At 39.4% G+C, this 72089-nt stretch overlaps 3 non-coding genes across 3 annotated transcripts; 2 read left to right on the top strand and 1 right to left on the bottom strand.

Moving 5' to 3' along the window:
- The first annotated feature begins 13536 nt into the window (after positions 1–13536).
- On the top strand, positions 13537–13644 carry LOC112780506 (small nucleolar RNA R71). Its single transcript, XR_003191338.1, has one exon. It is a non-coding gene; the product is annotated as a small nucleolar RNA R71 (small nucleolar RNA).
- A 19715-nt stretch (positions 13645–33359) lies between these two features.
- LOC112780857 (small nucleolar RNA R71) lies at positions 33360–33467 on the top strand. The gene has a single exon (XR_003191666.1). It is a non-coding gene; the product is annotated as a small nucleolar RNA R71 (small nucleolar RNA).
- A 13523-nt stretch (positions 33468–46990) lies between these two features.
- LOC112781679 (small nucleolar RNA R71) lies at positions 46991–47098 on the bottom strand. The gene has a single exon (XR_003192441.1). It is a non-coding gene; the product is annotated as a small nucleolar RNA R71 (small nucleolar RNA).
- Positions 47099–72089: the final 24991 nt, after the last annotated feature.

The following is a 72089-nucleotide window of genomic DNA, read 5'->3' on the forward strand; positions in this document are numbered from 1 at the left end:
AATCAAGGAGAATTAGATTTAGCTATTTTAAGTCCTAAAAAGCATGTTTTCACTCTTAAGCACAATTAAAGGAGAAGTTATAAAACCATGCTATTTCAATGGATAAATGTGGGTAAAAGGGTATAAAATCCCCTAAATCAAGCACAAGATAAATCCTACAAATGGGGTTTATCAACCTCTCCACACTTAAACCAAGCATGTCCTCATGCTTAAACCAAGAATGAAGTAAGGGTATGGCATTTATTCAATGGAAACTAACTAAATGCAATCTACCTATATGCAACTATCTAAATGAATGCAAGTGCTTGGTCAAAATAAATCAATTCCCAAGAAACATATATGCACAAGGGCTAAGGGCTAAGGACTAGCAAGTCTAATCCACAATTGAATTGAGTTATTAAATATTTTTACAAACTTGCATGAAAATTATGATCATAGGTGAAAACATGTAATTGAGCATCAAACCCTCACCGATAGTGTTTGCACTCTATTCACTCAAGTGTTTAGGATTGATTCTCTCAATTCTCTCCTAATCATGCTTTATAAGATTTATTTTTCTTCTAACAATCAACAAATATTTCATGCATGCATACATATATCATGAGGTCTTTTCATAGGTTGTAATGGGGTTAGGGTCAAGGTAGGATGCATATTTGGTTAAGTGAGCTTGGAATTTGAATCTTTGATAAGCTTAAACTTTCCACTTAACCCATATAATAACCTATACAATTAAATTCTACTCTAACTACCCATTCTACTCACTTTTTCACATACTCATGCATCCCTTTTCATTCCAAAACACTTATGCATTGATCTTATTGAGCTTCGCTTTGGGGCATTTTGTCCCCTTTTTATTATTTTTCTTCTTTTTTTTTCTTTTCTTTATTTTTCTATTTTTTTCTTTTCTTTTCCATATTGTTTTTCTTTTTCTTTTGTTCTTTTGTTTTTCTCATTTTTTTTCTTTTTATATACAAGAGCATCAATGCATAAGGTTTTACATTTGATCAATACATGAGTATGTAACCAATTCCCAATATTTTCAATAACAATACAAAATACCCTTTTATTCACCCAATGTCCCAAGGTTCCCACACTTGAATGATACTCACACACACTAGCCTAAGCTAATCAAAGATCCAAATTAAGGGACAATTATTGTTTTTCGCTTTAAGGCTTGTAATGTGCTAAAATAAGAATAAGTGGGTTAAGCGTAGGCTCAAAGTTGGCTAACAATGGAAGATAAAAGGTAAGGCTATTTGGGTAAGTGAGCTAATGAAATGATGGCCTCAATCATATAAATGCATGAATACACAAAATAATGGAAATAAAGAATCAAACAAATCAAAGATTACAATCATAGAAAGAGACTAATGCACACAAGAAGGAAAATAAGTGGTTATAAGATGTAACCACACCATTAGGCTCAAATCTCACAAGCTTGTGTTCTTAGCTCATAAATCATGTTCCACAAAATATATAGTTCAAGCAAGTTCTATGAAAAATTTTCCACTCAAATCAATTGAGATGCCCTATAGATAGAAATCTTGAAAAATTTCATTATTTGAAAAATTTCATTATTTTGGCTAAGCTTATTGTGTATACATATGCAAAAATAAGAAAATGAAAGTAAAAATCCTAAAAACCTAAAATGAAATGCAAAAGTGTTGGGATTAGAAATTTGTCACCCAAAATTGCCGACCGGTCGGACGACCTCCCCACACTTAAAAGTTTGCACCGTCCTCGGTGCACTCAAAGATGAGCAAGGGGGTACGGCGAGTCTCTGGATTGCTGCGTGTTCTTCGTCTTGCTTCCATGTTTGCTTGTGGTGCATTCATCATAAAAAACAAAAATATAACACCATAAGATGAGAAGATATAAAAGCAAGGAAGCATACATTCTTGGAATGAGGTAAATCACTAGAAATGAGTGAGTGAATTAGTGTGACATTAAGAAATATTAGGTGTGTGAATTCTAAATTGCGCGGTTTAGAACACACATTAGTATAAAGAGCTATGTCACAAAAGAAGCATGCACGTCACTTATCCTAGTGTGCTTGAGATGCTTTAAGTAAGCTTGTAAGGTAAGACAAGCATTAGAGAAGTATGAAAGCATTCAAGTCAAAGCTTATGGATGCATATGATCCTGAAATACAATGCATTAAGGTAAATGCTCAACATCATCCATCAAGAGGTTGCCTAATCGAGGGAAAAGGATCCAAATCACATGATGGCTAGCTACAACATGCAATTCATAAGAGTTATAAGCTCGAAGACAATTCTCATCACTTGGTATTTTTCAAAAGGTAAGCATGAAGAACTCAAAACCAAGTAACAGAATATAACCTCAATAATAGAATTCAACAAAGATTATCTAAAAACATTCATGCTAAAATAGCATTTAGGCAATAAGGGATATAGCAATGTATAGTAAACAAAGTCAATACTCCAACACTTATGATGAAAAGAGAGAAAATAAAATGAAAACTAAACTAAAACTAACTAATCAACTAACTAACTAACTAACAACCAACTAAAATAAATGGTTATCGATGGTGTTTGGAAGTGTTGGATGAGGGGTAGTAGGAGGAAAGAAGAAAGGAGAAGGAAAGAAATGGAAAAAGGAAAAGAAAAGAAGTGGATGGAAGAAAGGGCATCCACGCGTACGCATGCATGGCGCACGCGCGTCGTTGGCTTATTTCGAGAGTGGCGCGTACGCGTCATGTGCGCGTGTGCGCAAGTGGGGTTTGTGCCAGAGGCACAATGTTGGCGCGGCGCAGGCACAACTCTCTGGAAAATGTATGGAGGTTGGAACTTCTCAATCCACGCGTACGCACGCATGGCGCGCGCGCGTGGATGGTCAAAAATGCTGGAAGTGCGCGTACGCGCCATGTACGCGTACGCGTGGATGGTGCTCTGTTTTTCAAAAAAAATTTTTTTCTATGTTTTTGAACCAATCCAAGCATTCCAAACCTCCAAACAGCTACCAAAACACCATAAAACCTTATTTAACATACTTAAACTACCAAGCATACTCAACTAACTAAACAAAACATGAAATTAAACTAATTCTACCAATATATACAAAAGAGAAAATGAAAGGATTTTACCATGGTGGGTTGTCTCCCACCTAGCACTTTTGTTTATTGTCCTTAAGTTGGACTTATGGGGAGCTCCTCATCAAGGTGGCTTGTGCTTGTATTCATCTTGGAACTCCCACCAATGCTTGGTTCTGTATTGTGCCCCAAGATTCTTCATGGATTGAGCCAAGTCTTGATGGAGTTCTTCACAAGCTTGGAGCTCCCAAAGTTGATCCTCTTCTTGTAATCCGGGATCCCACACTTTATTTTCACACCCGTCTTGAAGTTGATCATCATTATTAATCCATCCGGGTGGTGAACAAGATGAATTCTCTATGAAATGCCCAACAATCCTCCTAGACCCATCTATTTGAGCACTATTCCCACCTTTGTATTCAACTCTTGAAGTATCAACCAAAATGAGCCTTGATTTGCAACGCCAACCACGAAACATCTTTCGCTTACGCTTCATCCCACAAAGCATCCTAAGTTGACCATCCGTTTCAAGCAAGCCATACTCAAGTGGGACAATAAAGCTAATAGAAATGAATTTTACCCACTCAAGTGAAGGGGTAGATGACAACCTAGGCAAAGATGCTTCCAACGATCTTGACAGAGCGTATTCCACTCCCATCCTTCTATTTCTAAGGACTTCCACCTCTTCACAAGATCTCTCTAATTCAATCCTTTGTTCATTAATACTATCTAAGCCTTTTCCCTTAATCAAACTATAATTGGGAGGGTGAAAGAAGTTTACCTCCGCAACATTTTCAAACACACTGGGAGAAGGTTCTTCAAGTTCAAAGGATTCTCCACCACTAGGACTTGATGCTTGCTCTTCATTGCCATGGGAACTCAATTCTTGCTCTATCCCTTCCAAGTCTTCATATGGAATATGCCTTGGAAGGTGTGCACTTTCCTCCCTAGCATCAATTTCAATCATCTTGGAGGGGTTTTCTTCAACTCTATGTTCCCATGGAAGCTCCGCATCTCCTAAGTCTTCTACCACTTCTTCCTTTTCTTCAACAATTAAAGCTTCCTCCAATTGTTCCAATACAAAGCAACTTCCGTCATTTTCCACCGGAGTTTCCAATCTCTCCTTCATGCTATGTTCTTCATTTGATTCTCCACACGTAGCCATGGGGGTTCCTTGAGTGTTCAAGCATTGGGAGGCTAATTGATTTGTTACCGCATCCAAGGCGGTCATGAAATTTTACACATCCCTCTTCATCTCTTCTTGCCCTTGAACAAGAACACCAAGGGTTTCATCCATTAGAGATTGGGGTGGGTAAAAGGGGTTCATTAAATTAGGGGGAGGGTTCATAGTAGGAAGGTGGTTCTTCTTGGTAGAGTTGTGGTGGTTCTATGTTTTCCACTCTTTCCACTTGTTGCACAACACACTCCATGGTTGCTTGAAATTGATCCAATGCTTCCTTGAGACGATCCCTTGACTCTTGTTCCTCTTGGATAGTATGATTAGGATCATGTGGCTCTTGGATCAATGGATATGAGTATTCTTCCATGGGAGGTTGTGGTGGAAAGTAGTATTCATCTTATGGTTGAAAATTTTCATATATTGGAGGTGGTTCATCTTGGTAATAATGTGGAGGAGGTGGCTCTTGAAAATATTGATGTTGGAATTGTAGTGGCTCTATATGTGGTTCATATGGCTCATATGGTTGTTGGTAGGATGGATATGGGTTAGGGTCATATGAAGGTGGTTGATAAGAAGGGGCTTGTGAGTATGGTTGGAAGTTATGTTGAGGGTATGGATCATAGGCATATGGTGGTGGTTCTTGAAAGTCACAAGGTGATTCACCATAACCATTGGATTGATATGCATCATAGAATGGCTCTTCTTCATAGTGCATTGGTGGGGGTTGTTGCCATGAGGATTAATCATACGCATATGGCTCCTCCCACCTTTGGTCATCCCATTCTTGATACACTTCTTCATTATAGTCCTCATTTCCTACAACATGTTGATAACCAAACTCATAGCCAAAGTGAGAATTCATGATAGCAAGAAGAAAATGAAAACAAAATCAAATAAGAAGCAAGAAAATTAAATCCTAAAACTAGCAAGAGCTAACAAAAGCAAACATATTCACACTATTCACATATATACAATAACCAATAACATAACACCATTGCAATTCCCCGGCAACGGCACCATTTTGATGAACAGATCTTTGACGGTTTAGAAATTCACTAATAAAATCTCGTTGTAAAGTATAGTTTCTAAACCAAGCACTAATCCTTTCATACAAAAAGTTGTTTGTCACTAAAACAAACCCCTAAAATTTATAAACCGAAGTATTGGACCTCGGGTCGTTCTCCCTAGGAATTACAATAAAGTGTCTTGTTATTGGTTATGAGTTATTTTGGGGTTTTGGATAAGAAGCATGAAAAGTAAATGGCAAGAAAGTAAACTAAGGCCTAAAAAGGTCTTGGCAAGGGTTGGTGGTCAAGGATCTCTATCCTAATCACTAACCACAATATGAGAATTGGCAAGGATTAATCTCATTAAATCATCCTCTAACTAGTAGTAAAGAAAAGTCAAATGAGCTATGTCAATCCTAGTCCATAAGTCCTAACTCTCCACTAATTCAATTAGTGAGAACTAGAGCCAATGGATCCCGATCATCAATTACTTGGACATTAGTAACTCAAGAGTTCCTAAGTTACCTTTCCAAGCCAAGAACATAAAACTCTACTCTAAAATCCAACCAAGCATTTTCTCAAACACTTGGAAGGCACAAAAGAAAATCATAGTAAATCAACAACAAGAATTAATTCTAACAACAATCAAATGTAAAGAATTAACAACAACAATTAAAGGAAACAAGACCTACATGAATTACCTCTTATTGAATTGGAAGAAAGTAGAAGGAAAAATACTAGATCTACAACAAAATATAAGAAAAACATAAAGGAAATTACAACAAAAGAATGGAAGAAGAATGAATGTAACAACAAAGAATTGAGAGGTAGAAGGAGATGAAAGCATGAATTAAAATCTAGATCTAAGATTATTGAACTAAACCTAATCCTAATTCTAGAGAGAAGTGAGAGCTTCTCTCTCTAGAAACTAACTCTCACTACTAAACTAAGCTAAAACTAAACTAATGGTAACTAACTTCTCAAGTATGAAAAGTATATTCATTCCCCCTTCAATCCTTGGCTTAAATAACATCAGAAATGAGTTGGATTGGGCCCACAAGGCTTTTGAATTCGCTGGCCACATTTTGCTTTAAGTGAACCAGGTGGCAGCAACAGCGCGTGCGCGTACTATGCGCGTACGCGTCACCATGCGCGGTTCAATCATAGCAAATCTTATATCGTTTCGAAGCCCCGAATGTTAGCTTTCCAACCCAACTGGAACTGCATCATTTGGATCTCTGTAGCTCAAGTTATGGCCGATTAAGTGCGAAGAGGTCGGGTTGACAGCTTTTGCGTTTCCTTTATTTCTCCATGAGTTCTCCATTTCTACATGCTTTTCCTACATTCCCTTGGTCCAATCCTCGCCTCCTAAATCTAAATCACTTAGCAAACATATCAAGGCATCTAATAGAATTAAGGAGAATTAGATTTAGCTATTTTAAGTCCTAAAAAGCATGTTTTCACTTAAGTCCTTCATTTGGTGTGGTCCCTTGTATATGAAGCATCCTCCTTTGGTACGAACGCCTTTTTCTTTTTCTCATACTCTTTCTTTGAAGAGTATTTTCCTTCCTTCTTAGTTGAGAAACTCTTTTCCATGTCTCCCCCACCTTTAGTAGAACTAGGCTTGGAGGAAGACTTGAGTTCAGAGTCTCCCCTATGATACTCAGTGAGTGATTCGGCCACTGATGTAGATTTTCGAATACCACAAACTAACCGGCAAGTGCACCGGGTCAAACTAAGTAATAACTCAGGTAAGTAAGTGTCGATCCCACGAGGATTAATGGATCAAGCGATATTAGTTGAGTGATTAGGCTAGTCAGCAAGTTAAATTGAGCGGTTTGGATTCAAATAATATAAAACAGTAATCAAAGAATGCAAGAAAGAAAGCAATGAATGGGTTGTGAAATTAATATGAGAAAACAGTTAAAGTTTTGGAGATATTTAAATTTTTTTATTAACAATTCTTATTAACTACTTTAATCAATCAAAGATTCAATTCATGGCAAACCTTAAGTGATTAAACTCTAATTTCTTAGTGATTTAATCTTCTCTAATCCAATCATCTACCAATTCCTTGGTAATTTAATTTAAATTAGAAGATTAAGTTCAATTTTAGTTTATGAGCCACATAAACCCTAAGTGCCCAAAAATAAAGAGACTATGTGTCACGTATCCCGTTAAATTTAGATAATTAGATAGTTATGAGGAATTGGTTTCAAGCTTTAATTCTGGTGATATAACTTTTTCAAGATTCAACAAGAATTCAATTAGAAAAAGAGTTCTCTTCCAATATACTCTAATTGCTAGGATGAAGAACGAAATCAATCCTTGAATTTAAATCAGTGCATTGATTAAGAGTAGAATGACAATAGTATTAATCTATTAAAATAAACAAAGATCCTAATCTTAACAATGGAGGTTTAGTTGCTCATAGGTAAGAGAAAAACATTGAGTTCTAAAAATTGTAAATTGTGGAATGAGGAAGAAGAAGAGAAGAGAGCCCGAAGGGCTGAATCTTTTCTCCTTTTATATCTAATCCTAATTTTTCTAAAATTAAAATTCTAAACCCTAAAAATTATATTTTCTTAATTTAACAGTTAAATTAAAAACTAAAATGAGCTTTCCGAGAAAGTTGTAGATGCGGGCTGGTGCGCAGAAATCGTGATTACACTTTGATTATGTAAAATTCATCGCTCTTTCTTTCCCTGGTAATGGCGCCAAAAACATGATGCCAATACCATGGTTCACAACTTCGCACAACTGACCAGCAAGTGTACTGGGTCGTCCAAGTAATACCTTACGTGAGTAAGGGTCGAATCCCACGGAGATTGTCAGTATGAAGCAAGCTATGGTCACCTTGTAAATCTCAGTCAGGCGGATATCAAATGGTTATGGAGTTTTCGAATAATAATATAATAAAATAGGGATAGAAATACTTATGTATATCATTGGTGAGAATTTCAAATAAGCGAATGGAGATGCTTTCGTTCCTCTGAACCTCTGCTTTCCTGCTATCTTCATCCAATCAGTCTTACTCCTTTCCATGGCTGGCTTTATGTGATACATCACCATTGTCAATGGCTACTTTCGGTCTTCTCTCCGGAAAATGATCCAAATGCCCTGTCATGGCACGGCTAATCGTCTGGAGGCATCACCTTTGTCAATGGTTTCACCTTATCCTCTCAGTGAAAATGATCAACGCACCCTGTCACGACACGACTATTCATCTGTCGGTTCTCGATCATGCTGGAATAGGATTTACTATCCTTTTGCGTCTGTCACTAACGCCCAGCACTCGCGAGTTTGAAGCTCGTCACAGTCATTCAATCATTGAATCCTACTCGGAATACCACAGACAAGGTTTAGACCTTCCGGATTCTCTTGAATGCCGCCATCATTCTAGCTTACACCACGAAGATTCTGATTAAGAGATCTAAGAGATACTCATTCAATTCTAATGTAGAACGGAAGTGGTTGTCAGGCACGCGTTCATAGGGAATGATGATGATTGTCACGTTCATCACATTCAGGTTGAAGTGCGAATGAATATCTTAGAAGCGAAATAAGATGAATTGAATAGAAAACAGTAGTACTTTGCATTAATCTTTGAGGAACAGCAGAGCTCCACACCTTAATCTATGGAGTGTAGAAATTCTACCATTGAAAATACATAAGTGAAAGGTCCAAGCATGGCCGAGAGGCCAGCCCCTCTGATCTAAGAACCAGGCGTCCAAAGATGTCTAATACAATAGTAAAAGGTCCTATTTATAATAAACTAGTCACTAGGGTTTACAGAAATAAGTAATTGATGCATAAATCCACTTCCGGGGCCCACTTGGTGTGTACTTGGGCTGAGCATTAACTTTCCACGTGCAGAGGCCATTTGTGGAGTTGAACGCCAGGTTTGGATCCATTTCTGGCGTTCAACTTTGGTTTTTGATCCATTTCTGGCGCTGAACTCCAGAATTGGGCAGAGAGCTGGCGTTGAACGCCAGTTTGCGTCATCTAAAATTGGGCAAAGTATGGACTATTATATATTGCTGGAAAGCCCTGGATGTCTACTTTCCAACACAATTGGAAACGCTCCATTTTGAGTTCTGTAGCTCCAGAAAATCCACTTTGAGTGTAGGGAGGTCAGAATCCAACAGCATCAGCAGTCCTTCTTCAACTGAATCTGATTTTTGCTCAGGTCCCTCAATTTTAGCCAGAAAATACCTGAAATCACAGAAAAACACGCAAACTCATAGTAAAGTCCAGAAATGTGAATTTAACATAAAATCTATTAAAAACATCCCTAAAAGTAACTAGATTCTACTAAAAACATACTAAAAACAATGCCAAAAAGCGTATAAATTATCCGCTCATCACAACACCAAACTTAAATTGTTGCTTGTCCCCAAGCAACTGAAAATCAAAATAGGATAAAAATAATAGAACATACTATAAATTCCAAACTATCAATGAAACATAGCTCCAATCAAATGAGCGGGACTTATAGCTTTTTGCCTCTTGAATAGTTGTGGCATCTCACTTTATCCATTGAGGTTCAGAATGATTGGCATCTATAGGAACTCAGAGTTCAGATAGTGTTATTGATTCTCCTAGTTTAGTATGATGATTCTTGAACACAGCTATTTTACGAGTCTTGGCCGTGGCCCTAAGCACTTTGTTTTCCAGTATTACCACCGGATACATAAATGCCACAGACACATAACTGGGTGAACCTTTTCAGATTGTGACTCAGCTTTGCTAAAGTCCCCAATTAGAGGTGTCCAGGGTTCTTAAGCACACTCTTTTTTTTGCTTTGGACCTTGACTTTAACCGCTCAGTCTCAAGTTTTCACTTGACACCTTCACGCCACAAGCACATGGTTAGGGACAGCTTGGTTTAGCCGCTTAGACCAAGATTTTATTCCTTTAGGCCCTCCTATCCACTGATGCTCAAAGCCTTGGGATCCTTTTTATTTGCCCTTGCCTTTTGGTTTTAAGGGTTATTGGCTCTTTTCTCTTGCCTCTTGGTTTTAAGAGCTTTTGGCTTTTTCTGCTTGCTTTTTCTTTTTCTTTCTATTTTTTTCGCCTATTTTTTTTTCTGCAAGCTTTGTTCTTTGCTGCTTTTTCTTGCTTCAAGAATCATTTTTATGATTTTTCAGATTATCAAATAACATGTCTCCTAGTCATCATTCTTTCAAGAGCCAACATATTTAACATTCTTAAACAACAACTTCAAAAGACATATGCACTGTTCAAGCATACATTCAGAAAACAAGAAGCATTGTCACCACATCAATATAATTAAGCTAAGTTCAAGGATAAATTCAAAACTCATGTACTTCTTGTTCTTTTGATTTAAAACATTTTTCATTTAAGAGAGGTGATGGATTCATAGGACATTCATAACTTTAAGACATAGTTACTAACTACTAATGATCATGTAATGAAGACACAAACGTGGATAAGCATTTATCATAGAGAAAACGAAAAACAGAAGAAATAAGAACAAGGAATGAATCCACCTTAGTGATGGTGGCGTTTCCTTCTTGAGGTACCAAAGATGTCCTTGAGCTCTTCTATGTCTCTTCCTTGTCTTTGTTTCTCCTCCCTCATTGCTTTTTTATCTTCTCTTATTTCATGAAGGATGATGGAGTGCTCTTGATGTTCCACCCTTAATTGTCCCATGTTGGAACTTAATTCTCCTAGGGAGGTATTGATTTGCTCCTAATATTTATGTGGAGGGAAGTGCATCCCCTGAGGTTTCTCAGGGATCTCTTGATTTGCAGCCACATGTTCTACCACTGAGCTATAGACCCTTGAGATGAATCTTTCCATCTCCCATGACTCGGAGGTGGAAGCCTTTGTCTTCCCTTCCCCTCTTTTAGAGGTTTAGGTGCCATCAATGGTAATGGAAAAACAAAAATATTATGCTTTTACCACACCAAACTTAGAATGTTGCTCGCTCTCGAGCAAAAGAAGAAAGAATAGAAGAAGAAGAAGATATGGAGGAGATGGAGGGATGTGTGTATGGATGTGAGTGGTGAATGGAAAACAGAAGGGATGGTCCTGAATGGAGAGAGAGAGGGTGAGGTGGGTGGGGATCCTGTGGGATTCACAGATCCTGAGATAATCCTGTGGTGTCCACAGATCTTGAGGTGATCCTGTGGTGTCCACAGATCCGGAGGTGTCAAGGATTTACATCCCTGCACCCATTAGGCATGTAAAATGCCCTTGCACACAACTCTGGGCGTTCAGCGCCAGGTTGGTGCCCATTTTGGGCGTTCAACGCCCATTTGCTGCCATTTCTGGCATTGAACGCCAGAACCATGCTTGTTCTGGGCGTTCAGCGCCAGGATGCTGCCCATTTTGGGCGTTCAGCGCCAGAACCATGCTCTGTTCTGGCGTTTGAATGCCAGACAGATGCTCCTCCAGGGTGTGATTTTTCTTCTGCTGTTTTTGATTCCGTTTTTTATTTTTTTGTTTATTTTGTGACTCCACATGATCATGAACCTATAAAGACATATAACTAAGAAAAATATAGTTAGATAAATAAAAATTGGGTTGCCTCCCAACAAGCGCTTCTTTAATGTCAATAGCTTGATAGTGGGCTCTCATGGAGCCTCACAGATGTGCAGAGCTTTGTTGAGACTCTCCAACACCAAACTTAGAGTTTGGATATGGGAGTTCAACACCAAACTTAGAGTTTGGTTGTGGCCTCCCAACACCAAACTTAGAGTTTGACTGTGGGGGCTTTTTTTGACTCTGCTTTGAGAGAAGCTTTTTATGCTTCCTCTCCATGGGTGCAGAGAGAGATCCTTGAGTTGTAAACACAAGGTTGTCCTCATTTATTTGAAGGATCAATTCTCTTCTGTCCACATCAATCACAGCTCTTGCTATGGCTAGAAAAGATCTTCCTAGGATGATGGATTCATCCTCTTCCTTTCCAATGTCCAGGACTATGAAATCAGCAGGGATGTAAAGGCCTTCAACCTTTACTAACACATCCTCTACTTGTCCATAAGCCTATTTTCTTGAATTGTCTGCCATCTCTAATGAGATTTTAGCAGCTTGCACCCCATAGATTCCCAGTTTCTCTATTACAGAGAGGGGCATGAGGTTTATCCCTGAACCAAGGTCACACAGAGCCTTAAAGATCATGGTGCCTATGGTACAAGGTATTATGAACATTCCAGGATCCTGTCTCTTCTGAGGCAATGTCAGTTGATCCAGATCACTTAGTTCATTGGTGAACAAGGGAGGTTCATCTTCCCAAGTTTCAATGCCAAATAATTTGGCATTCAGCTTCATGATTGCACCAAGAAACTTGGCAGTTTGCTCTTCAGTAATATCCTCATTCTCTTCAGAAGAGGAATACTCATCAGAGCTCATGAAGGGCATAAGGAGGTTTAATGGAATCTCTATGGTCTCTAAATGAGCCTTAGAGTCCTTTGGTTCCTCAGAGGGAAGCTCCTTATTGACCACTGGACGTCCCAGGAGGTCTTCCTCCTTGGGATTCACGTCCTCTCCTTCCCTTACAGGTTCGGCCTTGGTGCTTATGTCAATGGCCTTGCACTCTCCTTTTGGATTCTCTTCTGTATTGCTTGGGAGAGTACTAGGAGGGATTTCAGTGATCCTTTTACTCAGCTGGCCCACTTGTGCTTCCAGATTTCTAATGGAAGACCTTGTTTCATTCATAAAACTTACAGTGGCCTTGGATAGATCAGAGACTAAGTTTGCTAAATTAGAAGTATTTTGTTCATAATTCTCTGTCTGTTGCTGAGTGGATGATGGAAAAGGCTTGCTATTGCTAAATCTATTTCTTCCACCATTATTAAAGCCTTGTTGAGGCTTTTGATCCTTCCATGAGAAATTTGGATGATTTCTCCATGATGAGTTATAGGTGTTTCCATAAGGTTCACCTAAGTAATTCACCTCTGCCATTGCAGGGTTCTCAGGATCATAAGCTTCTTCTTCAAAAGATGCCTCTTGAGTACTGTTGGATGCAGCTTGCATTCCATTCAGACTCTGGGAAATCATATTGACTTGTTGAGTCAATATTTTGTTCTGAGCCAATATGGCATTCAGAGTATCAACTTCAAGAACTCCCTTCTTCATAGGCGTCCCATTATTCACAGGATTCCTTTCAGAAGTGTACATGAACTGGTTATTTGTAACCATGTCAATGAGTTCTTGAGCTTCTGCAGGCGTTTTCTTTAGGTGAATGGATCCACCTGCAGAAGTATCCAATGACATTTTAGCTAATTCAGACAGACCATCATAGAATATATCCAAGATGGTCCATTCTGAAAGCATGTCAGAAGGACACTTTTTGGTCAGTTCTTTGTATCTCTCCCATGCTTGATAGAGGGATTCACCTTCTTTCTGTCTGAAGGTCTGAACATCCACTCTAAGCTTACTCAGCTTTTGAGGAGGAAAGAACTTGGCTAAGAAAGCCTTAACTAGCTTATCCCAAGAGTTCAGGCTATCCTTAGGTTGAGAGTCCAACCATATTCTAGCTCTGTCTCTTACAGCAAAAGGGAAAAGCATGAGCCTGTAGACTTCAGGATCTACTCCATTAGTCTTGACAGTATCACATATCTGCAAGAATTCAGTTAAGAACTGAAAAGGATCTTCGGATGGAAGTCCATGAAACTTGCAGTTCTGCTGCATCAGAGAAACTAGCTGAGGTTTCAGCTCAAAGTTGTTTGCTCCAATGGAAGGAATGGAGATGCTTCTTCCATGTAAATTGGAATTAGGTGCAGTAAAGTCACCAAGCATTCTCCTTGCATTATTATTATTTTCAGCTGCCATCTTCTTTTCCTGTTTGATAATTTCTGACAGGTGCTTGCTGGTTTGTTGTAATTCAGCTTCTCTTAGTTTTCTCTTCAGAGTCCTTTCAGGTTCTGGATCTACTTCAACAAGAATATTCTTGTCCTTGCTCCTGTTCATATGACAAAGAAGAGGGCACAGAAAAATAATAATAATAGAGATCCTTTTTTTTTTTTTGAGTAAGGGAGAGATGTTAGTAGATGAATAAACAAATAGAAGGAGATGAGAGAGAAGAAAATTTTCGAAAATTAGAGAGAGAGAATTAGTTAGGTGGTTTTGAAAAAGATAAGAAACAAACAAAAAGTTAGTTAGTTGGTTGAAACAAATTTTGATAAGATAAGAAGTTAGGAAGTTAGAAAAGATATTTTGAAATCAAATTTTTTTGAAAAAGGTAAGATAGAAATTAGTTTTTGAAAAAGATTTGATTTTTAAAATCACAATTAATGACTTGATTCACAAGAAATCACAAGATATGATTCTAGAACTCAAAGTTTGAATCTTTCTTAACAAGTAAGTAACAAACTTAAAATTTTTGAATCAAAATTTAATTGATGATGTTATTTTCGAAAATCATGTGATAGAAATAAGAAAAAGATTTTTGAAAAATATTTTTGGAATTTTCGAAAATAACTAAGAAATTTGAAAAAGATTTTATTTTTGAAAAAGATTTTTGAAAAAGATGAGATTTTTAAATTGAAAATTTGATTTGACTCATGAAAACAACTAGATTTTTAAAAATTTTTGAAAGAATCAAATCTAATTTTCGAAATTTTAAGAGAGAAAAAGGGAAAGATATTTTTTTGATTTTTTAATTTTTAATGATGAGAGAGAAAAACAAGAAAAATGATGCAATGCATGAGAATTTTAGATCAAAACATGTGATGCATGCAAGAATGCTATGAATGTCAAGATGAACACCAAGAACACTATGAAGATCATGATGAACACCAAGAACATATTTTTGAAAAATTTTTAATGCAAAGAAAACATGCAAGACACCAAACTTAGAATTCTTTAATGCTTAGACACTAAGAATTCAAGAATGCATATGAAAAACAAGAAAAGACACAAAACATGCAAATGCAAAGATCAAACAAGAAGACTTACCAAGAACAACTTGAAGATCATAAAGAACACTATGAATGCATGAATTTTCGAAAAAAATGCAAGATGCACATGCAATTGACACCAAACTTATAACATGACTCAAGACTCAAACAAGAAACACAAAAAATATTTTTGATTTTTATAATTTTCTAATTTTTTTTGTATTTTTATTTTTTTTTTCGAAAATTCTTTTGAAAAACAAAAATAAGGATTCCAAAATTTTTAATATGAGTTCCAGGAATCTTATGTTCTTTAGTCTAAAGCTCCAATCAAAGGGGTCAGGCATGGCTTAATAGCCAGCCAAGCTTTAGTATGTAACTCAGACATGACACGCCTGACATGCCCTATAGTCGTATTAGACATGGCTTTACAGCCAGCCAGGCTTCAACATGCTCCATGAAACACTAGAATTCATTCTTAAAAATTCTGAAGGAAAATATATTTTTGAAAACATTTTTATTTTCGAAAACAAAAGAAAAAATTTTTGAAAAGTTTTTGAAAAGTTTTTGAAAATAAAATAAGAAGAAAATTACCTAATCTGAGCAACAAGATGAACCGTCAGTTGTCCAAACTCGAACAATCCCCGGCAACGGTGCCAAAAACTTGGTGCGTAGAAATCGTGATTACACTTTGATTATGTAAAATTCATCGCTCTTTCTTTCCCTGGTAATGGCGCCAAAAACATGATGCCAATACCATGGTTCACAACTTCACACAACTGACCAGCAAGTGTACTGGGTCGTCCAAGTAATACCTTACGTGAGTAAGGGTCGAATCCCACGGAGATTGTCAGTATGAAGCAAGCTATGGTCACCTTGTAAATCTCAGTCAGGCGGATATCAAATGGTTATGGAGTTTTCGAATAATAATATAATAAAATAGGGATAGAAATACTTATGTATATCATTGGTGAGAATTTCAGATAAGCGAATGGAGATGCTTTCGTTCCTCTGAACCTCTGCTTTCCTGCTATCTTCATCCAATCAGTCTTACTCCTTTCCATGGCTGGCTTTATGTGATACATCACCATTGTCAATGGCTACTTTCGGTCTTCTCTCCGGAAAATGATCCAAATGCCCTGTCATGGCACGGCTAATCGTCTGGAGGCATCACCCTTGTCAATGGTTTCACCTTATCCTCTCAGTGAAAATGATCAACGCACCCTGTCACGACACGACTATTCATCTGTCGGTTCTCGATCATGCTGGAATAGGATTTACTATCCTTTTGCGTCTGTCACTAACGCCCAGCACTCGCGAGTTTGAAGCTCGTCACAGTCATTCAATCATTGAATCCTACTCGGAATACCACAGACAAGGTTTAGACCTTCCGGATTCTCTTGAATGCCGCCATCATTCTAGCTTACACCACGAAGATTCTGATTAAGAGATCTAAGAGATACTCATTCAATTCTAATGTAGAACGGAAGTGGTTGTCAGGCACGCGTTCATAGGGAATGATGATGATTGTCACGTTCATCACATTCAGGTTGAAGTGTGAATGAATATCTTAGAATCAAAATAAGATGAATTGAATAGAAAACAGTAGTACTTTGCATTAATCTTTGAGGAACAGCAGAGCTCCACACCTTAATCTATGGAGTGTAGAAACTCTACCGTTGAAAATACATAAGTGAATGGTCCAGGCATGGCCGAGAGGCTAGCCCCTCTGATCTAAGAACCAGGCGTCCAAAGATGTCTAATACAATAGTAAAAGGTCCTATTTATAATAAACTAGTCACTAGGGTTTATAGAAATAAGTAATTGATGCATAAATCCACTTCCGGAGCCCACTTGGTGTGTACTTGGGCTGAGCTTTAACTTTCCACGTGCAGAGGCCATTTGTGGAGTTGAACGCCAGGTTTGGATCCATTTCTGGCGTTCAACTTTGGTTTTTGATCCATTTCTGGCGCTGAACTCCAGAATTGGGCAGAGAGCTGGCGTTGAACGCCAGTTTGCGTCATCTAAACTTGGGCAAAGTATGGACTATTATATATTTCTGGAAAGCCCTGGATGTCTACTTTCCAACAAAATTGGAAGCGCTCCATTTTGAGTTCTGTAGCTCCAGAAAATCCACTTTGAGTGCAGGGAGGTCAGAATCCAACAGCATCAGCAGTCCTTCTTCAACCTCTGAATCTGATTTTTGCTCAGGTCCCTCAATTTCGGTCAGAAAATACCTGAAATCACAGAAAAACACACAAACTCATAGTAAAGTCCAGAAATGTGAATTTAACATAAAATCTATTAAAAACATCCCTAAAAGTAACTAGATTCTACTAAAAACATACTATAAACAATGCCAAAAAGCGTATAAATTATCCGCTCATCACGGGCCTGTTGCCAAAAAGCGTTTAGCGCCAAAAAAATAGAATCGATCTTTAAGCTTTCTGGACATCTAACGCTATGGCATTTAGGGCCACCTTCGTAGAATCTTGGCACACTTTATGAGGCACCTAGCACTAAATGCCGAGTCGTGGCGTTTAGCGCCAGCTTCACAGAATCCTGGCACGAAGAACGAGGCTTGTGGTGCTAAACATCGAGTAGTGGCATCTAGAACCACCTTGACAGTACTAAATTTTTTCCTCTTCTGCATGAACTCTATCAAACTTGTCCGAATTTCACCTGAAATTAACAGAACAATAATGCGACTCAAGGTAGCATCCATAATGGTCTAAAACACCAAAATCTCATAAAAACACAACAAATCCGCACCTAAATCATTTAGAAAAGATAGGAAAGATGCTCATGCATCACAACACCAAACTTAAATTTTTGCTTGTTGTCAAGCAACTGAAAACAATATGAACCTGAGATGTGGGTTTGCCTAATAGTTGAGTTTTCAAGTTAGCTCCTGTCTATCTCCTGAGTAGGGTTAATAACACTATATTTCTAAATAGTTTTGACATCTCACTATCCTTTGGAAGCTCAAGAATGCCAACACCATTCAGAATTAGAATCCGAATAATGTTATGAATTCTCTCTCTTTTAACTTCTAATTAATCCTTGAGCACAGCAATTTATTTTCTTTTCCTTGGCACTTTGCACCTAGAGCCTAGCCGTGACTCTAAATGTTTTGCCTCAAGCTTTACTTGACACAGAAACACCACAAGCACTTAATCAGTGGTGCTCAGAGCCTTTGGCTTCTCTTTATTTGCAATTGGCTTTGACTCTAAGTGCTCTGTCTCAAGAATTTCTTGACACATTACACCACAAACATATAGCTAGGAAAATAACTCTTTGAGCCTTGATCAATTTTAACCTTCCTAGCCATTGATGCTCAATTGCTCAGAGTCTTGGGCTTTGCTTTTTATTCTCTTTTTCTTGTTGTTTGTTTTGTTTCAAGGATCAACTTCTTGTTTAATTTAGAGAATTCATAATACTTCTCTAAATTCCTATTCTTCATGAATTAACATCCTTTATTCCACGATCAAATGCCCTGTTCTTTGTTATGCATCCAAAATCACAGATAAATACCACCACATCAAAGTAAATAAGACAACTCTAAACATAAACTCAACTGCTCATGCATTATACCACTTTTCTCTTCTTTTTCTTTTTGAATTTAAGCTCAATGAGCTATACATGAGGCATCTTTTCAAAATAGAAATAAAAGTAACTGAATTAAATTAAAATAAACCTAAAAAGATTGAAAATACTAAAGATCATGCAGAGGAAAGAAAATAAACCAACAGGAAATAGGAGATAACAAAATAAGAACAAAAAGGGGGAAATAGCATAAAAGGAAACTCAACCACCTCAGTCATCCTGGTGTTGTCTCCTCCATTAGGCTGAGCTCCTGGGTATCCTCTCAGTTGCCCTATATCAAGTCTCATCTGGGTGAGCTCCTAGTGCTGACTCTGTTGCTCAGCTAAAACCTGTTGAAGGAGTGCACCATGACCATCCTGGCTCACTCTTAGCTGCTCAATGGAGGAAGTCAGCTGATGCCAATACTCCTACGGTAGGAAGTAGTGGTCTTGAGACATCATGGGCTATTCCTGCTGAGGAGGGAGAATAGTTCTCCTTCTGCTGCTAGCTCTTCTCTTGGGAGCTGTGCAAACTCTCGGACATACTCCATGGTCCTCCTAGACATCGGCCTCTTTATAGGGATGAGAGTGTCGTTCTCTACGCACACTATTGAGGCATCACAGAGGTGGTGGATGAGATGTGGGAAGGCCAGCTTGGCGTGTGTAGAGGAATTGGAGGCAATGCTATATATCTCTTGTAGAATCGTGAGCTCCACTTCCACTTCATTCCCGAGCATAATGTAGTGAATCATCACTACCCGGTCCACGTGGTAACCTCAAAGCGGTTACTGGTCGAAATAATGGAGCGTTGGATAACTCCAACTAAACTCGAGCCACTGGCTTCAGGTCATGCCGCCCCAGCTAATAAGGCTACCCCTCTGAATTCAGCCTCCATTAGGCTCCTGGAAGGCATATGTCTGTAAAAATCTGGTCGTGCCTCCAGTCGCCACTCTTCCTCTCAGAATAGGAGTGAACATCATTCCTCAAGAGCAGTAGCTGGAATGCCTCCCTCACACTCCTCAGACTGAAATCTAGAATCCTCCCCCTTGACCATGGTGCGGTAGTTCTTGGGACTTGGATTGACACCCCGCACGTGCTTATATGTAACCCACGCATTAGCATAGAATTCCTGGACCTTCAGCTGGCCCACTTTAGTCTGCAGGTTACATAAGATTCCCTAGCCTATTTTCTGAATCTTCTCCTCCAGCTTGAGATCAAATCGAAATTCCGGAATAACTTTCTTCTTCCCAGCGATCTCAAAGAAGTGCTCTTTGTGCACTTTAGAACTGAACCGGTTGACATCGAATGGACCGGTCTGAGGGACCTTCTCTTTCCTCTTCTTTGAAGAGGACTCTCCCTCCTTTAGTGCCATGTATATATATAAATAAAAGAACATGTGGCATAATCATACTAAACTTAAAATTTTTGCTTGTTCTTGAGAAAAGAATAATAGAAAATAGACAAAAGAGTATGTGGAGACCAAAGAGGTAGAGGGTAATGGAACAAAAATAATTGAGAGTGAAAGGAAATTTGAAAATAGAAAGGTAAAAGGGTAAGAGTGTAAGGGGGTAAAAGAAAAAAGAAAGAATAATAGTAGAAAAAGGAGTAATGTGGGGTAGGTAAAAAGCAAAGGTGAATTGGGAATTATATAGAGGAGGTGGGAATGGGGTAACGTTGGGGGAGAAGGGGAAGGGATTGGGTAATTAAATGTAAATTAATTTGGGGTGGTTAGGGGGAAGGGTAACAGTTAGAAAGCGTTGGGGGGAGGGATTTAAGGAGAAGGGAATGGAATCTGATTAGGGAGTGGGGGTGGTGGCAGTTGGGCACATGAGCTTTCTCTTTTCAAAATTCAAACTCCCCATGAAGGGGGTCTTCAAAGCGCTACTGGCGCTAAACGCCATGTCTCAGCATTTAGCGCCACCCCCGCCTTCTCTTTTTTTTTTTAACAGTTTCAGAAGCCCCTGGCGCTAAACGCCAACTCACGGCGTTTCGCGTGGACAAAACAGAGGCTAATCGATTTTTCCAAGCATCCTTGGCGCTAAATGCCATGTGGCGATGTTTAGCGCCACCAAGACAGTGACCAAACAATAAATAGAGGTACCCCTGGCACTAAACGCCAGGCATAGCAGTGCTTAGCACCACCATCATAGGGGCCAATTCTCGAATTTCGTGCATCTGGGTGCTAAACGTGAAGCAACAGCGTTTAGCGCCACCCCCATAGTAGCTCCACCTTGAAATGCGTGCCTCCTAGAACCAGATGCTAAGTCGCGGCATTTGGCACCAAGGTACCAAATAGAATATCCTTCAGAGTGTTCTAAACCCCCTTCTGATTGTATCTGTTCCTGTTTTAAACACTTTACATGACCAAAACATACGTAAAAAGAAGGAAAACTATAAATAACTATAATAAAATAAATAAAACCAAAATGAATATAAAATTAAATGATACTAAATATTGGGTTGCCTCCCAACAAGCGCTTTTTAACATCACTAGCTTAATGGCCAGCTCTGCTAAGTCAGTAGATGAGCTGACCTCTGACGATCAACCTCATCTCCAAGATAGTGCTTTAGCCTCTGGCCATTGACAGTGAACCTCCTATCAGAGTTTTCTTCTTGGAGTTCCACATGATTATACAAAGACACTCTAGTTACCATAAATGGTCCCGATCACCAGGATTTGAGCTTCCTTGGGAATATCTTGAGCCTTCAATTGAATAATAAGACTTTTTGGCCTGGCTCAAATACACTGGTGGATATCCTTTTATCATGCCATTCCTTTGTCTTCTCTTTATAGAGCTTGGTATTTCCATATGCTGAGTTTCTGAATTCATCAATCTCATTGAGTTGGAGGAGCCTCTTCTCTCCTGCAACTTTGGCATCAAATTTCAAGAACTTTGTTGCCTAGTATGCTCTGTACTCGAATTTTACTAGCAAGTGATAGGCTTTTCCATACACCAACTGATATGGAGACATGCCAATAGGAGTCTTGAAGGCTGTCTGGTATGTCCAAAGAGCATCATCAAGCTTCCTAGCCCAGTCCTTCCTTGAAGTAATAACGGTCTTTTCCAGAATTTTCTTGAGTTTCATATTTGAGACCTCAACCTGTCCACTTGTCTGAGGATGATAGGTGGTTGGCACCTTGTGACAGACTCCATATTTCAGAAGGAGAGACTCCAGCTATTTGTTGTAGAAGTGACTGCCCCCATCACTAATTAGTGTCCTTGGGACATTAAACCGGCTGAAAATATATCTTTGAAGAAAGCTTAGCACCACCTTGACATCATTAGTGGGCGAAGCCACTGCTTTCACCCACTTGGATACATAATCAACTGCTACTAGAGCGTAGTTGTTTGAATATGAAGGCGGAAAATGTTCCATGAAGTTAATACCCTACATATCAAACAACTCAATCTCCAATATTCTTTGCTGTGACATCTCATGGTTGTTTGGGAAGACTTCCAACTCTCTGGAACTTGTCACAGTTTCTCACAAAATTCCGAGCATCTCTGAAGAGAGTGGGCCAATAAAAAATACTCTAGAGGACTTTAGTTGCTGTCTTCTAACCACTAAAGTGGCCACCATACTCGGTACTATGCCCATGCCAAAGGATCTACTGTGCCTCCTCATCCGAAATACACTACCGAATGATACCATCTGAGTACCTCTTGAAAAGATAAGGTTCCTCCCATAAAAATATTTGGCATCACTGAGCAGCTTCTTCACATGCTATTTAATATATTCTTATGGGATGAATCTCATAGCCTTGTAATTTGCAATATCTGCAAACCATGGGGCTCTCTGGATAACAAAGAGTTACTCATCCTGAAAGTTCTCATTCACCGGAGTGGGTTGTTGCACGACCTCTTCAGGTTCAATCCTGGAAAGGTGGTCAGCCATGTGATTCTTTGACCCTTCCTGTCTCTAATATCAATATCAAACTCCTGAAAAAGGCGCACCTACCTGATCAATCTTAGTTTGGCATCCTATTTGGTTAGAAGGTACTTAAGAGTAGCATGGTCAGTATAACTAATAACCTTAGAACCATTTGATTGAAAGGAATTTAATTTGTCAGTATAGAATTTCACAAATGAAATCTCGTTGCAAGTATAGTTCTAAACCAAAAAACAATCCTCAATCAAAATTTAATTTGTTTGTCACAAGTACAAACCCCAATGAAAATTAACCGAAGTATTTAAACCTCGGGTCGTCTCACAAGGAATTGCAATGAAATGCTTGATTATTGGCTATGAAAATGCAAGCAGGGGGGTTTGATTTATAAAAGGGGCAAGAAAGTAAACGGCAAGAAAAATAAAGAAAATAATTAAAGAAAGCAAATAATAAAGAGAGACACTCAAGGCAAGGATTGAGAATATAGGCTTTCTATCCTAGTCACTCATAACAATAATTAACAAGAGCTAATCCTAATTCGTCGTCTCCATCATCGGAAGAAAGTCAAATAGGACTAGTTAATATCAATCCAAAAGTTCTAATCAACTTACTAATCAAATTAGCAAGAGATTAGAGTCAATGGAAATAATATTAACTAATCACTCTAGATCGCCAACATAAGTTGGGTATTCATGACTCAAGATTGCCTAATTCCTCTTTCCAAGCCAAGAATGCTCAAAAATCTACTCTAGCATCTTACCAAGTATTTTGTCAAACACTTAGAAGGCATAAAAGGAAAGCATAATAAATGTGCAAGAATAATAAAATCTAACAACTACCGATTGTAAGGAAACAATAATAACAACTCAAATCAACAATAAAAGAACATCAAACATTAAGGATAGCACTTCCAATTAATTATTCCCCCAGTTAAGGCCTTTTTATATTAATAATAATTCTTAGTTTTATTGCTTTCATTTATAATTATTGTTCATTATTCAAACTCAAAATCTTTCGAAAATTCTTGATTAATAAGTTAGCACCCCTTCCTGCAACTCGTTGGGAGACGACCTGGGACTCAAACTCCCAGTATTTTTATTTCTAGATTTCGTGACAACTTTTATAAATTGACAAGGCGGATCTTAGCTGGTTAAGAACTATACTCTCAACGCATTCTCTATATTGATTTCTTAATTTGCTGACTTTTGCCTGCACGTCAGTTTTTGGCACAGTTGCTGGGGAGTTGCAATTGTGTGCTGAATTATTAATTAGTGTACATATTTTATTTTATTTGCATATTTTATTTTTATTTTTACCATGAGCTATATGTTTCTTTCATTAAATGACGCGTTCACTGTCTGATTCAAGCTTAGCCGCGTTTGATCCTGAAATTGAAAGAACTCCTTCACGTATTAGGCGAGCTCAACACAGGATAGCCTCTGAGGGTGGTGAAGTGATTGTTATTGATTCACCAGTCTCATCTGAGGGCGAATATGAACTGCCATCTGAGAGCGAAACAAACTCCTTTACTACTGATTCAGTTGATTCTCGTGCATATAGAATGGTAGCACCTAGGAGGATTACTCTCCAGGAGGCTGGAGCCCCAGATTTTACACTGCAGCCGTATCAAGTGCATCATCCAACTCTGGCTGCAGATTTCAAACTAAAGACTGCACTAATCAACTTGATGCCCAAGTTTCATGGCTTACCTGCTCAAGAGCCTATCAAGCACCTAAGGGATTTCCAGACAGCCTGTTCTACTGTCAGGCATAATGGTGCAGATGAAACTTCTATTCTGTTAACCACCTTCCCATTTTCTCTTGAGAGAAAGGCGAGAGAGTGGTACTACTCCCAACCTGAAGTGACTGTTACCAACTGGGATACGCTCAGGAGAGAATTTCTGGAAAAATACTTTCTAGCTAAAGTCACAGATAGACTGAGAAAAAAGATCTCCTGCATTGTTCAAGGAGAATCAGAGACTCTTCTAGACGCATGCCCCCATCACATGATTGACAGACTGGTGTTGATCAGCTACTTCACACAAGACTTGAAGCCTAAAGAGAAAACTACACTGGATGGTGCTAGTAATGGTTCTATGAAAAAGTACAAGACCGCAGATAAAGCATGGCAACTGATCAGCGACTTAGCTGAGTCTACTAGGAATCACAGGCACAGGCATGGCCACTCAAAAGCTATTGCAGAGGTTTCCTCTAGCATTGAAACTACTGCTCTTACACAGAGTATATGTGAAATGACCAACCTACTGAAGCAAATGCAGTTGAACCAACAACAACAATCTCAGCCTAACCCGCCACAACAGAGACAACAGTTAGTCCCACAAAGATTATGCGGAATATGTGCTGATTATAGTCATTATACTGATGAATGCCCGCAGCTCCAACAAGAAGACAACACTGTGGCAGCTACTCACAACTTCTATGATCGCCCGGATCAAGGATACAATCAACAAGGCGGCAATTACAACCAAGGTGGAAACTATAACAAAGGATGGCATGACAACTCCAACCAAGGTTGGAGAGATAATTCCAACCATAGATGGAGAGACAACTATAACAGAAGAGGCAGAGATAACAATGGAAACCAGAGGTGGAATAACAACAACAGGCAGCAGAATCAGAACCAGCCTTACAGAGTACCTCACCTAAGACAATCTCAAGGATCCCAGCATAACTAACAACAAGTTCCTCAGATCACCTATCCTAATTCCTTATCAAATGACGAGATGCTTCGTTCTCTTGTACAAGGACAACAAGATATGCAGACACAACTAAACTCTACTTCAAATGGTCTGAATGCCATTTTACAAGCTCTCGCCTTCAGGATAGATTCATTACCTAATTCCAATAACCAACCTTTAAGCTCCAGTGGAATTCCCTCTCAACCCTTACCTAACCCCAAGGGTGGCATCAATGCCATCACCTTGAGGTCCGGAACCACACTAACAAAGAGGAACCAGGAGGAGCCAAGCCCAATAGTATACACCCCAGCTGAGGATGTGATAGAAGTAGAAGATGCTGAAATGGAAGATGTTGAAGAAGAAGATAAGGTACAAGACATAGTTGAAGAAAAAGCAGTTCAACCAAGGAACAAAGAACCAAAGGAAGCTGAAGCTGCACAGGACACCATCCCTATCCCATTTCCACACCTTGCAAAGAAATCCAGAAAGCAGATGGAACTTGATCCCAAAATGGTAGAAATATTCAAAAAGGTTGAGGTTACTGTTCCCTTTTTTGATGTCATTCAGTAGGTACCTAAATACGCAAAGTTTCTAAAGGATTTATGCATTCATAAAGATAAAATTAATGAGTTAGAAACTATTTCTTTAGGTAGTTCTATATCTGCTTTAATGGGAGGTATACCTAAAAAATGTAGTGATCCAGGCCCATGCATGGTTAACTGTACCATTGGAGGTGTAATATTTTCTGATTGCATGTGTGACTTAGGAGCATTTGTTAGTATAATGCCATTGTCTATATATGATACTTTGAGGCTCCATCCCTTAAAAAGGTCGGCAACTCGTTTTGTGTTAGCAGATAAAAGCATTATTACAGTAGTTGGAATTGCTGAAGATGTATTAGTGAGCATTAAGGGGCTCACATTTCCTATTGACTTCTATATCCTGGAAATGCCCCCTAATGACTCAGGCAAACTATCATCAATCCTGCTTGGAAGACAATTCCTGAAGACTTTAAAGTTCAAGTTGAATGCATTCTCAGGAACTTACTCCTTTGAGATAGATGGCAGAACAGTGAGTTTCAGTTTAAATGAAGCTATGAAGCACCCTCCAGAAGATCATTCTATCTTCCAATGCGACATCATTGATGAAACTGTAGCTGAAGTTCACCAAGAAGAAATAGAAGAGAAGCACATAGAGCAAGGTCCATGTGTGGGGACAGCCTCTAAACATAATGAAGACCCTTTGCCATTATCACTAGCCTCGAATGGTCCAGAGCCTAGCCAAGAGCCTAAATTGGAATTAAAGTCCCTCCCTCCACACCTCAAGTATGCTTACCTTGAGGATAATCAGAAGTTCCCAGTTATCATTGCAAGGGAACTCACTTCTCAACAAGAAGAGCAACTGCTCAGTGTGCTGAGAAAACATAAGAAAGCAATTGGATGGAGCTTGGCGGATATAGTAGGCATCAGTCCTCAAGTTTGTAAGCATAGAATATTCTTAGAAGAGGGAACAAAGCCTGTCTGTTAACCCCAAAGAAGATTGAATCCCACCATCTTAAAAGTTGTCAAGAAAGAAGTAACCAGACTACTTGAAGCTGATATCATTTACCCCATCTCAGATAGTGAATGGTTAGTCCAGTACAAGTGGTGCTCAAAAATTCTGGAGTCACAACAATAAAGAATGAGCATGGAGAACTCATGACAACTAGAGTGCAGAATTCATGGAGAGTTTGCATTGACTATAGGCATCTCAACCAAGCCACTTGCAAGGATCACTACCCCTTGCCATTCATTGATCAAATGCTTGATCGCTGATGAGAGAACTTTTGCGTGGTCTAGAAATTTACGGAATAATCCTCGTTGCAAGTATAGTTTCTAAACCTTCAAAAGTCCTTTCATACAAACGTTTTGGTTGTCACAAGTAACAAATCCCTTTTAAAATTGATAACCGAGTATTTAAACCTCGGGTCGTCTTCTCAAGGAATTGTAGGGAGGTATGTTCTTATTATTGGTTATGAGTCTTGTAAATTAGGGGTTTTAGAAAGTAAGGAAGCAGTATGTTGAATGATAAGAAAAATAAAATAATAATAATAAAATAAACTCTTGGCAAGGTATTGTAACTGGAAGTCATATCCTGGTTATCCTTATCAATTGTGATGAGAATGGATTTTCTCCCGCTTTGTTAACCTCTAACTATGAAGGTAAGTTAAGTGGACGAATTAATTTGAATCCTCAAGTCCCAGTCTTTCCTTGGGAAAAGTTAGAGTTATTGAATCTCGAAGTAATTCTTGAAGAATTCCAATTTTCGATCAACAATGAGTTTGATAACTCAAGAGTTACCAATGACTCAACTAAAGCCAAAAGGGAAAAATCTAAATTATTTATATAAATAAAAGAAAGTGATCATAAGTCTGAAATACCTCAAAATATATTAAATAGAAAATCAATCTAAACATAGAGAGTCATAAACAAAATTGAGAAAAGAAATAAAAGAACATTGAACCTGGGATTGAGAGTCACTCCTAAAACTAAGAGAAGTCCTAAATCCTAATCCTAAGAGAGAGGAGAGAACCTCTCTCTCTAAAAACTACATCTCCTCCTCAAAAGATAATCCCCAGATGAAAATACAATAGCAAAAGGTCCCTATTTATAGAAAACTAGTAGCCTAGGGTTACAGAAATGAGTAATTAAAGCATAAATTTTCTTCCGGGCCCACTTGGTGTGTGCTTGGGCTTAGCATTGAAGCTCCCATGTGTAGAGACTTTTCTTGGAGTTAAACGCCAGCTTTTGTGCTATTTTGGGCGTTTAACTCCAGCTTTTGTGCCAGTTCTGGCGTTAAACGCCAAAATTCTTGAGCTGACTTGGAACGCCTGTTTGGGCCATCAACTCCCGGCCAAAGTATGAACTATTATATATTGCTGGAAAGCCTAGGATGTTTACTTTTCAACGCAATTGAGAGCGCACCTATTGGGCTTTTGTAGCTCCAGAAAATCCACTTCGAGTGCAGGGAGGTCAGAATCTAACAGCATCTGCAATCCTTTATCAGCCTCTGAATCAGATTTTTGCTCAGGTCCCTTAATTTCGGCCAGAAAATACCTGAAATCATAGAAAAACACACAAACTCATAGTAAAGTCCAGAAAAGTGAATTTTAAATAAAAACTAATAAAAACTAACTAAAATATACTAAAAACATACTAAAAACAATGCCAAAAAGCGTATAAATTATCCGCTCATCACAACACCAAACTTAAATTGTTGCTTGTCCCCAAGAAACTAAAAATCAAATAGGATAAAAAGAATAGAATGTACAATGAATTCCAAAAACATCTATGAAGATCAGTATTAATTAGATGAGCGGGGCTTTTAGCTTTTTGCTTCTGAACAGTTTTGGCATCTCACTTTATCCCATGAAGTTCAGAATGATTGGCATCTATAGGAACTCAGAATTCAGATAGTGTTATTGATTCTCCTAGTTAAGTATGTTGATTCTTGAACACAGCTACTTTATGAGTCTTGGCCGTGACCCAAAGCATTTTGTTTTCCAGTATTACCACCGGATACATAAATGCCACAGACACATAACTGGGTGAACCTTTTCAGATTGTGACTCAGCTTTGCTAGAGTCCCCAAATAGAGGTGTCCAGAGCTCTTAAGCACACTCTTTTTGCTTTTGGACTACGACTTTAACCGCTCAGTCTCAAGTTTTTATTTGACACCTTCACGCCACAAACACATGGTTAGGGACAACTTGGTTTAGCCGCTTAGGCCAGGATTTTATTCCTGTGGGCCCTCCTATCCACTGATGCTCAAAGCCTTGGATCCTTTTTATTTTACCCTTGCCTTTTGGTTTAAAGGGCTATTGGCTTTTTCTGCTTGCTTTTTCTTTCTCTTTTTTTTCTCTCTTTTTTTTTTCTCTTTTTTTTTCTGTAAGCTTTTTTTATTCACTGCTTTTTCTTGCTTCAAGAATTATTTTTATGATTTTTTAGATTATCAAATAACATTTCTCCTTTTCCATCATTCTTTCAAGAGCCAACAATTTTAACATTCATGAATCAACAATATAAAAAATATGCACTGTTCAAGCATTCATTCAGAAAAACAATAGTATTGCCACCACATCAGAATAATTAAACTGTTTTAAAATTTAAAATTCATGCACTTCTTTTCCTTTTCAATTAAAACACTCTTTATTTAAGAAAGGTGATGGATTCATTTTCATAGCTTTAAGGCATAGACACTTAGACACTAGTGATCATGTAATAAAGACACAAACATAAATAGACATAAGGCATAATTTTCGAAAAAAAAAACAGAAAATAAAGAACAAGGAAATTAAAGAACGGATCCACCTTAGTGATGGCGGCTTGTTCTTCCTCTTGAAGATTTTATGGAGTGCTTGAGCTCCTTAATGTCTCTTCCTTGCCTTTGTTGCTCTTCTCTCATAACTCTTTGGTCTTCTCTAATTTCATGGAGGAGGATAGAATGCTCTTGGTGTTCCACCCTTAGTTGTCCCATATTGGAACTTAATTCTCCTAGGGAGGTGTTGATTTGCTCCCAATAGTTTTGTGGAGGAAAATACATCCCTTGAGGCATCTCAGGGATTTCATGATGAGGAAATTCCTCATGCTCTTGGAGAGGTTCTCTTATTTGCTCCATCCTTTTCTTAGTGATGGGCTTGTCCTCATCAATGAGAATGTCTCCCTCTATGTCATTTCTAACCGAATTGCAGAGGTGACAAATGAGATGAGGGAAGGGTAACCTTGCCAAAGTAGAGGACTTGTCTGCCACCTTGTAGAGTTCTTGGGATATAACCTCATGAACTTCTACTCCTCTCTAATCATGATGCTATGAATCATGATAGCCCGGTCTATAGTAACTTCAGACCGGTTGCTAGTGGGAATGACTGAGCGTTGGATGAACTCCAACCATCCCTTAGCCATGGGCTTGAGGTCATGCCTTCTTAGTTGAACCGGCTTCCCTCTTGAATCTCTCTTCCATTAGGCGCCCTCTTCACAGATGTCCATGAGGACTTAGTCCAACCTTTTATCAAAGTTGACCCTTCTAGTGTATGGGTGTGCATCTCCTTGCATCATGGGCAAGTTGAATGCCAACCTTACATTTTCCGAACTGAAATCTAAGTATTTCCCCCGAACCATTGTAAGCCAATTCTTAGGGTCCGGGTTCACACTTTGATCATGGTTCTTGGTGATCCATGCATTGGCATAGAACTCTTGAACCATTAAGACCCCGACTTGTTGAATGGGGTTTGTGAGAACTTCCCAACCTCTTCTTCGGATCTCATGTCGGATCTCCGGATATTCACCCTTTTTGAGCTTAAAAGGGACCTCGGGGATCACCTTCTTCTTGGCCACAATTTCATAGAAGTGGTCTTGATGTACTCTTGAGAGGAATCTCTCCATCTCCCATGACTCGGAGGTGGAAGCTTTTGCCTTCCATTTCCTCTTTCTAGAGGTTTCTCTGGCCTTAGGTGCCATAAATGGTTATGGAAAAATAAAAAGCTTTAGCTTTTACCACACCAAACTTAGAAGGTTTGCTCGTCCTCGAGCAAAAGAAGAAAGAAGAGAGTAGAAGAAGAAGAAGAAATAGAGTAGATGGAGGGGGCTTAGTGTTTCGGCCAAGGGGGAGAAGTAATGTTTAGGTTGTGTGAAAATGAAGGAGTGAAGATGGGTTTATATAGGAGTGGAGAGGGGGGGTTATGGTTCGGCCATTATGGGTGGGTATGGGAGGGAAAGTGGTTTGAATTTGAATGGTGAGGTAGGTGGGGTTTTATGAAGGATGGATGTGAGTGGTGAAGAGAATGGTGGGATTTGATAGGTGAGAGGTTTTTGGGGAAGAGGTATTGAGGTGATTGGTAAATGGGTGAAGAAGAGAGAGAGAGGTGGGGTAGGTGGGGATCCTGTGGGGTCCACAGATCCTGAGGTGTCAAGGATATCTCATCCATGCACCAAGTGGCGTGCAAAAACGCCCCTTTCTGCCAATTCTGGCATTAAACGCTAGGCTGCTACCCATTTTTGGCGTTTAACGCCAGCTTGCCCTTTTCTGGCGTTAAATGCCAGTCTGGTGCCCATTTCTGGCGTAAAACGCCCAGAATGGTGCCAGACTGGGCGTTTAACGCCCATTCTGCTACCCTTACTGGCGTTTAAACGCCAGTAAGTTTCTCCTCCATGGTGTTCTATTTTTAATACTGTTTTTACTTCTATTTTTGCTTTTTCAATTGTTTTTGTGACTTCAAATGATCATCAACCTACAGAAAACATAAAATAACAAAAGAAAATAGAAATTTAACATAGATAATTAAAGATTGGGTTGCCTCCCAACAAGCGCTTCTTTAATGTCAATAGCTTGACAGTGGGCTCTCATGGAGCCTTACAGATGTTCAGAGCAATGTTGGAACCTTCCAACACCAAACTTAGAGTTTGAATGTGGGGGTTCAACACCAAACTTAAAGTTTGCTTGTGGCCTCCCAACACCAAACTTAGAGTTTGACTGTGGGGGCTCTATTTGACTCTGTATTGAGAGAAACTCTTCATGCTTCCTCTCCATGGTTACAGAGGGATATCCTTGAGCTTTAAACATAAGGGAGTCTTCATTCACTTGAATGATCAATTCTCCTCTGTCAACATCAATCATAGCTTTTGCTGTGGCTAGGAAGGGTCTGCCAAGGATGATGGATTCATCCATACACTTCCCAGTCTCTAGGATTATGAAGTCAGCAGGGATGTAGTGGCCTTCAACCTTTACCAAGACATCCTCTACAAGTCCATAAGCCTGTTTCTTTGAATTGTCTGCCATCTCTAGTGAGATGCTAGTAGCTTGTACCTCAATAATCCCTAGCTTCTCCATTACAGAGAGAGGCATAAGGTTTATACTTGACCCCAGGTCATACAGAGCCTTCTCAAAGGTCATGGTGCCTATAGTACAAGGGATTAAGAATTTTCCAGGGTCTTGTCTCTTCAGAGGTAATTTCTGCCTAGTCAAGTCATCCAGTTCTTTGATGAGCAATGGAGGTTTATCCTCCCAAGTCTCATTACCAAACAACCTGGCGTTTAGCTTCATGATTACTCTAATGTACGTAGCAACTTGCTTTTCAATAACATCTTCATCCTCTTCAGAGGAAGAATACTCATCAGAGCTCATGAATGGTAGAAGTAAATTCAATGGTATCTCTATGGTCTCTGTGTGAGCCTCAGATTCTCATGGTTCCTCATTAGGGAACTCCATGGAGGCTAGTGGACGTCCATTGAGGTCTTCCTCAGTGGAAATCACTGCCTCTTCCTCCTCTCCAAGTTCGGCCATGTGAGATATGTTTATGGCCTTGCACTCTCTCTTTGGGTTCTCTTCTGTATTGCTTGGGAGAGTACTAGAAGGGAGTTCAATAACTTTTTTACTCAGCTGACCCACTTGTGCCTCTAAATTTCTAATGGATGACCTTGTTTCAGTCATGAAACTTTGAGTGGTTTTGATTAGATTAGAGACAATGGTTGCTAAGTCAGAGTGGCTCTGCTTAGAATTCTCTGTCTGTTGCTGAGAAGATGATGGAAAAAGCTTGCTATTGCTAAACCTGTTTCTTCCACCATTATTGTTGTTGAAACCTTGTTGAGGTCTCTGTTGATCTTTCCATGAGAGATTTGGATGATTTCTCCATGAAGGATTATAGGTGTTTCCATAGGGTTCTCCCATGTAATTCACCTCTTCCATTGCTGGGTTCTTAGGATCATAAGCTTCTTCTTCAGAGGAAGCTTCCTTAGTGCTGCCTGTTGCTGCTTGCATTCCAGACAGACTCTGAGAAATCATATTGACTTGTTGGGTTAATATTTTATTCTGAGCCACTATGGCATTCAGAGTATCAATCTCAAGAACTCCTTTCTTCTGAGTTGTCCCATTATTCACAGGATTCCTTTCAGAAGTATACATGAATTGATTATTTGCAACCATTTCAATGAGTTTCTGAGCTTTTGCAGGTGTTTTCTTCAGATGAAGAGATCCTCCAACAGAGCTGCCCAATGACATCTTGAACAATTCAGATAGACCATCATAGAAGATTCCTATGATACCCCATTCTGAAAGCATGTCAGAAGGGCACCTTCTGATCAATTGCTTGTATCTTTCCCAAGCTTCATAGAGGGATTCACCTTCCTTCTGTCTGAAGGTTTGGACTTCCACTCTAAGCTTACTCAATTTTTGAGGTGGAAAGAACTTTGCCAAGAAGGCATTGTCTAGCTTTTCCCAAAAGTTCAGGCTTTCTTTAGGTTGTGAGTCCAACCATGTCCTAGCTCTATCTCTTATAGCAAAAGGGAAGAACGTAAGTTTGTAGACTTCAGGGTCAACCCCATTGGTCTTGACAGTGTCAGAGATTTGCAAGAATTCAGCTAAGAACTAATGAGGATCTTCCAATGGAAGTCCATGAAACTTGCAATTCTGTTGCATTAGCGAAACTAATTGAGGCTTAAGCTCAATGTTGTTTGCTCCAATGGCAGGGATTGAGATGCTTCTCCCATAGAAGTCGGGAGTAGGTGCAGTAAAGTCACCAAGCACCTTCCTTGCATTGTTGGCATTGTTGTTTTCAGCTGTCATTGTTTCTTCTTCTTTGAAAAGCTCTGTTAGGCCCTGTAGAGAGAATTGTGCTTTAGCTTCTCTTAGCTTTCTCTTCAAGGTCCTTTCAGGTTCAGGATCAGCTCGAACAAGTATGCCTTTATCTTTGCTCCTACTCATATGAAAGAGAAGAGAACAAGAAAGTAGGGAATCCTCTATGTCACAGTATAGAGATTCCTTGAGGTGTCAGAGGAAAAGAAGAATAGAAGGAGGAGGTAGATAGAAGAGAATTCGAACTTATCAAGAGGGATAGAGTTCGAATTGCACCTTGAAGAGGAGTGTTAGTCCCTTAAATAGAAGGATGTGAGAAGAGCGGAAGAATTTTCGAAAATAAATTAAAAAGATTTTGAAATAATAAAAAGAAATTTGAAAATTTGATTGAGATTTTCGAAAATTAAAATTGGGAAAGAAATTAAGTGATTTTTGAAAAAGATTTTGAAATTAGAAATAAAAAGGATATGATTGAGAATTAATTTTGAAAAAGATGTGATTGAAAAGATATGATTGAGAAGATATGATTGAAAATCAATTTTAAAAAAAGAAAGTTTTAAAATTAAAGTTGATTACTTGACTAACAAGAAATTAAAAGTTATGATTCTAAAATTTAAAATTTGATCCTTTCTTAATAGGCAAGTAGCAACTTGAAAATTTTGAAGTAAATCATTAATTATAGCAAGGATTTTCAAAAATAATAATAATAAAAAATGGAAAGAAATTGATTTTGAAGAGATATGATTGAAAAGATATGATTTGAAAAATATTTGATTTTGAAAAATTATGAAAATTTGAAAAAGATTTGAATTAAAAACAAAATCTTCCCTCTAGTGTCCTTCTGGCATTAAACGCCCAGAATGGCATCCATTCTGGCGTTTAATGCCCAAAATCCTACCTTTTTGGGCGTTAAACGCCCAGCCAGGTACCCTGGCTGGCATTTAAATGCCAGTTTTCCTTCTTCACTGGGCGTTTTGAACGCCCAGCTTTTTCTGTTTGATTCCTCTACTGAATGTTCTGAATCTTCAATTCTCTGTATTATTGACTTGAAAAGACATAGTTTTGAATTTTTTTTTGAATTTTTCAATGATGAGAAACAATCAAAATACAACTAATTTTAGGAAACTCAAATCAAACAAACAATGCATGCAGGACACCAAACTTAAAAATTTTCATATAAGAGAAACTAACAAATTGAGAATGCATATGAGAAACAACAAAACACACAAAACAATAGAATTTAAAGATCAGAGCAGGGAAATCATCAAGAACAACTTGAAGATTAATAAAGAACATAATGCATGTAATTTTCGAAAATTAGAGGCATGCAATTGACACCAAACTTAAAATTAGACACTAGACTCAATCAAGAAACATAAAATATTTTTTATTTTTATGACTTTATAAATTTTTTGTGGTTTTTCGAAAATTGAGTGGAAAAGAAAATAAAGGGATTTGAAATTTTTAATAAGAATTCCAGGAATCATTGCAATGTTAGTCTAAGACTCCGGTCTAGGAATTAGACATGGCTTACTAGCCAGCCAAGCTTTCAGTGAAAGCTCCGATCCAAAACACTAGACATGGCCAATGGCCAGCCAAGCTTTAGCAGATCATTGCTCACAACAGCAAAATTGAAAGAAATCAACAAGCCCTTGTGATGATAAGTTGAAACCTTGGTCCAAAAGATTAGACATGGCTTTACAGCCAGCCAGACTTCAACAAATCATCATGAAACTCAAGAATTCATTCTTAAAAACTCTGAAGAACAAAATAGAGAAAAAAAATTTTTTTTAAATTTTTTTCGAAAATAAAAAGTAAAATTACCTAATCTAAGCAACAAGATGAACCGTCAGTTGTCCAAACTCGAACAATCCCCGGCAATGGCGCCAAAAACTTGGTGCACGAAATTGTGATCATCAACAATGGCGCCAAAGACTTGGAGCTCTCAAACGTGAATCACACTTTATCACAATTCCGCACAACTAACCAGCAAGTGCACTGGGTCGTCCAAGTAATACCTTACGTGAGTAAGGGTCGATCCCACGGAGACTGTCGGCTTGAAGCAAGCTATGGTCATCTTGTAAATCTCAGTCAGGCAGATTCAAATGGTTATGAAGGATTGATAATTAAAAGATAAATAAAACATAAAGTAAAAATAGAGATACTTATGTAATTCATTGGTAGAAATTTTAGATAAGCGTATGAAGATGCTTTGTTCCTCTTGAACCTCTGCTTTCCTATTGCATTCTTCCAATCATTCATACTCCTTTCCATGGCAAGCTTTATGTTGGGCATCACCATTGTCAATGGCTACTTCCCGTCCTCTCAGTGAAAATGTTCTACACACGCTATCACCGTACGGCTAATCATCTGTCGGTTCTCGATCATGTTGGAATAGGATCCATTGATCCTTTTGCGTCTGTCACACGCCCAACACTCGCGAGTTTGAAGCTCGTCACAGTCATCCCTTCCCAGATCCTACTCAGAATACCACAGACAAGGTTTAGATGTTCCAAATCTCAGGAATGGCTGCCAATAATTATAGCCTATACCACGAAGGTTCCAATCTTAGATTAGAAACCCAAGAGATACACATTCAAGCTTGTTTGCATGTAGAACGGAAGTGGTTGTCAAGCACGCGTTCATAGGTGAAAATGGTGATGAGTGTCACATAATCATCACATTCATCATGTTCTTGGGTACGAATGAATATCTTGGAGAAGAAATAGACTTGAGTTGAATAGAAAAACAATAGTACTTGTATTAATTCATGAAGAACAGCAGAGCTCCACACCTTAATCTATGGTGTGTAAAAACTCCACCGTTGAAAATACATAAGAACAAGGTCTAGGCATGGCCGAGAGGCCAGCCTCCAAAATATGATCAAAGGATCAAAAGATAATCCCCAGATGAAAATACAATAGCAAAAGGTCCTATTTATAGAAAACTAGTAGCCTAGGGTTACAGAAATGAGTAATTAATGCATAAATCTTCTTCCGGGCCCACTTGTTGTGTGCTTGGGCTGAGCATTGAAGCTCCCATGTATAGAGACTTTTCTTGGAGTTAAACGCCAGCTTTTGTGCTAGTTTGGGCGTTTAACTCCAGCTTTTGTGCTAGTTCTGGCGTTAAACGATAGAATTCTTGAGCTGACTTGAAACGCCTGTTTGGGCCATCAAATCTCAGGCAAAGTATGGACTATTATATATTGTTGGAAAGCCCAGGATGTCTACTTTCTAACGCAATTAAGAGCGCCCCAATCGGGTTTCTGTAGCTCCAGAAAATCCACTTCGAGTGCAGAAAGGTCAGAATCCAACAGCATCTGCAGTCCTTTTTCAGCCTCTGAATCAGATTTTTGCTCAGGTCCCTCAATTTCAGCCAGAAAATACCTGAAATTATAGAAAAACACACAAACTCATAGTAAAGTCCAGAAAAGTGAATTTTAAATAAAAACTAATAAAAATCTAATAAAAACTAACTAAAATATACTAAAAACATACTAAAAACAATGCCAAAAAGCGTATAAATTATCTGCTCATCAGCATTCCACATTAATTTAAATTATTCTATTACTCTAAATGCCTGTTGTTTTTCACAAAACCCCTTTTATATTTTATTGATTAAATATAATTGTTAATACAAACAGGTTGTTAGTTTGAAAGAGTTGATAATCTAACTTGGACATTTAATGCTTGATCTATGCTACTCATGCCTTTGCCGGCATGCCAATAAACATCTTGCATTTAATTGTCATCACCTGCACTTGCTATATTTCCAGTGATGAACTTCTCACATGTAATCATGACCATGTGTTAACGACATCCTTCTTTACCGTGCATTGATTATCACCTATACTATCCACTCCCTTGCTTGAACCCTTAGCTTTACATATTACTTTCTTTTTCCCTTTTCAGGATGGCCACCAAGAAAGGTAAAGAGAAAGCTACTCCAAAACTACCAGCAAGGAAAGGAACAAAAAGGACACTAACAACAGAGCCATCTTCAACAGCGGTGAAACCCTCAACAAAACGAATCAAGAGGATCATCAAGGTCGATAAAAAAAGAGAAAGCTTTTCCAGCAAAGGACACTGCGCGGTTCCCTAACCGCTACTGTGAGCAGATGTTCCCAATCCTGGCAGAGAGGAATTATAACAATGAGTACCTCCTTATCCTTCTGACCAACACTGTTGAATTTGTTGAGCCCCGTATTGAGCGAAGACAATGGGGATTCCTACGGAGACACCCACGGCAGGTTAATCTATCATGGGTAGTTGAATTCTACTCCAATTTTCACATGCCAACCATGTAGTCTGTCTATGTCCGTCAGAAGTAAGTCCCTATAACTGAAGAGGCTATTCAACGAGCTTTAGATCTTTCCCCTGCTCCAGAAGGATTGGACGCATTCCAAGAAGCCTCATTCAAATGCCAGACATTCCAATTTGACTGGGATGCCATTCTTAGAGTTATAGCACAACCTGGTAGCAGATGGATTTATGGATACCATCGATATCGACCTAAGAGCATATTGGCTTCAGCACTCACCTTGGAGGCTCGAGTATGGGCACAGATTATGTCCCATTACGTTTTTTCGAGCACTCATTAGTCCTCCTTCACTATAGACATGGCTGTTCTACTCTGATGTATCCTTACAGACCAGCACCTCAATTTACCAAGACACATTCGGCATGCTATGGGACATGTACAAATCACAGGTAACTTACCTTTCCCCGTCTTGGTTTTAGATCTAGTCTCAGCAGCCGGAGTCTCCTACAGAGCTGGGGACACCAAGGCCATGATTTCACGAGATGATCAATACGTCCATAACGGGAAGTATATAAGACTTCCAGCAACCACTATCAACTAGAGCACAAAACCAGCGGAAGATATCCCTTCTTCTTCCACATCACAAGCACCTTCAACAAACCAACTACTCCATCAGATACTTGAGAAATTAGACCGGCTTGACCGAAAATGAAAGCAAAGGGAGCGCTGTAACAAGCGCCAATTTACATACCTCAAGGAGCTGATTATTGGTAACCACCCACCTAGAGAAGACCCAGACACCCCGGACTCCATTTCATTTACCAGCACAGGGAGGCCATGACGGTCCCGATGGTGGAGATGCTGCTACCAGCCCCCCTTTGTTCCTGACAGATGGCACCGAGGACGGTGCAAAGCTTTAAGTGTGGGGAGGTCGGTCAGTACCTGACTTCCGAATAAAATAGGATATTTAGTTAATTTTTCTTTTGTTAGAATAGGATAAATAGCATAGAAATAGGTAATTGTATGCATGTTCTATTTGGTTAGAAAATAATAAAGTTTCTTTTTTAAGACCCTATTTTTGAAAATTTTCACTAATTTAAATCAAATTTTTTGTGTTAAAATTGTTAGAAGTTGTATTTGGAACATAGTTAAAAGCTAGAACACACAACCTGTGAGACTTGAGCCTAATAACATGGTTACATTATTTAACCATAAATTTTATTCTTGTGTGTTTACTTCTCTATGATTGTAATCTTTATTTTGTTCCATCCTATATGTCCAATGTTTAATGTATTATATGCATGCATATGATTGAGGCCATTAATTGTTTTAGCTCACTTACCCCAAAATAGCCTACCCTTCCATTTATCTTTGTTAGCCACTTTGAGCCTTTTTAAATCCCATTTGTTCTATATTTTACCACATTACTAGCCTTAAGTAGAAAAACAATTAAATATCCCAATTGAATCTTTGGTTAGCTTAAGATAGAAATTGTGTGTCAATTGAGTATGGGAAGATTGTGGGAACATGGGTTAATAAGGAAATGTGTCATGATAAAATATTAGGAATTTGGGTACCTACTCATGTTAAACTAGAAAAATTGAAAATCCATGTGCATTGATAATGTTATGTTATTTTATTTAAATATATATATATATATATATATTCAAGTAATTAAGTAATTAAATAAGGGGACAAAATTACCCCAATGCTAAGTTAAGTTAATGAAAAGATCAATGCATATGTGGTAAAAATTAAAAGAAAAGTTAATGCATGAGTATGTAATACAAAAGTGGGAAAATTTTGGGTAGCTAGGCATGATTTTAGAAGTACATAGAGTGTGTGTATAGGTGAAGAGCTTAGGTTAATTAAAGATTCAATTTATAGCTCACATAGCCATATATATACTGTTCCAAGGGTTACCTGAAACTGTAGGTCGATCTCGGATGAGATCTTCTGTACTGGTCAAAGATGACGTGTCCGGCTGGCTATTGGCAGCCGGAGCTGTTGTGTCCGACTTGTTGGACTGGCTGCACTTCTGATCCTTGGTCACCGGAGGGTGGGGGGTACCTGCAAGAGACTCCGATGCTTAAGTTAGCATGGGTATTAAGCAGGTTTATTGTAGAATCAGAGTATGAGTTATACCTGGGTGCTCTAGTGTATTTATAGTGGTTGTAGAGTGACCTTTCTAGATAAGATAAGTTAGTTATCTTATCTTATCTTTATCTTTGAGTTGTGGTCAGCTTATCTTCAAAGGAACCGCCCTTATCTCTATAGGCTTGGACTGCCTTTGGATTTGGGTCGTGTTCCTCTATTTGGGCCCTTTACTGGGCTTTTCTGTCGATTTGACCGACTTCTTTTGAGAAGAGGTCGGATAGCCTGACCTGAAGAGGTCGGTCGCTTTATTGCTGATCATCCCGGATCGGATAGCTCGAACCAGGGTGTGAACAGTGCCCCTGCTCGAGCTCGATCTTCTGCTTTGAGGTCGAGTCCTTGACTTCGATCTTTCTCTAGTGAAGCCGAACTCGAGCATTTTGTCGATTCCTTTCTTTGTAGAACCTTTTTGAATGTGGAACGCTTTCCTCTAAGAGCGTGCATTTTTATATCAGCGCTTTGGCTTTGGGAATATGCGAAGCTTTAAATACCTTCATTAATTGGTTTTGATTGCCCGTTTCTTTGGCTTTTATTTTTGAAATTCACGATCAAAAAACGGTTTCTCTTCTTTGTCTTTCTTCGTAACTTCTCCCTTCACTCTCTCACTTTCTGTTTTTGCCTGCGTTTTGCCTCAGCATCATTTGGCGATTCTTTGGGTGATTCCATCTTTCCATCTTCAATCTCCTTTGAAGCTTCTTTCTTTATTCAGGTTGGTTTTTCTTCCTTTCTCACGTCATTTTCCTTTCTGGTTTTGAGAAAGTTTTGATTTTGTTTGGAGAATATTTGGATCTTTCTGCTTTTGCTGTGCCTGATTGCTGTTGTAATGTGTGTTCTGGGTGTTTCTTTACCCTTTTGCATGAACCTTTTCATCTTTCCTGTTGCTTGATGTTCTTAGGGCTTTTGCATGTTATCACCATTTTTGTTTGTGCCTTTGATGATGATTTTGTTTGATTCTAAAAAAAGGTTGTGCCTTTGACGATTTCCGCTTGGCGTATTTGATATTGTCGATGCTTTTTGCTGATAGACTGTAAAAAGATAGTGGTTTTGATGACTTTTTGTGTTTTGACTTTTCTTGTTTGAGAGATGCCGGGACGTAAGCTGTAGATTTTTCCTGAATCCTTGCTTTGTTACTGCCTCCAAAGGATGCCCCAGGGCTTTGGTTTGAGTCTTGGGGTTTTCCTTTTCTGTTTATTCTTCTGTATCATATTAGTCGAGTTGTTTTGCCCTTTGTCCGAGATGTGTTTTAGTAATCCAATCTTCTTTTCTTATTGTAGGATTAGTTGGCCTCATGTCTTCTCGTTATAACATTGTAGAGATGTCTTCTAAAGTTCCCGAAGGGATGTCCGATTGGTTGGACTCCCTTGTCTTAATGTGTGTCTCTGTTTTGGATGCTGAGTTTTGTGTAGAGCTGAGGAAACGTCATAGGGTTTGTGGTGGTGGTGTCCGGGAGAGAGATTATGAGCTTGTGGCGCCCGACTCTGACGAGAGGGTTTGCTTTCCTACTTCTGTCGAGGGGGAGCGTCCCTTTTTCTACGCCTATGAATATTTCTTCAGCTAGTTGGACATTACCTTTCCTTTTACTGCTTTCGAGACCGACTTGTTGTGGTCGTGTAATATTGCCCCATCCCAGCTTCATCCGAATTCCTGGGGTTTTATCAAGATTTTTCAGTTGCTTTGCCAAGAGTTAGGCATAACACCTTCTCAGACTCTTTTCCTCTATCTTTTTATTTCTGCCAAGCCCGGAGGGTCTTCCAAAAAGAAAACTTCCTGGGATTCTTTCAGGTCGGCCCAGGGGCATAAAGTTTTTACCATGTACGATGAGTCTTTTAAAGATTTTAAGAATTATTTCTTCCGAGTCCGTGCTGTTGAGGGGGCCCGCCCCTTTTTCTTGATGAAAATGATGAGCCTGCCTTTCCTCTAGAATGGCAAAAGAATGTGAGAGTGTCTCGCTATACATGGGAGATGCTTGACGAGGTTGAGCGGGATTTTGTAATTGTTCTTGAAGATTTATGGGGGGAAGCACCCCATCTTGATACGAAAAGATTTTTGAGTGATCCATCTTTGATTCGAACTGCTTTGGGTACTGTCTGACTTGTTTCTATACTTGCTTTTTAGTTTTGCTTCTTCTTTTTATGATTGTAACCCATTGCTGTGGTCGATTCTGTATTTTCAGAGATGTCAAAAAACAACGATTCCATGAAGGCCTATAAGAAAGCAAAGAAGGCTGCAGCTGCTCAAAATATCTCGGCCAAGGTGGCGGGAGAGGGATCTTCTCAAGTTCCAGTGAAGCCGCCCGTGCCGAGTTCTCCTGGCCTGAGGAGGGTAATTCCCACTCATAGGGTTCGCCTGGCCAAGCCTCCGCAATCTTCCGCTGCTACTTCTGGTGCTCCTCCCAACAAGAAACAAAAAACAATTGAGCCTTTCCACCTTGATGCCCCTGATTTTGACGCGGTCGAGTTCGTAGATCAGCAGATCGGTCCATACGGTGTCCTCCCTATGGATGATGTATCACTCCTTCGTCATTTGGACTTTATAACTTGGAGTAGTGTAAAAATGGCACATATGGGAGCTGCCTTGTACCGAACGGCTCAAAATCTTCCTCTCCATGCCACCAAAGCCTTCATGGAGGAGGCAAAACAAAATTCGATCGGATGAAGGGTTTGAAAGTGGAGCTTGAGGTGAAGGTTGCCAAACTGGAGAAGGATTTGGAGAATGAGAAGGCGAGTTTCCTTGCTCTGGCAGCTTCTGTGCGGTTGGCCGAGGACACGGCGTTGAGGCATAAAGACAGCTACATTACGTCCTATCGGGAAGGAACGCGTTTGAAGGGGGGGTTGGAGAATGCCGGAGCTGATTATTCTAAGCTTCAGGGTCATCTTGTTGGCAGTGTGAATGCTGCTTACAAGAACCTGAAGGAGCAGGTTCGAATTATTGCTCCCGAGGCCGACCTTACTCTTTTTAGCCTGGATAATGTTGTGAGGGATGGTAAGACTGTCCTTGATGACCAGGATGATGACGATATCGAGCCTCCCCATGTGCCTTCTGTCAAAGTGTCAACTTCTGTTGTTCCTCCAGGTGAGGTCGGTCATTTCGTTTCTGATCCGGACTGTTAGATCTTGAACTGGGATGATGGTACCGTGGATGCGGTGCCTATTCAGACTCGCCCTCCTTCTCCCCGTACTGATGCTGCTGAGAAGGCTCCCATTCTTAGCTGATTTTTCTTGGATGTTTGTGTAGATGGCCTGACTTGTGGGCTTTTAAACTCTTTATTTTGTAATTTGAATATTTTGCTGACTGTCGATACTCCTTCTGGTTGCTTCTTTAGCAACTTTTCGTTTTGAAAAAACAACAAGTAGCTTTCAAGCTTTGGTCCTGATCCTGAAGCTTGTTTATAATATTGTATTTCATATCATGCTTGTTTGCACTTGTCTTGGCACCTTTTTGGGTTTTGAGAATGCTGAAGCCTTGCTGCTCGGCCTCTTTGGATTGCTTTGTACCTATTGCTTGTAGCTTGGATCCTTTGAGGTTGTGGATATGTGGATCCAACTTGTATTTCAGTTTTCTAACTCTTACTTGTATTTATTTCTGGCCATCTGATAAACCACTATTTTATGGTTTATATTGTGTTTAATTATGTGGTTTTATCATGATCTTTACCGCCTTATTCATTAAATAAACATGCATTTATAATTCCTTCCTAAAGTTATTGCATGATTGAAAACTTGCTTCCTAGAGACTTTTAATTATGTATTTATTTCTCCTTTATTCCATTCAATGCCGTGATCTGTGTGTTAAGTGTTTCAGGCTTTATAGGGCATGAATGAGTTGGAGATTGGAGAGGAATCTTGCAAAAATGGAAGGAACACAAGGAATTGAGGAGATGACCAGCGAGAAGTGACGTGGCCGCATGGATCACGCGACAGCGCGAAAGAAAGGAAATCGTAGTGACGCGGCCGCATGGATGATGCGACTGCGTGGCAAAGCGAAAAGCCGAATGACGCAGCCGCATGGATGACGCGACCGCGTGACATGCGCGATCTGCATAATCTGCAGAATCGCTGGGGGCGATTTCGGGCCTTATTTTGACCCAGTTTTTGGCCCAAAAAAGCAGACTAGAGCCAGAGAACATACAGAAACCAATAACAACATTCATTCCGCATAGTTTTTAGTTTTTAGATCTAGTTTTACTCCTCCTCTAGGTTTTCTCTCTACACATTCATAGTTTTTAGGATTCGTTATTTTTCATTGTTTTTGCATTGGGATATTGAGAAGAGTTATTGCCTCATCAAGACTTCGACATTTTAGTTCGTTCTCCTTACTTGTCTCTTACTCTTCCATGTTCCTTAATTTACTTAATTTTACTATTGGAATTATTTTAGCATTTATTAATACAAGAATCACTTTTATTTTTAATTAATCTTTTGATTATTATTTATCATGTCTTTCTTTAATTCCCTTTCTTATGTTATGAGTTCTTCATTTACAATGAGCGAGTAGTTCCCTAACTTGATGGGGAGTTGATTGAAAGGAGCCCTTGAGTTGGGATGCTCAAGAGAAAGATTGTAATTGGGTTTATTGTTGGATTGCTCTCTAGTCACTAACACCAATCCTCCCAAGAGCGGATTGGAACTTGTGAATAGAAACAGCATTCCAGCTTGTTTGACTTTCCCTTACTTAGTAAGGGACAACTAAACATAATAACCCTCAATTGTCAATTAATCTTGAGAGTACTCCAACAAGAATAGGGCTTCCAGCTAATCAACTCCCAGTCAAGGCTTTTATTTAAATTTATATAAATTCTCTAATTTAATCTTCTGCCATTCAACTCAACCCTTTTTAAAAACATATGATTAATAAAATAGCACACTTTTCTGCAACTCGTTGGGAGACGACCTGTGATTCATACTCCCAGTATTTTAATTTTAATTTCTGTGACACCCTTCTAAATTGATAAGCGGATTTTCTGGTTGATTGAGAACTATACTTGCAATGCATATTTTATAATCATTCTTAACTCGCCAATTTTCGCCAGCATCACCATCCATAACCGATTTCTTTACGTTGGTCCTCTTTCCAGTTATTTTTGTAGTCCTCTTTTTTGGACCTTTGTTAGGTCTCTTTCAGGGACTACTTTTATAACTTGTTTGTTGTAGGAGACCGACTTCTTTATGTCGATTTCTTATAAGTTATTTTGTAATCCTCTTTCTTGGACCTTTGTCAGGTCTCTTTCAGGGATTACTTTTATAACTTGTTCGTTTGTAGGAGACCAACTTCTTTATGTCGATTTCTTCTAAGTTATTTTTGTAATCCTCTTTCTTGGACCTTTGTCAGGTCTCTTTCAGGGATTACTTTTATAACTTGTCCGTTGTAGGAGACCGTCTTCTTTATGTCAATCTCTTCTAAGTTATTTTGTAATCCTCTTTATTGGACCTTTGTCAAGTCTCTTTCAGGGATTACTTTTATAACTTGTTTTTCGTAGGAGACCGACTTCGTCATGGCGATCTCTTCTAAGTTATAGCAATTCCTCTTTTATAGGGTTGGCCAGACCTCTTTCCAGGGATTTGCTGATAACTTGGGTTGACTTGGTCTGACTTTTTAACGTCGGCCAGTCTTTAAGTTATTATTTAGCAATCCATAAGACCTCGTCAGGTTCTTTTTCCGGATCACTTTTGATAACTTCTTGCATTATTCTGTGTTCATCTTTGCCAATTTGTAGAAGGTGGTTTCTATCTTTGTTTGGTCGACCTTTAGATGAATCGCGTTTTCATCTCTATTGGTCTTTATCGTGATCGTGTAGTGAATCTGTTTTTCACTTTTCTGCCGATCTGTTGCTTTATAATCGGACAATGAATGCTTCAGATTAATGCGTCTTGAGAATTTGTAGAATATCTTAAATATGCTTTATTTAAAAGAAAATGCAAATATATACATGTGGGAGATTTTTATCCCTTTAAGTCGGATAATTTCTGAATCTCAACTTGGTGCCTCATTAAAAAACCTTTTCAGGAAAAAGAGTGCATCTTATGATGAGATCTTTTTCTTTTTCTAGCTATAGTACCTTCTTAGGTTGTAGGCGTGCCATGATCTGGGAAGCTCTCGTCCCTCGAGTTCGGACAGTCTGTAGTAGCCCTTCCCAAGTACTTCTATGACTCGGTAGGGTCCTTTTTAGTTTGTTGCCTCCTCCGGGTCGAGTTGTTCCAATATCATTTTGGATTAGGATGAGATCATTCTCAGCAAAAACTCTCGGCACTACCTTTTGATTATATCTAGAAGCCATTCGACGTTTTAGTGCTTCTTCCCTAATCCAAGCTTTTTCTTGGGTTTCAGGAAGTAGGTCGATATCTTCCCTTTGAAGTTGGGAGTTGGCTTCCTCATTGTAATGAACCACTCTAGGTGACCTTTCCTCGACCTCTACTGGGATCATTGCCTCCACTTCGTATGCTAGTCGAAATGGTGATTCGTTTGTGGTGGAATGTGGTGTTGTTCGATATGCCCATAGGACTTGTGGAAGTTCTTCGGCCCAGGCTCCCTTTGCATCTTGCAGTCTCCGTTTCAGCCCAGCCAATATGACTTTGTTGGCCTCTTCGGCTTGTCCATTGGCTTGGGGATGTTCAACGGAGGTGAACTGGTGTTTTATATCCAACTGGGATACACTGAGAAGAGAATTCTTGGAAAAGTTCTTTCCAGCTGAAGTTACTGATAAACTGAGGAAAGATATTTCCATGATTGTTCAGGATGATTCTGAAACTCTTTATGAGTACTGGGAGCGCTTCAATAATCTTCTGGAAGCTTGCCCCCACCATATGATTGACAAGATAGTGTTACTTGGTTATGTCACACAGGGCATGAGGCCCCAAGATAAGACCACATTGGAAAGTGCTAGCAATGGGTCTATGAAAAAGTACAAGACCACTGATGAGGCATGGCAATTGATCAGTGACTTAGTTGAATCTACTAGGAATCACAGGCAAAAACAAGGCCGTGCAAAAGCCGTTGCAAAAGTATCCTCTAGCAGAGAGACTACTGCTTTAACTCAGAGTATCTGTGAAATGACCAACTTGCTAAAGCAGATGCAATTGAATCAACAACAAGTTCAGCATGCTCAACCTTCTCCACCACAGCAAAACCAAAGTTAGTCCCACAGAGAGTTTGCGGAATCTGCGCTAATTATAGGCATTATACTGACGAATGTCCGCAGCTCTAGCAGGAAGACAACACCGCGACAGCCACTCATAACTTCTATGATCGCCGCAACCAAGGGTACAATCAAGGTGGCAATTACAACCACAGATGGCAAGACAATTCTAACCAGAATTGGAGAGACAACAATAACAGAGGAGGCAGAAATAATCAGGAAAATCAGAGGTGGAATAATAACAACAACAGGCAGCAGAATCAGAATCAGCCTTATAGAGCACCTCACCTAAGGCAATACCAAGGACCACAGAATACCCTATAGTAAACCTCTCAAATTACCCATCCTTCTGCATCTGCCAATGATGACTTACTACAATCTATTGATCGGAGACAACAGACCATGAAAAATAACATTAATGCCACTCTAAATGGTCTTACCGCTACTTTACAGGCTCTTGTCTCACAGATTGGTTCAATGAGTAACTCCAATAATCAACCTTTGAGCTCCAGTAGAATTCCCTCTCAACCATTACCCAATCCCAAGGGTGGTATTAATGCCATCACCCTAAGATCCGGAACCACACTGCAAGAGAGGAACCAGAAGGAGCCAAGCTCACCAGAACACGCCTCAGCTAAAGAGGTAGTGGAAATAGAAGATGTTGAAGAGCAAGAAGACATACAGGACATAGCTGAAAAAGAAGAAGTGCAACCACAAGAGAAAGCACTAAAAGGTGCAGACACTGCAGAAAACGCCACTCCTATTCCATTTCCACAACTTGCAAGGAAGCTCAGGAAGCAGCTGGAACCTGATCCAAAAACGGTAGAGATATTCAAAAAGGTTGAGGTAACTGTTCCTCTATTTGATGTTATTCAACAGGTACTTAAGTATGCAAAGTTTCTAAAAGATTTATGTATACATAAAGACAAAATTAATGAATTAGAAACTATTCCTTTAGGAAGTTCCATATCTGCTTTAATGGGAGGTTTACCTGAAAAGTGTAGTGACCCAGGTCCTTGTATAGTTAATTGTACTATTGGTGGTGTGATAATTTCTGATTGCATGTGTGATTTAGGAGCATGTGTGAGTATAATGCCTTTGTCTATATATGATATTTTGAGGCTCCCTCCCTTAAAAAGGTTGGCAGCTCATTTTGTGTTAGCAGATAAAAGCATTATTACAGTGGTTGGAGTTGTTGAAGATGTCTTAGTGGGCATTAAGGGACTCACGTTCCCCACTGATTTTTATATCCTGGAAATGCCCCAAAATGACTCAGACAAGCCATCATCAATCTTACTTGGAAGACCATTCTTGAAGACCTCAAGGTTTAAATTAGATGCTTTCTTAGGAACATACTCTTTTGAAATAGATGGCCGAGTAGTGATCTTCAATCTGAATTGAGTTATAAAGCATCCTCCAGAGGATCATTCTATCCTCCAGTGTAACATTATAGATGAAACCGTGGCTGAAGTTCACCAGGAAGAATTTGAAGAGAAGCACACAGGACAAGGTCCAAGTGTGGGGACATTCTCAGAGGACAATGACAGTGCCTTACCACTATTACCAGCTCCAGACAACCCAGAGCCTGAACAAGATCAGAAGTTGGAATTAAAACCCCTTCCTCCACACCTCAAATATGCTTACCTTGAAGACGGGCAGAAGTTTCCGGTTATCATTGCAAGGGAACTCACTTCTCAACAGGAAGAGCAGCTACTTGGTGTGCTGATGAGGCACAAGAAGGCAATTGGTTAGAGTTTGGCAGACATAGTAGGCATAAACCCTCAAGTCTGTGAGCATAAAATATTTTTAGAAGAGGGAGCAAGACCTGTTCGTCAACCCCAGAGAAGACTGAACCCCACTATCCTAGAGGTTGTCAAAAAGGAAGTGACCAGACTACTAGAGGCAGACATCATCTATCCCATCTCAAACAGTGAATGGGTAAGCCCAGTACAAGTGATGCCAAAGAAGTCTGGAGTCACTACAGTGAAGAATGAGCATGGAGGGCTCCTAACAACCAGAGTTCAGAACGCCTGGAGGGTCTGCATTGACTACAGACGCCTCAACCAAGCAACCCGTAAGGATCACTATCCTCTTCCATTCATTGATCAAATACTGGATTGCCTGTCAGGTAAATCGCATTATTGTTTTTTAGATGGTTACACAGGTTATTTCCAGATTCATATAGCTCCTGAGGATAAGGAAAATACCACTTTTGCATGTCCTTTTGGGACTTATGCTTACAAGAGAATGCCATTTGGCTTGTGCAATGCACCAGCTACTTTCCAGAGGTGCATGATGAGTCTTTTCTCTGATCTTATTGAGGACTGTATGGAGGTTTTTATGGATGATTTTAGTGTTTATGGCGATTCCTTTAGCCTTTGCTTAGCTGGATTATCTAGAGTATTAGATAGATGTGTTAGTACAAACCTGGTATTAAATTTTGAAAAATGTCACTTTATGGTTAAACAAGGGATTGTACTAGGACATGTGTCTAATACTGGCATTTTTGTAGATCCAGCAAAGGTAGATGTTATTTCTAGTTTACCTTAGCCCTCTTCTATGAGGAAAGTCCGTTCGTTCCTTGGCCATGCAGGTTTCTACAGGAGATTCATTAAGGATTTCAGTAAGGTAGCACTTCCCTTATCCAGGCTACTGCAGAAAGATATTGAGTTCGAGTTCAGTGCAAATTGCAAACAAGCGTTTGATAAGCTGAAAACCGCCCTGACTCAAGCTCCAATTGTGAGAGGACCAGACTGGAGCCAACCATTTGAAATAATGTGTGATGCTTCCAATCATGCCGTAGGAGCAGCACTGGCTCATCGTGAAGGTAAGGATCCTTTTGTTATTGCTTACGCGTCTAAAACCTTAGATGCCGCTCAGTCAAATTACACTACTACTGAGAAAGAGCTTCTTGCTATTGTTTTCGCTCTGGATAAATTCCGAGCCTATTTACTTGGTACTAAAGTAGTAGTGTATTCAGACCACGCAGCTCTAAAGTATTTATTAGCTAAAAAGGAGTCCAAACCAAAGCTTATACGTTGGATACTGCTATTACAAGAATTTGATTTGGAAATTAAGGACAGGAGTGGTAACCAGAATTTAGTGGCAGACCACTTGAGTCGCCTTGAACATATTACAGATGATTCCACTCCTATGGCTGATAATATCCCATTTGATAACCTGCAAGCAGTATCTGAGATAATCCCTTGGTATGCACATGTAGCTAATTATCTAGTTAGCCGCACCTTCCCTCCGAACTTTTCTAAGCATCAAAGAGACAAGCTGAAAAGCGAGTCTAAATATTTATGGAGATGTGGCACTGACCAGATAATTAGACGGTGTGTACCTCATCAGAATTCCAGTCCATCTTAGAGGCCTGTCACTCATCTGAGAGTGGAGGACATTTTCGCCCTCAAAGAACTACTAGAAAAATCTTAGACTGTGGATTCTGGTGGCCTACTCTTTTTAGGGATGCTGCAGAATTTTGTAGATCTTGTTTCCCATGCCAGAAATTTGGTAATATATCCAGGAGGGATGAGATGCCTCAACAGATTATGCTTTTCTGTGAAATTTTTGATGTTTGGGGCATTGACTTCATGGGTCCATTTCCAAATTCTAATGGTTATTTCTATATATTATTAGCTATGGATTACGTTTCCAAATGGGTGGAAGCAATTCCTACCCGCAATGATGATGCTAATACTGTTGTTTTCTTTGTGAGAAACCATATTATTTTTCGCTTTGGATCACCACGAGCAATCGTGAGCGATCAACGCACGCATTTTTGTAACATGAGACTAACAGGACTAATGAAGAAGCATGGGATAATTCATAAAGTTGCAACAGCCTACCATCCTCAGACTAATGGGCAAGCCGAGGTATCAAATAGAGAGATAAAGCGTATCTTGCAGAAGATAGTCAAACCTCATAGAAGAGACTAGAGCACTAGGCTACAAGATGCACTCTGGGCATACAGAACAGCATACAAAACACCCATTGGGATGAGTCCTTTCCGCTTAGTTTATGGAAAAGCTTATCATTTCCCTGTTGAAGTACAGCACAAGGTCTTCTGGGCAGTAAAGGAATGCAACATGGGAATTGAAAAGGCCGGAGCTGAAAGGAAGTTGCAACTGCAGGAACTGGAGAGCCTTCGCCTAGAAGCTTATGAGAACTCAAGACTATACAAGGAGAAGATGAAGGCTGTACATGATCAGCACATCAAGAGAAAAGAGTTCCAACCTAGGGACTTAGTCCTCCTTTATAAATCTCGACTGAGGCTCATGCCAGGCAAGTTGAGATCAAGATGGGAAGGTCCATACAGAGTAGAGAAGGCCGAACCGTACGGAGTTTATCACCTAAGCCATCCTTCAAACTCTGAACTTATCAAAGTTAATGGACATCGTTTAAAGTTGTACCATGGTGAGAAGCTGAAGAAAAACAAGGAGCTTGAGATATTCCTCTTGGAAGATCCCCACATAGCTGAAGACTGAGCTAGTGGAGCGTCCAACTTTTGGACGTTAAAGCAAAGTGCTAGGTGGGAGACAACCCACCATGGTATGATCGTTCTTTTCTTTATTTTTAGTTTTCTTATTCAATAACTCTTCTCTTCATTAGTACATTTCGTGCATCTGCATTTCCATACTTTTATTTTTAACTAAAAAAAATCACGCGACGCGACCGCCTCATTGACGCGTCCGCGTCGCAAGGAGATGGGAGACAATAATAATATAAACAGAGAATTACGCAGGAGCAGGGCTGGAGGCGTGCCAATGGCACAAATCACCCCACGCGACCGCGTCACCGACGCGACCGCATCATATAGGAATAATGGCCTCCCACGCGACCGCGTGCCCCACGCGGCTGCATGACCAGGATTTCGACGTCAAAGTGGTGCACGACCGAAAGTTGTGCGAGAGTGGTGCTGGATTAGTGCTGAACGCATAATCCTTCCCACACGGCTGCATGACCCACGCGACCGCTTCATATCCTTCTAAAGCCCACTCACGCGATCGCATGCCCCACGCGATCGCGTCACTTAAAATTTGGCACTTATATGATTTTGAATCGAGAGTTGTGCTAGTGCGAGGCTACCCTCGCGCCATTAGCCTAAAATGGGTAACGCGACCGCGTGACCGACACGACCACATCATTCAGTTTAAGCGCAAGTCGCGCGACCGCGTGCTCCACGCAACCGCGTCGCTTGCGCCGCACAGCCTCCCTAATTTTGCCAATTATCATATCTTTTTCTCCCCAAATCCTATTTTCTTTTTTCCCTCCTTATTTCTTCTCCCTCCCTTCCTCCCTTCTTCCTTCTTTCTCACTTTTTACTCTCTCTCACCCCCATTAAAAAGGTTTTTCTTTTTTTTCTTTCTCCTTCCCCCTTACTTTTCTATTATTCTTCTTATTTTTATATGTTATCTTCTTTTCTTTTCTTTTTACTTTCATTACTCATATCTTCTTTTTCTTCCTTTCTTTTTCCTTTTTACTTGGTGTTATCAATTTAATTGAGTCATTATTTATTATTATATGCTTGTGGATTGTTGTAAATTTGTTTGACAATTATATATTGCTTTTTAAGGGATTACTTGCATGTTCAAATTCTTATTTTCAAGAACTTCTTCTACATGCATGCTATGTGTTTGTGAAAAAACCCATATGGCATTATGAACTTCTCTACATTTTTCTACTCTAATATTCAATGCTTGCTTTTCACAAATTTCCTTTACTATTTTATTCATTGAATTTAATTATCAACACAAACGTGATGGTTAGTTACGAGTGATAACATATTTAAATTGGACATTGAATGCTTGATATATGCTACTCATGCCTTTGCCTGCATGCCAATAAACCCCTTGCATTTATTTGTCCCCATATGCACTTGCTATATTTCTATTGATGAACTTTTCACATGTAATCCGGACCATGTGTTAACGTCATTCTTCTTTAATGTGCATTAATTATCACTTACATCACCCTCTTCCTTGCTTCACCCCTTTAAATTTAATTTACTTTCTCTTCCCTTTTTTAGGATGGCCACCAAGAAAGGAAAAGAGAAAGCTACTCCCAAACAACCAGCAAGAAGAGGTACAAAGAGAGCATTAGTGGCAGAACCCTCTTCAACTGCGGTAAAGCCCTAAACAAAGAAAATTAAGAGGATCATAAAGGTTGATGATAAAGAAAAAGCCTTCCCAGCAAAGGACACTGCGCGATTCCCCAATCGCTACTGTGAGCAGATGTTCCCCATCCTGGCTGAAAGGAGTTACAACAACGAATACCTTCTTCTTCTCCCGCCCAATATTGCTACCTTTGTTGAGCCACAAATTGCCCGAAGACAATGGGGTTTCCTACAGAGATAGCCAAGGCAGGTCAATCTTTCTTGGGTAGTCGAGTTCTACTCCAACTTCCACCTGCCAACCCTGCAGTCTGTCTATGTCCGTCAGAAATAAGTCCCCATTACAGAAGAGGCCATTCAAAAAGTTCTAAGTCTTCCCCCTTTTCCAGAAGGATTGGATGCCTTTTAAGAAGCCGCACTCAAGCGCCAGCTGTATCAATTTGACTGGGACGCCGTTCTTAGAGTTATCGCACTAACTGGCAGCCGATGGATCTACGGATACCATCGTACCCGCCCTAAGGGAATTTCGGCTTCAGCACTTACCTTGGAGGATCGCGTATGGGCACAGATTATGTCCCATTACGTCTTTCCGAGCACTCACGAGTCCTCCTTCACTGCGGACATGGCCGTTCTACTATGGTGCATCCTTACAGACCAACCTCTGAATCTACCAAGACATATCCGGAATGCCATGGGACACGTACAAATCGCGGGCAAGTTACCTTTTCCCGCCCTAGTCTCAGATCTTGTCACAGCAGCCGGAGTCTCCTACAGAGCTGGGGACACCAAAGCCATACTTCCACGGGATGATCAGTTTGTCCCCAACGGGAAGTACCTTAGATTTCCAGCAGCCACTATCAGTCATCTCACTGAACCAGTTGAAGATACTCATTCTTCAACACCACAGGCACCTACAATAGCCCAACTGCTCCATCAGATACTTGAAAAATTGGATCGGCAGGAACAGAAAGCTAAGCTGAGAGAGCGCCGTAACAAGTGCCGATTCACATACCTCAAGGAGCTGATCCTGGGAAAATTCAAGGACTCAGACACGCCGGACTCCACTTCTTTTACCAGCACAGGGAGCCATGATGGTCCCGACTGTGGAGATACTGCTACGAGCCCACCTTTGTTCTTGACAGATGGCACCGAGGACGGTGCAAAGCTTTAAGTGTGGGGAGGTTGGTCAGTACCTGACTTCCGGAGGTAATTTCTCTTCCCTAGCACCAATAAATTAGGATACTTAGTTAGATTTTTCTTTTGTAGAATAGGATAAATTACATAGTAATAGGTTAGTTGCATGCATGTTCTACTTGATTGAAAAGACAATAGGTTTCTTCTAAGACCCTATCCTTTGAACAAAATTTCACTAATTTTAATTAAAACTTTTACGTTAAATTTGCTTGAAGTTGTATTTGGAACTTGATTTTTGAGCTAAAGAACACACAACCTGTGAGATTTGAGCCTTTATGAATGGTTACATTAATTAACCAAAATTATTTTATTCTTGTGTGTTTACTTCTCTATGATTGTAATCTATATTTTGTTTCATCCTATATGTCCAATGTTTAGTATATTTATATGTTTGCATATGATTGAGGCCATTATTTGTTTAGCTCACTTATCCAAATAAAGCCTACCCTTTCAATTACCTTTGTTAGCCACTTTGAGCCTTTAAATCCCATTTGTTCTATATTTTACCACATTACTAGCCTTAAGTGGAAAAATAAGTATATACCCCAAATTGAATCTTTGGTTAGCTTAAGATAGAATTGTGTGTGTTATCCAAGTATGGGTGATAAACCACTATTTTATGGTTTATATTGTGTTTAATTGTGTGGTTTTATCATGATCCTTACCCACTTATTCATTAAATTAGCATGCAATTATAATTCCTTCCTGAATTTATTACATGTTTGAAAACTGCTTCCTAGAGAATTTAATTATGTATTTTTAATTCTCCTTTATTCCATTCGATGCCGTGATCTGTGTGTTGAGTGTTTCACACTTTACAGGGCATGAATGAGTTGGAGATTGGAAAGGAAGCTGGCAGAAATGGAAGGAACACAAGAATTTGAGGAGATAATCAACGAGAAGTGATGCGGTCGCATGGCTCACGCGACCGCGCGAAGGAGAGCAAATCACAGTGACGCGGCCGCATGGCTCATGCGGCCGCGTGGATTGGAAAAGCTAAAGCAACGCGGTAGCATGGACGACGCGAATGCGTGGCAAGGAAAAGCATGAATGACGCGTCCGCATGGGTGATGCGTGATGCCAAGGCATCTTAGGCTAGTTTCACTAGCCTTTTTCTTTTATTTTTAGTTGTTTTATGCATTTTCTTGAGCCTTAAGTAATCATTTGGGCCAAATAGTCATGCTTGTCTTAAATCATTCAACATGAAGATTTTGATGCAAATTCCATGAGTTTTTAGTTATATTACTTGAATGCTATGAATGGAAGATTTCTCATGAAATTTTGCAAGACTTTGATGCAATTGTTTGGATGATTTCAGGGAAGAAGAGGCTAAGCAAGGAAGCAACAAAATCAATAAAGGAAGCTTGAATATCAAATGTGGAGTTTAAGTTCCAGTTTAACCTTAAACTGGAGGTTAAACGCCAGAATGGGAAAAGCACCAGGGAGCCATTTCCACGTTTAAGCTCCAGTTTGACCTCAAACTGGAGCTTAAACGTGTTCGACCAAGTTTTCTCCTCCAGGGTTGCTCTCTCCATTTCCACGTTTAAGCTCCAGTTTGACCTCAAACTGGAGCTTAAACGTGTTCGACCTCCAGGGCTACCTTTTCCATTTCCACGTTTAAGCTTCAGTTTAACCTTAAACTGAAGCTTAAACGTGTTATATGGAACAGCTTGACCATGCCTTCTTCAAACATAAATAACTTGAGCTACAAAACTCCAAATGAGGTGATTCAAAATGCATTGGAAAGAAGACATCTAGAGCTTTCCAAGCATATATGGCATGCATGGTGGATACTAAAAATTGAGGGAGAAAACAGCCCCGTAATGTGCATAGAAGAGCATAGTACCAACATGCAATCAGGCCAGCTGACCTCTTCACCTTCCATGGAGTATAACTCGAGTTGTAGAGATCCAATTGAGGTGCTTCCAGTTGCGTTAGAAAGCTGACATCCATAGCTTTCCAACGAGGTATAATAGTCTATATTTGGCATCAAATTGGCAAGGTTGACAAGAGAACAAAGTGACGACTCAAGAAAGGGGGTGCAACATTTGAGTGTAGTTTAATGGATCATTATCCTTTTTGGATCAATTATGTCACTCAGCCCTTCAAGCAAGCAAGGCCCATCAACAACACCAAATCAAGGCCACAAGAATCATCTAGAATAGTTTATTTTCATTTGATTGTAATTTGCTTTGAATTTCATTTTCATTTTGTAATTTAGGGAGCCTATTTAAAGGCCTTAGTTTCTGCATTTGAAACGGGGGATTGAAGGGGAATCCAGCCCCTGAGGGGGAGAGAACTGGAAATCATTTTCTTTTAGTTTTGTAATTGAATTCAGAGCTATGACTCACTAAACCCCTTTCATTGGGTTAGGGAGCTCTATTGTAATTCAATGAATCAATAATAGTTTTATCTTCTTCTTCAATCTTTTCTCTTGAATTTTGTTAGAAAGCTTCTCGATCTAATTCCATTGGGTAGTTGTCTTGGGAAAGAAACTACCCATAATTGGAATCCTTCGGAACCTTGGGAAAGGAATGGAGGATTCATGCTAGAGAAGCTTTCTCACAATGAATTGGATTGGGGTTTGGATGGATATTGTGACATGTAATCCTACCAAATTGTGGTTCATGAAATTGTGTGGTATAATCAGTGATAGAGCATCATCTCTTCTTATGAACATTTAAACCAAGGGATTGGGAATTTGTTCATTTTTAGAGAGAATTGGTGAGCCAAGGGATTGGGATCCAATCATATAAGATTGCCAAGCAAAATTCAATGAATGCATTGCTTGAGGAAGAGATAAACATGTTTTGATTCGGAGATCTCAATATCTCCTTTAACCCAATGAATCCCCCAAGTTCTGATTTCCACTTTCTCTTTACATCCTGCAATTAAATTCATGCAATCACCCCCATTCCCTTTAATTTCAGCAATTTAGTTTCTGCTCTTTAATTCATGCAATTTAAGATTCCGCCATTTTAATTTCTTGTCATTTACTTTTCCCGCCAACTTTACATTCCGCAAATTCTCATCTCAATCTTGATTCCGCTCAACTAGAACACACTTCTAATCCGAATTGCTCACTCAACCAATCCTTGTGGGATTCGACCTCACTCTATTGTGAGTTTTTACTTGACGATAACCGGTGCACTTGCCGGAAGGAATTTTGCCGATCGTGCAATTTCCTAAATCGTAGCATAACTAGTTTATGCGCATCAAGTTTATGGCGCCGTTGCCGGGGATTGGTTTTCGATTGACAATTCTCCAATTGGAAGTTAACTAGATTGAGCAATTTTTCTTTTTTTTTTTTTGGTTAATAGTTTTTGTTTCAGTTTATTACTGCTAATTTCTGCAAATTTTAATTTGTTTTCTTTGCTTATTCACTTGTTAGCATACTAACCACTAGCTGTTTGTGATATTGCCTCACTATGGGATTTCCACTATCTTTGGATGAGTATTGTTTGAGACTGAGCACATTGCAAAAAAGAAAGGAGTATCCATCATCTTTTGGTCAATCAAAATTCATGAGAAACTCTCCACCACCACAGAATGATTCATGTTATTATGCTCATGGTGGGTGGGAGTATCAGGAACAGGAAACGGGGTACTTCCCAGAGCCACAAAATGGTCCATGTTTTGGTGAATTTGATCACTACTCAAGTTGTGGCTGGGAAGATCAAAACCAAAGAGACTTCACTTATTCACACCCCATTCATCAAGAGCCATCACCTCTGAATTATCCAACCTCACCTCCTAGTTTTACATATCCAAATTCTTCATCACTTGAGCATTTCTCAGCACAAAATTCCTTCTCAAATTCATACAATTCATTTCACTATCCACAAGACTCATTCCACTACACACAAGAGTCATACCACTACCAACACTCCAACCAAAGACTCTATCATACCACACAAAACACATACCCCCAGCCACCATATCACAGCCAAGATAATCAACCTCATCAACCCAATCCGAACCAACAATTTCAAGATCAATTAAACAGGATAGAAGGAATGCTTGCAACTATAGGCAGAGATGTGGCCGATTTGAAAGGCTTTAAGGAAGAAGTGATATCCAACTTACAAAATCAAGGTGCTGCCATTCAAAAGCTAGAAGCACAAATTGAATATCTATCAAAGCAAATCCCTACCCACAATTCTTCTAGTGATACCATGGCAAACCCAAGGGAGGAATCAGAAGAACAAGAAAGGGAGAAAGTCAATCAAGGGAGATCACACTCCAATGAAACAGAGAGTTGCAAAGAGGAAGGGTTCATTGAACCACAAATTCAGGAAGCTTTTGATGAACAGGATACTCCAACTGTCCAACAACAACCAAGTTCTGAGATCAAGGATGTGAAGGCAGTAGAAACAAGCACCAAAATGAGGATTGTGACCGAGAAACAAAGGACCATATCCATGAAGAAGAGAAGGTCGAAGAACAATCCAACTCCTGAGCCAACAAGCAAGTTCACTCAAGCCAATCACAAGGGAAAGCTTGCTGGAAAGAAGCATTCACAACAAGGGGCACTAACTAGCTCCTTTATCCACTTGAAGTCATTTCTCTTAACAAACTGGAGGAAGAGGAAGAAAGTCAGGAACAGCATGTCAAGCTAATGACGTTAAAGAAGCGCTTGTTGGGAGGCAACCCAACCAAAGGTAGTTTTTCTTTTCTAGTTATTTCAATAAAAGAGTTAAGTAGATTTATCTGTATTGCAAGGAGCTAAGTTTGGTGTTGCACACCAAAACAATTCAAGGGTGAATGTGAGATTCTAAGTTTGGTGTTCCACCAAAAACTTCATTAAAAGCACATTTCTACCTCAGCATGACTAGTCACTAGCTCCAACCAATCAGGGAAACTACTTAACCAATAGTTTAATTTCTAGTTCATAGTTTCTTTTTCTAGTTCATAGTTATTTTCTTAATAAAAGCACATGAGGTTTTCTGCATATGATCCAAATTGCTGCATATGGCAAGGAACTAAGTTTGGTGTTCACACACCAATCTAAGTTCAGAGGCCCACAAACATACATGCATGCTAACCAATTCTCAAAGTGCTTGGGGAACAAGCAACTTCTAAAAGCTTTGCAGGAAGACAATCAATCTCATGGAAGGAATATACATCATCATCAAAGAGAACACCAAGGCTAGGAAGGATGATGAACAACAAAGAAGATGCTAAAAGGTTGTATTGTCACTTAATTGCTTGTACTTTGAATTGCTGATATTGGAAGTTTGCATGCACCCCTGCTTTAAGTTTGAGTCATTGCAGTTTTTGTTTGTCTGTTTAATTTCCAAATAAGTGATAGTCTAAGTGTCTGGATAAACTTCATCTTCTTAAATGTATGCTTGCCATGCTTGTTCTGTTTCCATAAAATAAAAGAAATGTTTGAACAAAAGTAACTCAATTCCATTTGGTAAGAAATCAAATAAGATTAAGTGGTGGTATGCATGTTTGATTGAATAGTCAGCTCACTAAGAAATAAAGTTAGAATTGTCACTTTTAGTGGAAATTAGGATGCTGTCTATGGATCTTGATGAATAAATGTCTTTGGCCATGAAAAAGAAAGAAGAAGAAGAAGAAAAAGCCACTGAAAAAGGGCAACCAAAAAGCAAAAAAAAAATTGAGAAAATAAGCTAGGCACCAATGGTTTGAACTTCTGAGACAAATGCCTGTGGTGTTTATGTATTAAGGATATGCTTGGATGAATATGTTCTGAGGAGTGTTTCAACACTTGGTAACTTGGGTTAACTAACCCGGGATTATCAACCAAAAGTCCATTATCAAGAGCAACCTAAATACAAAACATTTAGTCACACAAAGAGGTGCTGGGTACCAATGTCTCAAGAAGAAATGTGAACTAAAATGCCTGTAGTGGATATGTGTAGTGCACTGATAAGAAAAAGAAAATGCCAAAGGCTTGTGCAACACATGACACTGAGCAACAAGGAGCAAATAAGCTCAAAGAAAAAGAAAAACAAAGAAAGAAACTTGCCAAGGATATGTGAATAACAAGAGGCCATAGCAGTGTTTTAGTGGAAACATAAAAAGTGACATTCTTACCTAAGAAACAATAAAGTGATGCTGCAACAACTTTCTACATGAACACCCCATTAATCAATGTCAATTACTTACTGATATGGCTAATGAATTTACTTTCTGTTTCATTCTTTCTTCTCAATAATTCAGAACTTGCTTGGGGACAAGCAAGGATTAAGTTTGGTGTTGTGATGCCAAGACATCTTAGGCTAGTTTCACTAGCCTTTTTCTTTTATTTTTAGTTGTTTTATGCATTTTCTTGAGCCTTAAGTAATCATTTGGGCCAAATAGTCATGCTTGTCTTAAATCATTCAACATGAAGATTTTGATGCAAATTCCATGAGTTTTTAGTTATATTACTTGAATGCTATGAATGGAAGATTTCTCATGAAATTTTGCAAGACTTTGATGCAATTGTTTGGATGATTTCAGGGAAGAAGAGGCTAAGCAAGGAAGCAACAAAATCAATAAAGGAAGCTTGAATATCAAATGTGGAGTTTAAGTTCCAGTTTAAGCCTAAACTGGAGTTTAAACGCCAGAATCATGAAGGCTAAGAAATGCTAGAATTGAAGTTTAACCTCCAGTTTAACCTTAAACTGGAGGTTAAACGCCAGAATGGGAAAAGCACCAGGGAGCCATTTCCACGTTTAAGCTCCAGTTTGACCTCAAACTGGAGCTTAAACGTGTTCGACCAAGTTTTCTCCTCCAGGGTTGCTCTCTCCATTTCCACGTTTAAGCTCCAGTTTGACCTCAAACTGGAGCTTAAACGTGTTCGACCTCCAGGGCTACCTTTTCCATTTCCACGTTTAAGCTTCAGTTTAACCTTAAACTGAAGCTTAAACGTGTTATATGGAACAGCTTGACCATGCCTTCTTCAAACATAAATAACTTGAGCTACAAAACTCCAAATGAGGTGATTCAAAATGCATTGGAAAGAAGACATCTAGAGCTTTCCAAGCATATATGGCATGCATGGTGGATACTAAAAATTGAGGGAGAAAACAGCCCCGTAATGTGCATAGAAGAGCATAGTACCAACATGCAATCAGGCCAGCTGACCTCTTCACCTTCCATGGAGTATAACTCGAGTTGTAGAGATCCAATTGAGGTGCTTCCAGTTGCGTTAGAAAGCTGACATCCATAGCTTTCCAACGAGGTATAATAGTCTATATTTGGCATCAAATTGGCAAGGTTGACAAGAGAACAAAGTGACGACTCAAGAAAGGGGGTGCAACATTTGAGTGTAGTTTAATGGATCATTATCCTTTTTGGATCAATTATGTCACTCAGCCCTTCAAGCAAGCAAGGCCCATCAACAACACCAAATCAAGGCCACAAGAATCATCTAGAATAGTTTATTTTCATTTGATTGTAATTTGCTTTGAATTTCATTTTCATTTTGTAATTTAGGGAGCCTATTTAAAGGCCTTAGTTTCTGCATTTGAAACGGGGGATTGAAGGGGAATCCAGCCCCTGAGGGGGAGAGAACTGGAAATCATTTTCTTTTAGTTTTGTAATTGAATTCAGAGCTATGACTCACTAAACCCCTTTCATTGGGTTAGGGAGCTCTATTGTAATTCAATGAATCAATAATAGTTTTATCTTCTTCTTCAATCTTTTCTCTTGAATTTTGTTAGAAAGCTTCTCGATCTAATTCCATTGGGTAGTTGTCTTGGGAAAGAAACTACCCATAATTGGAATCCTTCGGAACCTTGGGAAAGGAATGGAGGATTCATGCTAGAGAAGCTTTCTCACAATGAATTGGATTGGGGTTTGGATGGATATTGTGACATGTAATCCTACCAAATTGTGGTTCATGAAATTGTGTGGTATAATCAGTGATAGAGCATCATCTCTTCTTATGAACATTTAAACCAAGGGATTGGGAATTTGTTCATTTTTAGAGAGAATTGGTGAGCCAAGGGATTGGGATCCAATCATATAAGATTGCCAAGCAAAATTCAATGAATGCATTGCTTGAGGAAGAGATAAACATGTTTTGATTCGGAGATCTCAATATCTCCTTTAACCCAATGAATCCCCCAAGTTCTGATTTCCACTTTCTCTTTACATCCTGCAATTAAATTCATGCAATCACCCCCATTCCCTTTAATTTCAGCAATTTAGTTTCTGCTCTTTAATTCATGCAATTTAAGATTCCGCCATTTTAATTTCTTGTCATTTACTTTTCCCGCCAACTTTACATTCCGCAAATTCTCATCTCAATCTTGATTCCGCTCAACTAGAACACACTTCTAATCCGAATTGCTCACTCAACCAATCCTTGTGGGATTCGACCTCACTCTATTGTGAGTTTTTACTTGACGATAACCGGTGCACTTGCCGGAAGGAATTTTGCCGATCGTGCAATTTCCTAAATCGTAGCATAACTAGTTTATGCGCATCAATGCGATCGCGTGACATGTGCGATCTGCATAATCTGCAGAACTCGCTGGGGGCGATTTTGGACCTTTTTTCGACCCAGTTTTCGGCCCGGAACAGCAGACTAGAGCCAGAGAACATGCAGAAACAAAGGACAACATTCATTCTACACAGTTTTCAGTTTTAGATCGAGTTTTACTCCTCCTCTAGGTTTTTTTCTTTAGTTTTTAGGATTTAATTTTCAATTGGTCTTAGCATTGGAACATTGAGAAGAGTTAGTACTTCATCAAGACTTCGTCATTCTAGTTCGTTCTCTTAACTTGGTTTTATTATTCCATGTTCTTTTCTTTGCTCAATTTTGTCAATTGAATACTTTTATGATTATTTAATACAAGGGTTATTTCTTTTATTTTAATTCATTTTAATTTCCAATAATCATGTCTTCTTTTAATTCCCTTTCATGTGTTATGGATTTATTATTTACAATGAGCGAGTAGTTCCCGCACTTGATGGGGAGTTGATTGAAAGGAACTCTTGAGAGTTGGAAGGATTGAAAGAAAATTTGTAATTGGGTTAACTGTTGGATCGCTATCTAGTCACTAACACCAATCCCTTTGAACTAAGTGGGTTGCAACTCGTGAACAAATCTAGCATTCCAACTTGTTTGACTTTCCTTTACCTAGTAAAGGATAACTAAACAGAACAACCATTAATTATCAATTAATCTTGAAATCATTCCATCAATAATAGAGATTCCAACTAATCAACTCCCACTCAAGGCTTTTACTCATATTATTTAATTTTCTCAATTTAATTTTCCATCTACTTAACTCAATTTCTTTGGAAACATCTGATTAATAAAATAGCACACTTTTCTGCAACTCATTGGGAGACAACCTGGGACTCAAACTCCCAGTAATTTTTACTTTAAATTCTCTGTGACATATTTCTAAATTGATAGGCAGATTTTCGGTGAGTTAAGAACTATACTTACAACGTAACTATTTTAATAATTTTTAATTCACCAACTTCTGTGCTCTGTCAATGGGAAATTGTGGGAACAAAGGATAATAAGGGAATGAATCATGATAATATAATGGGAATTTGGATACCTACTCATGTGAAACTGTAAGAATTAAAAATCTATGTGCATTGATAAGATTTGTTATTTTTATGTTTCTATGTTTATAAAAAAAATAAAATAAATAAATAAATAAATAAATAAATATAAAATATACTCAACAAATAAATAAGGGGACAAAATTACCCCAATGCTAAGTCAAGCATTCAAAGATCAATGCATGTATGATAAAATCAAAATAAAAGATTGAAACATGAGTATGGAATGTGAAAAGAAATTTCTGGGTAGCTAGGTATGAATTTTAAAAGTTACATAGAATATATATAGGTTATGTTAAAGCTTGGGTTAATTAAAGATTCAATTTATAAGCTTACTTAGCCATATATGCATCCTTACCCTTGCCTTGGCCCCATTACAACCTTGAAAAGACCTCATGATGTTTGCATTGGTATATTAAATGTTGTTGATTGGTTAAGAGAAGAACAAAAATTAGAGAGCATGATTAGAGAAGGATAGAGTGATGACCTTATACACTAGAGAGACTAGAGTGTACATACATCATCAGTGAGAATTCCATGCTTGAATTTCTATGTTCCCTACTTTCATGAGCTATCTTCTTGCATTTTTATCTGTTCTTACTGTATAAGAATTGAGTTAGTGGAATTTGATTTGTAATTGTTTTGAAGAGCTTACTTACTTTTGATCAAGTGGACAAGAATCATATAGTTGCATTCACATATATAGGCTGCATTGCATTGCATGGGTTTTACATGTTCTTACTCATTTATGTTATCTCCTTCAACTAAGCATGAGGACATGCTAATGTTTAAGTGTGGGGAGGTTGATAAACCACTATTTTATGATTTATATTGTGTTTAATTATGTGGTTTTATCATGATCTTTACCCACTTATTCATTAAATAAGCATGCATTTATAATTTATTCCTAAAGTTATTGCATGATTGAAAACTTGCTTCCTAGAGACTTTTAATTATGTATTTTATTTCTCCTTTATTCCATTCGATGCCGTGATCTGTGTGTTAAGTGTTTCAGGCTTTATAGGGCATGAATGAGTTGGAGATTGGAGAGGAAGCTTGCAAAAATGGAAGGAACACAAGGAATTAAGGAGATGACCAGCGAGAAGTGACGCGGCCGTATGGATCACGCGACCGCGCGAAAGAAAGGAAATCGCAGTGACGCGGCCGCATGGATGACGCGACCGCGTGACATGCGCGATCTGCATAATCTGCAGAATCGCTGGGGTGATTTCGGGCCTTATTTTGACCCAGTTTTCGGCCCAGAAAAGCAGACTAAAGCCAGAGAACATGCAGAAACCAAAAACAACATTCATTCCGCATAGTTTTTAGTTTTTAGATCTAGTTTTACTCCTCCTCTAGGTTTTCTCTCTACACATTCATAGTTTTTAGGATTCGTTATTTTTCATTGTTTTTGCATTGGGATATTGAGAAGAGTTATTGCCTCATCAAGACTTCGACATTCTAGTTCGTTCTCCTTACTTGTCTCTTACTCTTCCATGTTCCTTAATTTACTTAATTTTACTATTGGGATTATTTTAGCATTTATTAATACAAGAATAACTTTTATTTTTAATTAATCTTTTGATTATTATTTATCATGTCTTTCTTTAATTCCCTGTCTTATGTTATGAGTTCTTCATTTACAATGAGCGAGTAGTTCCCTAACTTGATGGGGAGTTGATTGAAAGGAACCCTTGAGTTGGGATGCTCAAGAGAAAGATTGTAATTGGGTTTATTTTTGGATTGCTCTCTAGTCACTAACACCAATCCTCCCAAGAGCGGATTGGAACTTGTGGATAGAAACAACATTCCAGCTTGTTTGACTTTCCCTTACTTAGTAAGGGACAACTAAACATAATAACCCTCAATTGTCAATTAATCTTGAGAGTACTCCAACAAGAATAGGGCTTCCAGCTAATCAACTCCCAGTCAAGGCTTTTATTTAAATTTATATAAGTTCTCTAATTTAATTTTCTGCCATTCAACTCAACCCTTTTTGAAAACATCTGATTAATAAAATAGCACACTTTTCTGCAACTTGTTGGGAGACGACCTAGGATTCATACTCCTAGTATTTTAATTTTAATTTCTGTGACACCCTTTTAAATTGATAAGCGGATTTCTGGTTGGTTGAGAACTATACTTGCAACGCATATTTTATAATCATTCTTAACTCGCCAATTTCTGCCAGCATCACCATCCATAACCGATTTCATTACGGTGGTCCTCTTTCCAATTATTTTTGTAGTCCTCTTTTCTGGACCTTTGTTAGGTCTCTTTCAGGGACTACTTTTATAACTTGTTTGTTGCAGGAGACCGACTTCTTTATGTCGATTTCTTATAAGTTATTTTGTAATCCTCTTTCTTGGACCTATGTCAGGTCTCTTTCAGGGATTACTTTTATAACTTGTTCGTTTGTAGTAGACCGACTTCTTTATGTCAATCTCTTCTAAGTTATTTTTGTAATCCTCTTTCTTGGACCTTTGTCAGGTCTCTTTCAGGGATTACTTTTATAACTTGTCCGTTGTAGGAGACCGACTTCTTTATGTCGATCTCTTCTAAGTTATTTTGTAATCCTCTTTCTTGGACCTTTGTCAAGTCTCTTTTAGGGATTACTTTTATATCTTGTTTTTCGTAGGAGACCGACTTCGTCATGCCGATCTCTTCTAAGTTATAGCAATTCCTCTTTTATAGGGTTGGCCAGACCTCTTTCCAGGAATTTGCTGATAACTTGGGTTGACTTGGTCCGACTTTTTAACGTCGGCTAGTCTTTAAGTTATTATTTAGCAATCCATAAGACCTCGTCAGGTTCTTTTTCCGGATCACTTTTGATAACTTCTTGCATTATTTTGTGTTCATCTTTGCCAATTTGTAGAAGGTGGTTTCTATATTTGTTTGGTCGACCTTTAGATGAATCGTGTTTTCATCTCTATTGGTCTTTATTGTGATCGTGCAGTGAATCTGTTTTTCACTTTTCTGCCGATCTGTTGCTTTATAATCGGACGATGAATACTTCAGATTAATGCGTCTTGAGAATTTGTAGAATATCTAAAATATGCTTTATTTAAAAGAAAATGCAAATATATACATGTTGGAGATTTTTATCCCTTTAAGTCAGATAATTTCTGAATCTCAACTTGGTGCCTCATTAAAAAACCTTTTCAGGAAAAAGCGTGCATCCTATGATGAGATCTTTTACTTTTTCTAGCTATAGTACCTTCTTAGGTTGCAGGCGTGCCATGATCTGGGAAGTTCTCGTCCCTCATGTTCGGACAGTCTGTAGTAGCCCTTCCCAAGTACTTCTATGACTCAGTAGGGTCCTTTCCAGTTTGCTGCCTTCTCCGGGTCGAGTTGTTCCAATATTATTTCGGATTAGGATGAGATCATTCTCAGCAAAAACTCTCGGCACTACCTTTTGATTATATCTGGAAGCCATTCGACGTTTTAGTGCTTCTTCCCTGATCTGAGCTTTTTCTTGGGTTTCAGGAAGTAGGTCGATCTCTTCCCTTTGAAGTTGGGAGTTAGCTTCCTCATTGTAATGGACCACTCTAGGTGACCTTTCCTCGACCTCTACTGGGATCATTTCCTCCACTCCGTATGCTAGTCGAAATGGTGATTCGTTTGTGGTGGAATGTGGCGTTGTTCGATATGCCCATAGGACTTGTGGAAGTTCTTCGGCCCAGGCTCCCTTTGCATCTTGCAGTCTCCGTTTCAGCCCAGCCAATATGACTTTGTTGGCTGCTTCAGCTTGTCCATTGGCTTGGGGATGTTCAACGGAGGTGAACTGGTGTTTTATGTTTAAGTCAGCTACTAAATTTCTGAAGCCCGCGTCTATGAATTGGGTGCCATTGTCTGTAGTGATGGAGTATGGAACCTCAAACCTTGTGACAATATTCCTATATAGGAATTTCCGGCTCCTTTGAGCAGTGGCGTTGGATAGGGGCTCTGCCTCGATCCACTTTGTGAAGTAGTCTACCCCGACTATGAGGAATTTAACTTGTCCCGATCCCTGGGGAAAGGGTCCGAGAAGATCGAGTCCCCATTTTGCAAATGGCCAAGGCGAGGTTACGCTGATGAGCTCTTCTGGCAGAGCGATGTGAAAGTTGGCATGTTTCTGGCATGGTGGGCATGTCCTTACAAACTCTGTAGCTTCCTTTTGTAGAGTTGGCCAATAAAATCCCACCCGGAGTACTTTTTTTGTGAGAGCTTGTGCTCCGAGATGATTACCACAAATGCCACTGTGTACTTCCTCTAAAACTTCCCTTGTGTTGGAGGTCGGCACACATTTTAATAGCGGTATTGAAATCCCTCTTTTATATAGGGTGTTGTTTATGATAGTGTAGTACTGAGCCTCCTGTTTTAACCTCTTTGCCTCCTTCTCATTTGTGGGGAGTGTTTCTGTTTTGAGGTAATTAATTATGGGGGTCATCCATCCTTGATCCTGACTTGTTATGGCTAGGACTTTTTCCTCTTCCGAGATTGACGGGTTCTGCAGCATTTCCTGGATGAGGCTTCTATTGTTGCCCCCTGGTTTGGTGCTGGCTAATTTTGAGAGTGCATCAGCTCGGACATTTTGTTCGCGGGGTATGTGGCAGATCTTATATTTCCCGAGTTGTCCGAGCTGTTCCTTGGTTTTATCCAAATACTTTTTCATGGTGGGATCTTTGGCTTGGTAGCTCCCTGTTATTTGTGAGGTGACTACTTGTGAATCACTGAAGATGTTGAATTTTTGAGCTCCAACCTCCTTAGCCAGCTTCAAACCAGCTAGTAACGCTTCATATTCTGTCTGGTTGTTTGAGGCCGGGAACCCAAATTTGAGGGAAAGCTCAACTTGGGTTCCTTGGTTGCTTTCTATTATCACACCTGCGCCGCTTCCAGTCTTATTCGAAGACCCGTCCACGTAGAGATTCTATTCTGTGGGGATTTCCAGGGTATCTGTGAATTCTGTAATGAAGTCGGCCAAGTATTGTGATTTGATGGCTGTCCGAGCTTCATATTGGAGGTCGAACTCGGATAACTCGACTGCCCATTGTAAAATTCTGCCTGCTAGATCTGTTTTCTGCAGTATCCCTTTTATGGGCTGGTCGGTCAAACCTTAATGGTGTGAGCCTGGAAGTACAGGCGAAGTCGTCGAGATGTCAGTATAAGAGTATAGGCGAACTTTTCTATTTTTTGGTAGTTCAGCTCGGATCCCTGCAGCGCTTTACTAATGAAGTATACAGGTTGTTGCCCTTTGTCGTCCTCTCAAACCAGTACTGAGGCTACTGCTTGACTTCCTACCGCAAGGTACAATACGAATGGTTCTTCCTCTCGTGGTCGAGTTAGGATAGGTGGTCGTCCCAGGAAATTTTTGAAATCCTGGAAGGCTTGCTCGCATTCCATTGTCCATTCGAACTTCTTTCCTTTCCTTAAAGTGGCATAGAAGGGGAGAGATCTTATCGCTGATCCCGCTAAGAATCTAGATAAGGCTGCCAATCTCCCGTTGAGTTGTTGTACCTCTCTGACACAAGTTGGGCTCTTCATGTTGAGTATGGCCTGGCATTTGTCCGGATTTGCTTCAATTCCTCTTTGTGTGAGCATGAAACCTAAGAATTTGCCCGCTTCTACTGCAAAGGTGCATTTTGCGGGATTTAGTCGCATGTCATGCTTCCTTGTAGTGTCGAACACTTGAGCCAGGTCAGACAGTAATGTCTCTTCGCTCTGTGTCTTTATTAACATGTCGTCCACGTAGACTTCCATGATTTTTCCGATATGATCTAAAAAGACTTTATTCATTAGCCTTTGATAAGTAGCTCCCGCATTCTTGAGACCGAAAGGCATCACAATGTAGCTGTAATTTGCTTTTGGTGTCAAAAACGAGGTCTTTTCTTGATCTGGTGGATACATGGGGATTTGGTTGTATCCGGAATATGCATTCATAAATGAGAGGTATCTATATCCGGATGAAACATCTACCAGAGCGTCGATACTTGGGAGTGGGTAAGGATCTTTTGGGTAGGCTTTGTTGAGATCGGTGTAGTCGGTGCACATTCGTCATTTCCCATTTGATTTTTTCACCAAGATGACGTTAGCTAGCCATAGTGGGTACTTGACTTCTATTATGAATCCTGCCTCCAGTAGTGCTTGTACCTGTTCTTCCACAGCTTGGGATCGTTCTGGCCCAAGTTTTCTTCGTCTCTGCTGTACTGGCCGAGATCCTGGATAGACCGCCAACTTGTGACACATTAGCTTGGGGTCTATGCCTGGCATGTCTGCAGCTTTCCATGCGAAGAGATCAACATTATCTTGTAAGAACTGTACTAGTAATTCTTTTGCGTCTCCCTTCAGGATCATGCCAATATTAGTTGTTTTGTCCGAGGTATCTCCGATATGAACTTTCTCTATTTCTCCTTCGGGCTGTGGACGGAGTTCTTCTCGTCTCTGAACTCCACCAAGCTCAATTGTATGGAACTCTTCTCTTCTGCCTATGAGGTTTAGACTTTCGTTATGACAGTGGCGGGCCATCTTTTGATCTGCTTTTATCGTAGCTATCCCTTCTGTAGTTGGGAATTTCATGCATAGATGTGGAGTTGAGACTATTGCGCCGAGTTGATTTAGTGTTGTCCGACCTATTAGGGCATTGTAGGCTGAACTCACGTCGACCACGATGTAGTCTATCTTGAGTGTTCTGGATTGGTTCCCTTTTCCGAAGGTTGTATGTAGTGACACGTATCCCAATGGTTATACTGGGGTATCTCCCAGTTCGAACTGGCTGTTAGGGTATGCTCTAAGCTCCTTTTCTTCTAAGCCGAGCTTGTCGAAGGCAGTTTTGAATAAGATGTCGGTGGAGCTCCCTTGGTCTATTAATGTGCGGTGGAGATTGGCGTTTGCCAGTATGATGGTGATGACCATGGGGTCGTCGTGTCCTGAGATGATACTGGATGCGTCTTCTTTGGTGAATGTGATTGCAGGGATGTCGGGTGCTTCCTCCTTTCCTTCGACATGATATACTTCTTTGAGGTATCTTTTGCAGGATAATTTGGAGATTTCTCCTCCTGCAAATCCTCCGTGTATCATATGGACAAGTCTTTCTGGCATACGAGGTGATCGCTCGATTCATCCGACATCTTCATCCCTTCTTCTCTTTCTTTGATCATCATCTCGGGCTGCCAGAAACCGATCTAGTTTTCCTTCTCTCACTAATTTTTTATGATGTTTTTTAAGTCGAAGCATTCATTGGTGGAATGCCCTCGGACTCGGTGATATTCACAGTATTCGTTCCGATTTCCTCCTCCTCTTTTGCCTTTGAGTGGTCGAGCTGAGGGTATCTTTTCCGTATGGCAGACTTCTTTGTAAACATCTACCAGGGATACCCTAAGAGGGGTGTAATTGTGATATTTTTTAATTTTCTCCCCTTGTCGATCTTCCTTCTTTTTGGATTCTTTATCTTTGTCTCGGTAGGAGAATCCAGATTTTGAGGTTTCTCCCAACCGAGAGTTTTCTTCCATGTTGATATATTTTTCCGCTCGCTCCTGCACCTCATCCAGAGATGTGGGATATTTCTTCGATATAGATTGGCTAAAAGGTCCCTCTTGTAGGGCATTGATGAGGCCCATGATGGCGGCCTCTGTTGGCAAGCTTTGTATGTCTAGGCATGTTTTATTGAATCTTTCCATGTAGTTGCGAAGACTTTCCCGATCTCCTTGCTTGATTCCTAGTAGACTGGGGGCATGCTTGGCCTTGTCTTTTTGGATGGAGAATCTGGCCAGGAATTTTTTGGCTAGGTCATCAAAACTTGAGATGGACTTAGGAGGTAAGTTGTCAAACCATCTAA

Source organism: Arachis hypogaea, chromosome 19 (assembly GCF_003086295.3).
Source record: "Arachis hypogaea cultivar Tifrunner chromosome 19, arahy.Tifrunner.gnm2.J5K5, whole genome shotgun sequence".
NCBI classification, from domain to species: domain Eukaryota; kingdom Viridiplantae; phylum Streptophyta; class Magnoliopsida; order Fabales; family Fabaceae; genus Arachis; species Arachis hypogaea.